The following is a 72089-nucleotide window of genomic DNA, read 5'->3' on the forward strand; positions in this document are numbered from 1 at the left end:
ACGCCTCGCTTGCAATACGGTTTTTGAAATATTTGGAACTTAACATTCATATCACAAGATTTGTTTTCTTCAAAAAACAAAATACTAAATTACTACACACCTTTATAGGGTTAGGTTTCCCACAAGGCCATATTTCCATGTTACATTGCTTGTTTACAGAAGGCAGACGGGAGACAGAGGCACCCACTTGTGCTAATTATCTATATCTAGTATGCTCCGAACACCTATGTGTAACAGAAGAAGGACGCCAGAAAAGTGCTGTAACTGAAAAAGACTGTCGACAGCAACTGTGTCAAAACCAGTTAAAACTGTCTACAGTAAGTGTATATTTTGCTTGTGGGAAATTATTTTGACGTGATATGAAATTAAAGGGCTTTGTGTTTCTAGAACCATATTACAATTGAGAATCGATTCACGTTTAGATGGAGTATTTGGCTGTTTTGGCAGCCAGAGCAAGTCTACCTCTGAACATAATATATAAGGTCCTTGGACGTTAAGGAGTAAAGGTAGGCTCGCCTATAATCCTTCACAGTACATTCTTGGTAGAGAACCGAGTCAAAAGTCAGCCACAGGAAATGCATTATTGAACACATTCCTTACCACTGACCAAATTCAGTCACCTCTGTTATCACTATCAACATTTAACACTGTGACTTTTGATTCATGAGTCATACTGAAAATATTTGGGTTAGTTTGTAAATAGATTTGACTTGAATAAAAAAGGGCTAGTTACGGATGTAGGATCTTAATTTGAGCCAGTTTGCTACAGCAGGAAAATAATCCTGCAGCAACAGGACATGTGAATTATTATGTTGATTTGAATTAATTGACCTTTATTTAGGGGTGGGTACATTTTTTAGGGAAATCAAGTTATAATTTTTAAAGTAGAAATAACAGACTTTGGAAGCCTTTTTAAACCTCAAATACAGTACACATTTTTTAAATCTCCTGCAACAGGGTGATCAAGTTAAGATTCTACATCTGTAATATCCTCTTATTTCACTGAGTTGATACCCTGTCCACTCTATCCACTAGAAGGTGCAACAGGTGTAATCTCGGCATTCAGAACCACAACAGGTGTAATCTCGGCATTCAGAACCACAACAGGTGTAATCTCGGCATTCAGAACCACAACAGGTGTAATCTCGGCATTCAGAACCACAACAGGTGTAATCTCGGCATTCAGAACCACAACAGGTGCAGCAACATTCTCTCTTTTCTGAGCATCACATTACATTTATTTTATTTACCTACAAAATGTTGATGAATTCAATAAAAAAGCTAATCTCTTCCACCACTTCCACCTTGGGAAGGAAGGCCAAGTATAGCCTAAGATGCAAAAATGTTAATACTTATTAGGTAGGCTAGAAGTAGTGGTAGGAGGGGTATGTAATAATTAAAAGGCTGGCAAAAATAACAATCATTGACTCACAAAACAGTCAAACAGGGTCAAAAAATCTAAATCAAATCTTCAAATGAATTCAAAGTGGTTCTGCCCTACAATCAGGCTGCAGGCACTGTGGTCAACGGGCTGCCTACCCACATAGATGATCTAAAAAAATGTACAAATTACAGATTACTTAATAATGTAATTACACAGGTATACATTAAGTAAATGAAACATCAACAACACCTGCTCTTTCCAAGACATACACTGACCAGGTGAATCCAGGTGAAAGCTATGATCCCTTATTAATCTTACTTGTTAAATACACTTCAATCAGATGAAGGGGAGGAGACAGGTTAAAGAAGAATTTTTAAACCTTGAGACATTTGAGACAGGGATTGTGTATGTGTGCCACTCAGACGGTGAATGGGCAAGACATAAGATTTAAGTGCTGTTGAACGAGTATGGTAGTAGGTTACCAGCCGCACCGGTTTGTGTCAAGAACTGCAACACTGCTGGGTTTTTCACGCGCAAAAGTTTCCCGTGTGTATCAAGAATAGACCACCACCAAAAGGCCATCCAACCAACTTGACACGACTGTGGGAAGTATTGGAGTCAAAATGGGACAGTATCCCTGTAGAACGCTTGACACCTTGTAGAGTCAATGCCCCGATGAACTGAGGCTGTTCCGAGGGCCAAAGGGTGGGGGGGGGGGGGGGGGGGGGGGGGGGGGGGGGGGGGTGCAACTCAATATTAGGAAGGTGTTCTTAATGTTTTGTATACTCAGTGTATATACACCTAGCACCACCCAGGGCTAAACTGGTTTTATCTAGACGGGATACTGACTTTTCAGAGCAGGTTAGAAGAACTAACGCAGCAGGTTAGGATAATTTACGAAGCAGGTTAGGAGAATTAGGTTAAGGTTAATAGGGAAAGAGTTAGGGTTAGCTAAAATGCTCAATTTGACAAAAGCTGTATCCCATCTAGACATGACCGGCTAAACCATAGCTTTAATGTGAGTTGACTATAATGGGCCTTTACAATTCAACCGGTTACATTTCTCATAAGCACATTTCCCAAATTAACATAAATGACAACAATATCGCTGGAAAAGAGCGCGCCTCTTTATTTGCAGATACACGAGCACACTCGCGGGTGACAGCAAGCAGGATTTCCTAGATTTTCAATCAGGCATGATATTTTCCAACCCAGTGAAAGTGACATTGACATAAGGAACCAGAAGCATATTGGGAGGTGGGAGGATGACTTGAGGCATAAAGAATAGCACACATACCGTGTTCACGTGCTAGTCGGAACTAGGATCTTGGAAATGTCCGACTAGGGTGCTGAGGAGTATTTCTGTCTGTAATAAAGTCCTTAGTGGGGAAAAACTAATTCTGATTGGCTGGGCCTGGCTCTCCAGTTTTTACAGTTTTTCTCAGTCGCTTTGGTGCATTTCTTAGATCAAAAGTGCAATTCTTGATACTACTTGTACAAATTCCAAATCATCTAGTCACTTGTGCACATCATTAAAGCAATTTCTTATTCCTTTGAACAAATTGCAATTGATAATGTACAAGTGTCAGCTTTTTTCCACATTATCAATTGCTCATGTCATGTTGATCAAAATATAGTAGATGGTTCTCTGTTGAATAGTCTTACCCCTCAAAACATCTAGGCATTAGTTCCTTGCATAAGCCATTACATGCAAAATTGTTGAACTATTTGTCATAAACTGTCAAGCATAGTTTTACACATTTCTATTAGACCTTTTGTACAAAAACGTGAATTGATGAATCGTGCAGGTGAAATTGACCCTCACTCATGAAGGAATGTAAAGTGTTAGTTCAACCAACAATCAACCAGTTGTCTTCTATGCAGCACCCTGTCGATGGTTGAGATGCTAACCGTATGCATGTTTTCAAAGACATCGTTGTCTTCTATAATGGGCCTTTGTATTTCCCAGAGTCTCATGGCATTGTTTGCTCGAACCATGGTGCAAATAGCCTCCTCCTGTTGAGGTGTGAAAAGGCGTCCTCTGCCACCGGTTTGAGGTAATCTTGCAGTCCTATGTGGGGAAAAATGCAGTGATGCATCGCACACTTTCACATAGACAAAAACTATGCGAACACACATTTTACTGTAAAACATACAGTTGGGTGCATGTAAGGTGCAGTATGTATCTGTATAGAGTATATTTCTGTATGCTGTGAAATACAAGTGGACTACTGTAATATGAAGCATTGTAGGAAGTATACAGTATACTGCTTATATACAGTAACAGTGCACTGTACATTGGTGGACATACCTGTTCTCTCTTCGAAACGTTTGAACTATTGAGGACACGGTTGATCTCCCAATATTCGGCTGCACCCTTCGACCCGCCTCAGCCATTGTAAGGCCATGATTGACAACATGGTCTAAAATAGTGGCCCTTATGTCATCAGATATGCGCCTATGTCCTCTTCTGCCTCTTCCTCTGTTTTGCTTTCCACCACGCATCCTTGCTCCTCTTCTTCCTCCTCTTGGCTGTTGACCCTGTTCGTTTCCTGGTCCATCCATTATTGGAAAATTGCAACTCTGTGTTGTGGTCTGTCTATATATGCTTGCCAATTGATTCTTCATGAGATGCACCTTTGAGCAATTTAGAAACCAGATGAGTATGAAACAGCTGTACCGTGTACCATTCCAAAGGAATGAGGACAGAGTTAAGGAGCTACGGTACCAGTATGTACAGGTAAAACATATATCTATGTAACTAATTTACAGCAACATTTTATAGTGATACATAGTACAGTAAGCATAAACTGCACACATTTCCATTGCTGTGGAAGGAACATGCAATATATGTACATTTTATGTCACTCTTCCTTACCAAAACAAATTCAAATGTGTGTTCTGGGATATAGCGTATAATGGAGTTGGAATCAAGTGAACCCTCTCACAACTTTGTATACGTGGATGAGGCTGGCTTCAACCTGACCAAATGCAGAAGGCGGGGTCGCAATATCATCGGTCACAGAGCTACTGTGGATTTGCCAGGCCAACGGGGAGGAAATATCAGCATGTGTGCTGCTATTTCGGAGCATGGTGTCCTAACCCATATCCCCCTTATAGGGCCATACAACACCCAGCATCTACTCATCTTTTTAGAGACTCTCTACAGGGCTCTCATCCCTGATGATGAGAGGGGTCTGTTTAGAGAGGATTTGCCAAAGTATGTGGTCATTTGTGATAATGTGAGTTTCCATCGATCAAACATCATAAGGCAATGGTTTGTGACCCACCCGAGGATGCTCATAGAATTCCTCCCACCTTATTCACCATTCCTTAACCCAATTGAGGAGTTATTTTCAGCATGGAGGTGGAAGGTGTACGATCGTCAGCCACAGACACAGATGACCCTGCTGGCTGCAATGGATGCAGCATGTGAGGACATCACAGTAGACGCCTGCAGAGGATGGATAAGGCATTCCAAAAGATTCTTTCCACGTTGCATTGGAAGGGAAAATATCCGGTGTGATGTGGATGAGAATATGTGGGCCGACAGACAGGAACGTCTGGATGTGTAGAGACAGCACAACAGTGCTGCGGGCAAAGTTGTGCCTTAGGGGTGGTTTCCTGTGTTTCTTTCTAATTTAGTTTTTTTTCCTTTGTGCCCCTTGGGTTGTCCAGTCTCTTTCAATCAATAACCCACATACAGTAATATGTAAATAGTACTGTTGAAATTGATATATGCCATAGAAGTGCAGCCTTGTGCATTTTCAATACAGTAACTGTCATCCAAACTGTAGCCTAAGTTTACATCAGGTAATATTGTCAAAGTACACAGTTACATTGACAACATGCCTCAACATTTTGACGACCTTGTTCTTGAACAATGACTCAATGACTTATCATTCTGATGACACTGACATGATCATTGGCATGAATATTTACTTTTGAGAGATGTACTAAGGATTTTTAGTAACTGACTAGCTTTAGAAACATATTTATTGTATATTGCAGTTTGTACAAATTGTTCTGAAAAATGCACTTATTATTTTGCACATGTTAGGGATGATGTAAAAAATGCACCAAAGCGACTGAGAAAAACTGTATATAACTAAGCAAGTCAGTTAAGAACAAATTCTTATTTACAATGACAGCATACCTACAGCAAATTAGAACACATCGACAGGTGTATTCGAACCAGCAACCTTTTAGTTACTGTCCCAACGCATTAACCACTAGGCTACCTGCCTGACTGCCAAGTGTGTGGGCCTATGCCCTCCAAGCCCCCCCCCCCCCCCCCCCCCCCCCCCCCCTCCCCCCCTCCCCCCTCCCCTCAAGAAGGGCAGCAAAGAAGCCACTTGTCTCCAGGAAAAACATCAGGGACAGACTCACATTCTGAAAAAGGTACAGGGATTGGACTGCTGAGGACAGGGGTAAAGTCATTTTCTCTGATGAATCCCCTTTCCAATTGTTTGGGGCATCCGGAAAAAAAGCTTGTCCGGAGAAGACAAGGTGAGCACGACCGTCAGTCCTGTGTCATGCGAACAGTAAAGCATCCTGAGACCATTCATGTTTGGGGTTGCTTCTCAGCCAAGGGAGTGGGCTCACTCACAATTTTGCCTAAGAACACAGCCATGAATAAAGAATGGTACCCACACATCCTCCGAGAGCAACTTCTCCCAACCATCCAGGACTCAAATGATGTCAATTAGCCTATCAGAAGCTTCTAAAGCCATGACATAATTTTCTGGCATTTTCCAAGCTGTTTAAAGTCACAGTCAACTTAGTGTATGTAAACTTCTGACCTGCTGGAATTGTGATGTAGTGAATTATAAGTGAAATAATCTCTGTAAACATTTTTGGGAAATATTACTTGTGCCATGCACAAAATAGATGTCCGAACCGACTTGCCAAAACTATAGTTTTTATAACAAGAAATTTGTGGAGGGGTTGAAAAACGAGTTTTAATGACTCCAACCTAAGTGTATGTAAACTTCCGACTTCAACTCTATGTACAGTAGGGTTAGATGGTGGTGCAATGCATTTTTCCCATTCTCCTTGTACCGTTTTTGTGAACAAATGTGAAATTCACACTCCAACCTGTAAAAGCCAGCAATATGCAACAAAGCGTCTTGTCTGCCTGAAAACTACACGAAGAAGAAGAAGAAGAAGAACGTGCCAGTGATGTGAACAAGGCTAGTTGGGATACATCCTATGTCAAATTAACGTCAAAAGTTGATTTTAACCCTAACTATTTTTCTGACCTTAACCCAATTATCTCAAACTGCTCCGTAAAGTATCCTAACCTGCCGCGTAAATTCTCCTAACCTGCTCCGAAATATAAATTCTGACATAAACTGTATCCCTTATAGCCAAAATCGAGTGATACTGACATAAAACCCTAAAAGCAAAATGGCAGCCAGCAGTGGAAAATCTGTTCTGTTCGTGTGTCTGGGTAAGAAACGACCAAGAAAAAAACCCACAGTCTCTGTGATTTCATGCACATAACGAGTCAATGGTGTGTCAAGGTGATAATACATAAAAAAATTGCTATACACTTGTAACTGACTGCCGTGTGTACATGAATGGCAAGTGATGCTAACGGGTGCTATGCTAGCTTCAGTAGTTACTGTGTAACTAGCTAGCTAAACCATTGAACACGTTGGTACAATAACTATTGCAACCGCTATTGAAGTTAGTTAGCTAGCTAACTAAATTGCACATATCAATTTCTGTATCCAACTTGTAATACCAAAACGTCAAAACGTCACTGCCATGATTTAGTATGGAATCAGTCCACATCTTCCTCTGAAAAACTAGTGACTACTCATCAAACTTGCCTAATATCCCTTACTAATATATCACCAGATTCTCCTTATCTGAAATGCAAAGGCATTGAAAAGGTTGCTCAATGATTCTACCACGGCCTAAGACCTTTGGACAGTAGAGTCCAATGTAAATTTATGTACGAAGATCTTGTGCCATAGCCAGGCAGGCTTAGGTGATTATGGGAATTCATTTTGTAGTCAACAGCCAGCTATCAAAAGTTTCTCATGTTTCCAATATGTTATATTGAACTGTTAATTGGAGATTTAATTTCAACGACGTTCCATTGTTCAGATTGCATAATGTAAAACGTGACCACATTGCCCTGTAATACCTCCAATCAAACACTGTAGTTGACTCAATTGGGTGTCAACAAGTTCAATTATTATTTGTCATTCAGAAATATAGGGTAGATATTCGCCAAGACTCCAGGGGATATTGTGAGATAATCAGTTTTTGCTGATGCAAGTGTAGCAGATGGGTATCTCCACTAGCGCTGCCAAATAGCTAACTTTTCTGTGGCTCGACTGGGTAAGACACTTCAGGAGGGCGGTCATATGTGTTTGCGAGGCAGAGGTCCTAGGTTCGAGACTCGGTATGAGCTGAGTTATGAGGAAGTGGTACTGGTGAAGCAAGCAGCGTGACCTAATTTAGCCAAGCACTCTAATGATAGTCAGCTTATTATGTGTCATTTTTTTTTTGAACAGGGAACATTTGCAGGTCCCCCATCGCCGAAGCCGTCTTCAGGAAAATGGCAACAGATGCTGGTGTTGTTGACAAGGTAAAGGCTTAAATGTATATGTGTGGGTAGATCTTCACAGGAACATATTGACAGCTCTGTTACATAGAAGTAATGCGTGGAAGTAATGCAAATATTTGATAACTTGTTTTGTGTAGACTTTGCTCCACATATGTTGTGCGTTTGTTGAGCTACTGTACTCTTTTGATTGATAAAGATTTGTTCCCCTACTGCATCATATTCCAAACTGTTTAAAAAATATATATATATATATATATATTTTTTTTTTAAATTAACTTGCCTAGTTAAATAAAGGTTTTATTTATTTTATATATATATAAAATAAATAAAACCTTTATTTAACTAGGCAAGTCAGTTAAGAACAAATGGGGGGCTGGGGTTCAAAATAAAAATGTATTAAATACAAATATAGGGCAAAACACACATCACAACAAGAGAGACAACACTACATAAAGAGAGACCTAAGACAACAACACAGCATGGCAGCAACACAACATGACAACAACATGGCAGCAGCACAACATGGTAGCAGCACAAAACAGGGTACAGACATTATTGTACACAGACAACAGCACAAAGGGCAAGAAGGTAGAGACAATACATCACACAAAGCAGCCACAACTCTCAGTTAGAGTGTCCATGATTGAGTCTTTGAATGAAGAGATGGAGATGAAACTGTCCAGTTTGAGTGTTTGTTGCAGCTTGTTCCAGTCGCTATCTGCAGCGAACTGAAAAGAGGAGCGACCCAGGGATGTATGTGCTTTGGGGACCTTTAACAGAATGTGACTGGCGGAACGAGTGTTGTATGTGGAGGATGAGGGCTGCAGTAGATATCTCCGATAGGGGGGAGTGAGGCCTAAGAGGGTTTTGCAAATCAGTATCAACCAGTGGGTCTTGCGACGGGTATACGGAGATGACCAGCTCTGCAGTCTTCTGCTTCTAGAGATGGAGATGCATTTTTAACAGTATAGGCTAAGGAAACAAACAAATTAGACTGAAATCTATCAACCTATTATTAGATTTCTCTAATGTGCTGCATGTGCTGAGTCATTGTGTGCATATGAATACATTTTGCTTTGTTGTTGCTGTTCTCCTGCTCTGCATAGTGGAGGATAGACAGTGCTGCCACCTCCACCTATGAGATAGGCAACCCTCCAGACCACCGTGGTCAAGCCTGCATGAAGAAACACGGGGTGCCCATGAGGCATGTAGCCAGGCAGGTACGACCAACCCCTTTATCCTTCCTGTTAGCATTAGCTAGCTAGCTCTTGTGTTCTCTGTTGTTGCAGTGGGTCATAGACAGTGGTGCCACGACTGACTGGAACACAGGCAGCTCCCCGGACGCCCGTGGTCTGGCCTGCCTGATGACACATGGCATTGAAACAAAACACAGGGCCCGACAGGTATATGATACATCAGTCACCCTGGGGTCCTTGCTGGGTTGCTTTGGAGACTGTATACAAGTGTGTGTGGCATGGACAGTGTGTGTGTGTGGGGGAGAGTGTGTGTGTGTGAGTTGGCTGTATTAGCCTAAATCCCATGAATAAAACACTTGCGCACAATGACTTTCCTAGCAGTACTAACTTTTATTGCCAATGCTTAGTATTGCATCCTGATAGACGCTGTTAAATCACACCAAGATGTTATGATGTCTGGTATCTAGGCTCTCTAAATCTACTCAGTCTATTGAAAGAGACAAGCTTGGGGTTAATTCCATTTCAATTCCAGTCAATTTAGGAAGTACACTGAAATTCCAATTCTTGTCAACCCTTTGCATTTTGGAAAATGTGTAAGTTGGATTACTTTTTTAATTGACTGGAATTGAAATGGATTTCACCCCAACCATATTTGCCAACTGTGTTATTGGGCCTCATGTTTTGCTGGTCTTTTTCTCAAGTTTTTCCAGCTCTCCCTTTCTCTCCTGCCAGCTCTCTGGTGCCCTCCCTGACCCAATGCTGGGAAGGGGAGCTGCCGTCATGTTGGTTTGTGTAACAGTCCTGACCTATTTATGTTAGTTTTTATGTGTTTTTGGTCAGGGCATGTGTTTTGGGTGGGCAGTCTATGTTACCTGTTTCTATGTTGGTTTCGGTTTGCCTGGTATGGCTCTTGATTAGAGGCAGGTGGTTTGCATTTTCCTCTAATCAAGAGTCATATTTAGGTAGGGCATTATCACTGTGTGTTTGTGGGTGATTGTCTCCTGTGATGTCTTCGTTATGTTAGATGTATTCACTTTTGGAGCTGTTTGGCTGTTCGTATGTTTCGATGTCCGTTCCTGTTCGTGAGTTTACGTTTGTCCATGTAAGTTTATGTTCAGGTTGCGTGTACGTCGTTTTCTTATTTTGTAGTTTGTTAAAGTGTTTGTTTTCGTGTCATCAGTTTTCGTATTAAATAAAAAGATGGCATATTTCCCTGACTCCGCATATTGGTCTGAAGATCCTTCTCTCCTCACCTCTTCCGAGGATGAGGAAAGCGACAGTTATGACAGAATCACCCACCAAAATACAGAGACCAAGCGGTATGGGAAAAATGCTCGACGGAGCAACAAGGACTTTTGGACTTGGGAGGAGATCCTGTCTGGTAGAGGACCCTGGGCGCAAACTGGAGGAAATCGCTGCTCTCGTGAGAAGAGTGAGGCAGCCACAGCCCAGGAGCGCTGGTATGAGGAGGCAGCTAGGAGACGTGGATGGAAGCCGGAGATTCAAGCTCGTAACCGGAATTATGAGGGGACACGTCTTGCACGGAAGCCCGAAAAGCCCGTGAGTAACTCCCAAAAATTTCTTGGGGGGGGGCTAAGGGGTTGTGGGCCAAGGGCAGGTAGGAGACCTGCGCCCACTTCCCAGGCTAACCGTGGAGAGCGGGAGTACGGGCAGACACCGTGTTACGCAGTAGAGCGCACGGTGTCTCCTGTACGTGTGCATAGCCCAGTGCGGGTTATTCCACCTCCCCGCACTGGTAGGGCTAGATTGGGCATTGAGCCAGGTGTCATGAGGCCGGCTCAACGCGTCTGGTCTCCAGTGCGTCTCCTCGGGCCGGCATACATGGCACCTGCCTTACGCATGGTTTCCCCGGTTCGCCTGCATAGCCCAGTGCGGGCTATTCCACCTCGCCGCACTGGCAGGGCGACCGGGAGCATTCAACCAGGTAAGGTTGGGCAGGCTCAATGCTCAAGAGAGCCAGTACGCCTGCACGGTCCGGTATTTCCGGCGCCACCTCTCCGCCCCAGCCTAGTACCTACAGTGCCTATATTACGCACTAGGCTACCAGTGCATTTCCAGAGCCCTGTTCCTCCTCCACGCACTCTCCCTGTAGTGCGTGTATCCAGTTCGGTGCCTCCAGTTCCGGCCCCACGCACTAAGCCACCTGTGCGTCTCCCAAGTCCTGTACACACTGTCACTTCTCCCCGTACTAGTCCTGAGGTGCGTGCCCTCAGCCAGGTGCCACCAGTGCCGGTACCACGCACCAGGTATAGAGTACGCTTTGAGAGTTCAGTGTGCCCTGTCTCTGCTCCCCGCACTAGTAGGAAGGTGCTTATCATTAGCACGGTGCCTCCAGTTCCGGCACCACGCACCAGGTCTACAGTGCGCCATATCCGGCCAGAGCCATCCGTCTCCCCAGCGCCATCTGAGCCATCCGTCTCCCCAGCGCCATCTGAGCCATCCGTCTCCCCAGCGCCATCTGAGCCATCTGTCTCCTCAGCGCCATCTGAGCCATCCGTCTCCCCAGCGCCATCTGAGCCATCCGTCTGCCAGGAGCCTGCAAAGCCGCCCGTCTGCCATGAGCCTGCAAAGCCGCCCGTCTGCCATGAGCCTACAGAGCCGTCAGCCAGACAGGAGCCGCTAGAGCCATCAGCCAGACAGGAGCCGCTAGAGCCGTCAGCCAGACAGGATCTGCCAGAGCCGCCAACCAGACAGGATCTGCCAGAGCCGCCAACCAGACAGGATCTGCCAGAGCCGCCAACCAGACAGGATCTGCCAGAGCCGCCAACCAGACAGGATCTGCCAGAGCCGCCAACCAGACAGGATCTGCCAGAGCCGCCAACCAGACAGGATCTGCCAGAGCCGCCAACCAGACAGGATCTGCCAGAGCCGCCAGCGAGCCATGAGCAGCCAGAGCCGTCAGTGAGCCATGAGCAGCCAGAGCCGTCAGTGAGCCATGAGCAGCCAGAGCCGTCAGTGAGCCATGAGCAGCCAGAGCCGTCAAAGAGCCATGAGCAGCCAGAGCCGTCAGTGAGCCATGAGCAGCCAGAGCCGTCAGAGAGCCATGAGCAGCCAGAGCCGTCAGAGCGCCATGAGCGTCGTGAGCCGTCAGCCTGCCATGAGCGTCGAGAGCCGTCAGCCTGCCATGAGCGTCGAGAGCCGTCAGCCTGCCATGAGCGTCGAGAGCCGTCAGCCTGCCATGAGCGTCGAGAGCCGTCAGCCTGCCATGAGCGTCGAGAGCCGTCAGCCTGCCATGAGCGTCGAGAGCCGTCAGCCTGCCATGAGCGTAGAGAGCCGTCAGTCTGCCATGAGCGTCGAGAGCCGTCAGCCAGCATGGACCTGCCAGAGCCGTCCAAACAGGACCTGCCAGAGTCCTTCAGCCGGGATCTGCCCCTTGTCCCGGTGCTGCCCCTTGTCCCGGTGCTGCCCCTTGTCCCGGTGCTGCCCCTTGTCCCGGTGCTGCCCCTTGTCCCGGTGCTGCCCCTTGTCCCGGTGCTGCCCCTTGTCCCGGTGCTGCCCCTTGTCCCGGTGCTGCCCCTTGTCCCGGTGCTGCCCCTTGTCCCGGTGCTGCCCCTTGTCCCGGTGCTGCCCCTTATTCCAGTGATGGTCCTTATCCTGGTGCTGCCCCTTGTTTTTGTGCTGCCCCTTGTCCCGGTGCTACCCCTTGTCCCGGTGCTGCCCCTTGTTCCGGTGCTAGCTGATTATTTAGGGGAAGGTAATGTTTGGGTGGTCAGTGGTAGGGGTAGACAGAAGAGGGGAGTGACTATGGTGGTATGGGGACAGCGTCCGGAACCGGAACCACCACCGTGGTCAACTGCCCACCCGGACCCTCCCCTGGACTTTGTGCTGGTGCGCCCGGCGTTCGCACCTTGGGGGGGGGGTACTGTAACAGTCCTGACCTATTTATGTTAGTTTTTATGTGTTTTTGGTCAGGGCATGTGTTTTGGGTGGGCAGTCTATGTTACCTGTTTCTATGTTGGTTTCGGTTTGCCTGGTATGGCTCTTGATTAGAGGCAGGTGGTTTGCATTTTCCTCTAATCAAGAGTCATATTTAGGTAGGGCATTATCACTGTGTGTTTGTGGGTGATTGTCTCCTGTGATGTCTTCGTTATGTTAGATGTATTCACTTTTGGAGCTGTTTGGCTGTTCGTATGTTTCGATGTCCGTTCCTGTTCGTGAGTTTACGTTTGTCCATGTAAGTTTATGTTCAGGTTGCGTGTACGTCGTTTTCTTATTTTGTAGTTTGTTAAAGTGTTTGTTTTCGTGTCATCAGTTTTCGTATTAAATAAAAAGATGGCATATTTCCCTGACTCCGCATATTGGTCTGAAGATCCTTCTCAACTCACCTCTTCCGAGGATGAGGAAAGCGACAGTTATGACAGTTTGTCTCTCATAACGGACAGAGGCCAACCCCGTTCTAATCTCCAGAAACTAGGGATGGGAGCTCAACGCTGCCCTGGCTCTGAGCCACCCATGTTTCCACGCAATGAACTTTGACAAGCTCTGAGTTTCTCTCTCGCTCTCTGTTCCCCCCCGTTCCCTGCTAATTTCAGTGAACTTTAACTCACTGTTTCTTGCCTCTAATGTAATGTCTCGGCTTGCCTCAGAAAATAATGTTTGGAGACAGAGGGTGCTCTGTTTAATAAAAAACGGGAGTTTGTTTTATTGAGAGACAACGGCAAGGGGATAGAATGGGGACTTAGTTTTTTGTTTTTTTGAGTTAATGAATCCATAAGTGCATCTTCACAGAGAAAGATTAAGTTATTTTAGTCTTAACACTGGAAGTCCCAGATATTTGATTGGAGGGGGCCCTGCAAGGGGTTTGAAGCGATATGATTTTTTGCCCTGAATGCAAATTGTCATAATCAAGCATACTTTTTTCAGTCTGGGTGTCATCCCAATTCCCATCACCACATTTGACTTACTGTAGCTTTAGACTGAGCTCTCGTAAGCAGATAGTTCCCTGCTCCACTCACTCCACACAAAGTCATACAATAACTCAACAACTCCACACGGTTTCTGAACTTTTTATCTGTCTGCTCTCAGACCGGGTCCTCGTTCTCCCTTATTTTTCCTTATATCTCTCCCCTCCCACCCGTTCCTCATATAACAGCCTCCCTGACTGTCAGTCAAAAATGCCAGAAATCCAACCAGGCTCTATCGCTGCATTGTGGAGGGGGTTCACATGAGGATTTTGACCAGAGATTATTGCAAAGGGAGAAGACAAATATTGTGTGTGTGTGTGTGTGTGTGTTTGCGCTGTAAAGCCCAAACGGGGAACTACAGAGTTTAAATAGCAGTGGATGGAATTTGACATTTTGCCAACTTAACTTTCATTTTGCAAGGGTTTTTGGATCAATACAAATACTACATACACAACACCTAATTATTATATACTCTTATTATACAAATCTGGAATGGTCAATTTCTGGCGAGCTTTCATGTAAATGGCTCTTTCTCTCTGTCTTTACTCCCTCTACTTCTTTCTCTTCACTCTTTTAACCTCTCCATTCCCAAGTCCCACCCTAGAAACCCTTTCAAACCATAATTGAGGCATGGCCTCACTCTCCTGAGTCATGGCTGAGTAAGTGTTGCACAACAAGATTCACACACAGTGCATTCAGAAAGTATTCAGATACCTTGATTTCCCCCCCCCACCCCCACACATTTTGTTACGTTCAGCCTTATTCTAACATTGATTACATTTGTTTTTTCTTCTCATCAATCTGCACACACTACCCCATAATGACAACGCAAAAACAGGTTTTCAGAAATTTGTGAAAATGCATTACAAATATAAAAACAGATATTTAATTTACATAAGTATTCACCCTTTACTCAGTACTTTGTTGAAGCACGTTTAGCAGCGATTACAGCCTCGAATCTTCTTGGTTATGATGCTACAAGCTTGGCACACCTGTATTTGTGGAGTTTCTCACATTCTTCTCTGCAGATCCTCTCAAGCTGTCAGGTTGGATGGGGAGCGTTGTTGCACAGCTATGTTCAGGTCTCTCCAGAATGTTAGACCGGGTTGAAGTCCGGGCTTTGGCTGGGCCACTCAAGGACATTCAGAGACTTGTTCCGAAGCCACTCCTGCATTGTCTTGGCTGTGTGCTTAGAGTCGTTGTCCTGTTGGAAGGCGAAACTTCGCCTTCGCTTCTGAGCGCTCTGGAGCAGGTTTTCATCAAGGATCTCTCTACTTTGCTCTGTTCATCTTTCCCTCAATCCTGACTAGTCTCACAATCCCTGCCGCTGAAAAACATCCCCACAGCATGATGCTGCCACCACCATGCTTCACCGTAGGGATGGTGCCAAAACACGATGCACCTGAGCTCAATTTCAAGTCTCATAGCAAAGGGTCTGAATACTTATGTAAATAAGGTATTTCTGTTTTATATTTTTTATAAATTTGCAACATTTTTAATACCAGTTTACGCTTTGTCATTAGGAGGTATTTAGTGTAGATTGAAAATTATTAATTGAATCAATTTGAGAATAAGGCTGTAACGTAACAAAATGTGTAAAAAGTCAAAGGGTCTGAATACTTTCCGAATGCACTGTACTTGAAGATGTACTGCTTTGATCCCTTTCATAACCCTGAACATGGAGGGACCCAGACACCGCTCCTCTCCATCTCTCTCTCGATCTCCCTCTCTTTCTCTTTCTTCTTCTCTCTCTGAGTTCTCTGGAACCTCTCAATTTGACTCAACGAGAACCAGGGAGAGGTCTTTACCACTGTAATGGAACATATATACCAGGCAGAAGTTATATAGGGCCTAGTGCCTGACAGTTAAACTTTATAGAGAAAGCACAGCATCCAGTCTTGTGTTGTCAACACACACCAGTACCAATGTTAACATTTTGTCTTCTGTGTTTTTTTTCTTCTAGGTGACAAAGGAGGATTTTATGTCATTTGACTACATTCTGTGCATGGATGAGAGCAATTTGAGGTATATGCATCTTAACCCTATGTTCGTGTGTGAGTGTGTGTATCCATGCGTATATGTGTGTGTGTGTGTGTGTGTGTGTGTGCTCGGTCTGCTTCCTTTGTTCAAGAGGGGGGTGAACACAATTTGCTACATCTGCACGGATACTCTGACTCACAGAACGGTGTTCTGTGCCATGACATCACAAGTCTATTCTATTCCGGGCTGCCATTCAAAATTATTGGAGTAAAAATGAAAATGTTTAAGTAACATCCTTGGCGTTTACTTGTTCTATGACCCTATGGCACTTACCCAAACATGATTACCGGGGTCACAAACTAAGTCAGAGAAGAGCTTATGCGGAGTGTAGAAATGGTCCGGGATATTGAGATAGACCGAACAGACCGAGCAATAAAAGTACAATAGAAACGAGGTAATTGTCAGATCCAAACTTTATATCAGGAACTTGGTGATGGCTGTCGTCCATTCAAAATGTCATTGTCTGTATGTTAAAGTTAGGCTTTCCCTGCAACGGGTCAGGTAGGGGGATGCCTTGGCGATTGTGGAGAAGTATGTTGTGTACACACACACAGATGCAGACGTGACATACAGGCAGACATGTACACATCAAGGTCTATGTAAAGTGTAGGGGTAAAGTCTGTCTAACAAGTGAGTGTCCCTAAGCTGTTTGCATGTGAAGCCTGGGCAGGGGGAGGGATATTTCTTGCTACTTTGAACGTTCAGGGATCATTTAGAGATCACATGCCTAAGGCGGTGCGGTCTGTAAGCAGCTTACTGAGGTCTTTGGATGCCTCGTCTTTTCTGTTTGGGGGCGACTTTTCCCTTTTCTTCATCCATTCTGTTTCTCTCTCCAAGTATTTGGTTGGCTAGCGAGAGAAAGAGATTAACCTTAACTCCCCGCCAATTATTACCAATGACCTAATTAATCATCACCAGTTAGTTTTTACATGTTTTATTATTGTGTTGGATTATAGTGCTTTACTTACCTTTCAGTTTAGTCAGTGGGAACAAGGAGCCCTTTCCTCTCCGCTGCATTCTACATTTACAATGCAGTGCTATACAACTCACCTTAAACCCCCCCCCATGAAAGCGTCAGCTGCTCTACCACCGGGTTAGGCACAGGAGGTGGCAGTGGGGCGGTAGTTCCCTGTTTTGAGTCCCATTCCCAGCATTGGAAGCTTCCCAGCTTGGCCCCATACCCTCATTGTGGGGGAGTCAGTCCCCTCTCGGTCCAAGCAGTATGGCTGGCCATTTCATTTGAGCCATTACACTACTTACAATAGGAAGGACCTGGCAACAGCTTTGTTTTAGTGTCTGGGTTAGTAATAGTTTTTAAATATCCGCTGCATTTCTAGACCCCTGTGGTCTGGTTTACAGCCAGGCATGGTGCATGGATCCTTCCTAGCTGCTTTTATTACTGAGTGTATTGTTGTATTTATAAGCCCAATTACCCAAGCATCAAAATAAAAGAAACCAGTAAAGTCAATAAAAGACTAATTTCCACATTTGGATTGTGAGGACTTGTTTGAAGAAGTTGTGTAGCCTTTAAGTAACTGTTCTAGTAACTGTCAAAAGGATTTAGTCACAAATACATTCTCATATATTGATAGTTGGTTTCAGAGTTTGACTTGTTGTGCACTGATAGCGTATACCACAGTAAGCCATTTAGAAGACTTGGAATAGAATAGATGTGTTGTCTGTGATGGGCTCTTGCGTGTCACAGAAACACCAAACCAACAAAATGGGTGTCTAAGACTTATTAAACCTTTTTTATTTGGTTCCATTTGTTATGGACAGATAGCCATTTATACCACAATAAAAGTTGTTCTATCAAATTGGTGGTTACATTTGTAAAAGTCTGTCAGATATTTGGTCCAAAATAGCACTGGTGGTATTTGATTTTAGTATTGTCACAGGAACAAATCCTAACCGTCTCTGACTTCTCTCTCTTTACAGTGACCTGAAAAAGAAGGCAAACTCTGTGAAAAACAGCAAAGCCATGATTGAGCTGCTGGGCTCGTACGACCCAGAGAAACAACTGATCATCAAAGACCCATACTACGTAAGTCTACTGCACTGACAGTGTTTTCCCACCAGTACTAAGTGGCCCTATCACAACTGGGTTACTAGATTTAGACAAAAAACAGATTCTGCTGCTCACGTTGTGAATAAAAAACATGACTGCATATGGCTTAACCCACCAACATTTTTCTAAAGTACTGTAGGCTACATGAATCCATACACTTACAGCGAGATAAGGTAACACATTCAGTAGAACAATGTCCTGTTCTCTACAGGGTAAGTTTCCATGTTAACTCCCATAATTCAGAGAGTCCTTGTGTCCTCACACCAGCACTATCTATGTCTAAGCCTCACTCTGGGCTCCCGAGTGGTGCAGCGCTCTAAGGCACTGTATCTCAGTGCAGTGCAGTGCCAGTCCCTGGTTCAAATCCAGGCTGTATCACATCCGGCCTTGATTGGGAGTCCCATAGGGTGGTGCACAATTGGCCCAGCGTCGTCCGGGTTTGGCAGTCATTGTAAATAAGAATTTGTTTTTAACTAACTTGCTTAGTGTAAAAAAATACAAAATAATCCCCAGTTAAAACCACTGTATGGAACAATTGGTTTCTGATGGGAAAAGTTATTGTCTTCCTCTTCCTCTCATGTCCTGAGATACGATATTATCATGGTACTTTGGTGCCGACACGATATATATTGTGATTCGATAATTAGATTCTTTTGCAATTTGATGTTCCAATCATATTGCTCACCATATGTCTGCTGCAGAGGGACAAGAGAGCCATGAGAACGTTTTGATCAGTCATGGAAATAAAACTGTTAAACAAATTGTCTCCCTACTTAAAAAGATGGAGAACAAGCTATGAAGGAAAAATACTGCAGTTTTGGAGCAGTTACAGCCAATTAGCGCAAAAATAATATTGCGAAATTGTCAAAACGATATGATATATCGTCAAAAATAATATCCTGATATGTACAGTACCAGTCAAAAGTTTGGACACACCTACCCATTAAAGGGTTTTTCTTTATTTTTACTATTTTCTACATATTGGTGAAGACATCAAAACTATGAAATAACACATATGGAAACAGCGTTCTGCAGTGATACGCCATCCCATCTGGTTTGCGCTTATCATTTGTTTTTCAACAGAACAATGAGACAAGAAAAACCCTGGAATGTGTAGGTATGTCCAAACTTTTGACTGGTTCTGTAACTATCGATTTTTGTCCCCCGTCACTAGTGTCCTGTGTCCTCAAGTCTCTCTGCAGCCGCACTTTACCATCTCACAACATGTTTAATGGCTTTGTTAACTTTTCCCAGCTTTAAATGCTTCCTATGTAAGTCCTGCCAAATGGCATCGGAAGTGGAGGCCGGTTGGTTTGTGCAGTGTTAATAGAATTTTACATGGATGTGATGAGGGGGGGGGGGGGCTGATACTGGGGGAGGAGAAGGGCAGTTAGTTTGATAATTGAAGTCCAGTTGTTGGTCTACTACAGTCTCTGTTGGTCTACTACAGTCTCTGTTGTTGGGTGTGGAGGAAGATAATTAGAAAAAAGGAGGGAAATGTTTCAGGAATGTGAAAATGCAGGCAAACTGCATGTTTGGTTTGATGAGGAATGCTATATAAATCATATCCCCTGTCCTATATTCTTGTTAAAATAATAAATGAATTAATTTGTTGTGTGGTCTTGACCAGGGACATGCATGTTGCGGGTAGACCGCTGATCGCATAATGTCATGTGTGGGTAATTGAGATGTCTCTATTAGGGTTTCAGGAAACATCCCTTTTGATAGAATAATGACAGTAAAGTATTAATGTTGCGATGGTTGTGGTTGACCAAAATAAAGTGTCTGTGTGCACTCTGGTTCAATCATGTGTGTCCCTCTTCTTGGCTGTCTGTCCCTGTGTGTTAAAATCCCAGTGCTGTCAAAAATGTGATTTTCCTATGTTTTATATATATTTCCACACTGAGGTTGTAAAAATATTGTGAAAATGATCCTGCCCTTTCAGTGTACGAGCTGTTTGATAAAAAAGAAAACGCCTGGAATTTCAGCCTGTTTTGGTGGGATGGAGTTTTGGCTTCACCAGGCAGTAAATTAGTTAATAGACCAATAAGAGTTCTAAATCTCTTTGCCAATAACAGCAAATTTTCAGTTTTACCCTCCCCACTTAGACCACTACAACAGTCCTAGCAAAATTCTTGCTTGAGAAATTACTCTTTGCTAAGAAGGTATTTTTGTTTCTTTTTGATCATTTCAATTAGAAACAGTCACAGTAAGGTATCTAATTGTTACCCAGAAATGATTTGCTATTGAGATAAAAATGTCTGCATTGGACCTTTAACACCAGCTGTGAGTGTATGGTAGCCAGAGGGAGCTTAGCCTTAAGCCTGGTTTCAGAGGCGCGTAAATAAATATTTTGGCGTGTTGACAGCGCTGGGTTGTGGTCCGTCATCCTTCGCCACAACGCATGGCAGAGAAGCCCAGGAAAGGACTAGAGCCAGACGGCTCTGTTTTTTAAATAAATTGAGACACGAGTTTCTCAGTCCAACCTTAGAGCCGATGACAAGCTCTGAGGAGGACGTAGCTGAATGTGGTTCCAAAGACTTAGTTTGGAGCCTTTTTGTTTGGATCAGAGACTGAGTTTGGGGGTTGAAGGGGGTGGAGGGGGTGGAGGAACTGGGTGGGTGTTAAGAGTCTTCAGGTGTGGTTGGCTGTTCTCCTGCCAGCGAAGGAGTATATTAAAAGGCTAACTGTCAAATGTGTCCAAGTACATTTTGTACAGGGACTCATTTTTGAACGATTCTGCTTTTGATTTGAGTTCCAGCATGGTATAAAACGAGCCGTCCGTTATTAAAAACAATACAATTTTTCAGACGGTTTCTACCTTTTACAAGGGCCTGAACAAGTAAAAAACAATTTAAAACGTATTACAAAACGGCGTGTGCACTCTACTCCTAGACCATTTCTGAGGAAAGAAAATATCTTTCATTTTTGGATGAACTTTTTAAAGTTAGGGTTACATGCCTCTGTCATGCATAGACTGAGTTGTCGGCCATCTTCCCTGGTTGTTACAGATATTATTGTTTGTGAATATGAGATCATCGCTTTAGGAGTCCCCAACCGGCCTCTACAATGGACTGTCTGTTTCACCAATGCATGTGGACAGATATTACATCTATTGTTGTTTATTTATTGCATCTCTCTCTGTTTTGTATATTTTTCTGGAAAGAGTCTCTTCTTGATGTTTTAACATTACTATTCACACAGTGTAAATTTGAGTTTTAAATTAGTTTGCCACACAACACGAGAGAGAGAAGTTAAGAGGAATGCACTCTAAGGTTTCTAAAGGCAAACGCTGAACATTTCAAAGGACAAGACATGCCCTTTTGGCACTTTGGATTGGTGTCACAGGTCTCTGAAAGGTGTAACGTTCTTTATGGTGGGCCTGGAAAGTTGGCTTGGGCTGTTTTCTTCTCTATTATTGGCTAATTTAATGACAAGAGCCAATTGGACAGAATTGTGTGGGTTTTGGGGGGGAAAACGTCACTGAAGAAACCCCTATCCAATGTCAGCTCTATATTCTACTGGGTTGGGAAATTATTGAGCTAGTAACTATAGGCTTTCTGATTCAGATTTTGAGAAAGATTAACTGCTTCATTGCTCATGGAAAAGGCTCTTTCCTGCTGTTTTATTTTGATGGCACTATTTAAATGCCTTAATAAAAGAATATTGATGAACACATCAAATTTTATTTAATAGCTTTCTGAAAAGCAAAAATGTATAACTTTTATTCATACAATATTTTGGGGCAAAATTCATTGATTTCCCTTTTTTCTGTTCTATAGGGGCATGAGGAAGACTTTGAAAATGTGTACGAACAATGTGTGAGATGCTGCAAAGTGTTTTTGGAAAACAACTCGTAATCAGACCCAAGATCTGACCGGTGAACATCCACCCAAACACGAGACTGATAGTAAAGAAACCATCCTCCGTTATCATCCATAGTTGTGCAGTTACAATACACATCTGCCAGGTCACACTAACAGTAGTTCCCATCAATATGGTGTAGCAATCAGTTGATTGTCACATAATCTACAATATGTCTGTAAAACGAACGGTTTACTGTACTGTGTCCTAAATAAAATGCTTTTTTTGAGGAATCTGCAGATTGTCTGGTCTCTTCAAATAAACAATACATACTCAACAGAACTAACAATGCACTATTCTCTCTCTTTATCTTATTTCTCTTTTACATTTTGTAAATTGTTAGTCTAATCTAGTCTAACATAGCCATCAACGTTTATAGAGATTAATATGGATGCATTATGGCATGACCAGACATTTTAGGGTTCAGAGGGCAGGGTTAAAGGTTGAGACCAGGCTCAAAGTTAATGCTTGCCCAAATGATAATCTTGTTGGGTATTTGACACGGGCTTAGTTAGTTACTTTCATGTCACAATGTTTTTTTAATTTTGAGTTATTCTTCCATTTGTACTCCTCCCATGACATCTTACTTCGAACATCAGGGCTTTGATAAAACAAAACCTATAAAATCACTTTAATGAGTGTAATTACTGTAGCTCAGCTATTGGTATTTTAGAGAAATGAGAGGACAAAAATAGTCAGCAATAATTTGTTCTCATAACTAGCTAATGATGCTACTTAGCCTCTTTATCTTACCACTGGCACCTCCACCATTATGCCTGATTTGGACCTGCACATATTCCTCCTTATGTCAAAAATGATTAAAATCCCAAACCATGGCAGCCCAAGGTAGTGCAGAATGCTGCCTGTTGAAAATAAAAACCCTGAATTGTACGTTTTCAGGTGTATATCACTGTGGATTTAGTTCCTAGGCTGTGATTGACAGAAATTGGGAGCAGTAATGCATAATAAACCAGAGGAAGTAGATGAAGGCATTGATACATCGTGTTTGAGTGGAACGACCAAAGGAATGTCCCTCCACATACTGTTCTCTGCTAGTGTGGTCCATTCTATCCTAGGCCTGTGCTCAATCCAAACCAGCAAACCAGTTTGTCGTACTAGGGTAAAGCCAAAGCATGGTGAATTATTTATTCAGCATTGCACAAGAGAGTATTTGAATTAATCTAAAGTTGAGTGTCTGATTTTGATTGAGTAGGATTCTTACTGTAGTATCATGCTGAGAAAAAAAGTGTTACTTAGGGTTAATCACTCTGCCTGCTAGCTTGTACAAACATATGTTGGCACGGGGGAATGGGATCCACAAAGCATAAATCCTGCAGTACAACAAATGGTTGATTGTTTGGTTACTTTGTCATTTGAACCTAAACAAATAGACATTTTCAGACAAATATTTACTCTCTTAGGTAAAGAGAACTTCCATTGACAGAATACATTTTCCCAGGCGGCAAGTTCACTCAATGCTCATTAAGCAAAAACTACTTGCCTTTAAAGGGATACTTTGGGATTTTGACAATGAGGCCCTTTAATTCCCCAGAGTCGGATGAACTCGCATGCTAATGCTAGTTAGCATTGGCTTGTGAAACTACCTCTTACTTCCATCATACTGGACACAGAGACATAAAAATAGTATCCACAAGTTCATCTGACTTTGGGAAGGTAGATAAAGGGCCTCATTGCCAAAATTCCAAAGTAACCCTTTAATGCTCATTGTCCATTACAATTACAGTACATAATGTGAATTTTAGATAACTGACTTTGCAAAGTGTTTTATTTGTCTTTTAATCTACAGAGAACAAAAAATATAAATGCAACTTGCAAACTTTTCAAAGATTTTAATATGTTACAGTTCATATAGGGAAATCAGTCATTTAAAATAAATGAATTAGGCCAATGGATTTCGCATGACTGGGAATACAGATATGCATCTGTTGGTCACAGATACCTTAAAAAAAAGGTAGGGGCATGGATCAGAAAAAACAGTATTGGGTGTGACCACCATTTGCCACATGCAGCGTGACACATCTCCTTCGCATAGAGTTGATCAGGCTGTTGATTGTGGCCTGTGGATTTCTCCCCCCACTCCTCTTCAATGGCTGTGCGAAGTTGCTAGATATTGGCGGGAACTGGAACACGCTGTCGTACATGTCGAACCACAGCATCCAAACATGCTCAATTGGTGACATGTCTGGTGAGTATGCAGGCCATGGAAGAACTAGGACATTTTCAGCTTCCAGGAATTGTGTACAGATCCTTGCAACATGGAGCTGTCCATTATCATGCTGAAACATGAGGTGATGGTGGCGGATGAATGACACGACAATGGGCCTCAGGATCTCGTCACGGTATCTCTGTGCATTCAAATTGCCATAGATAAAATGAAATTGCGTTCATTGTCCGTAGCTTATACCTGCCCATAACATAACCCCACCGCCCTCACGGGGCACTCTGTTCACAACGTTGACATCAGAAAACCGCTCGCCCAGATGGCGCCATACACGGTCTGCCATCTGCCCGGTACAGTTCAAACTGGGATTCATCCATGAAGAGCACACTTCTCCAGCGTGCCAGTGGCCATCGAAGGTGAGTATTTGCCCACTGAAGTCAGTTATGACGCCAAACTGCAGTCAGGTCAAGGACAACGAGCACGCAGATGAGCTTCGCTGAGACGGTTTGACAGTTTGTGCAGAAATCCTTTGTTTGTGCAAACCCACAGTTTCTTCAGCTGTCCGGGTGGCTGGTCTCAGACGATCCCGCAGGTGAAGGAGTGGGATGTAGAGGTCCTGGGCTGGCGGGGTTACAGGTGGTCTGCGGTTTTGAGGCCGGTTGGACATGCTGCCAATTTCTGTAAAGCGATGTTGGAGGCGGCTTATGGTTGAGAAATTAACATTCAATTCTCTGGCAAGAGCTCTGGTGGACATTCCTGCAGTCATCATGCCAATTACCTAAAAACCTGAGGCATCTGTTGCATTGTGTTGTGTGACAAAACTGCTAATTTTTTACTTTTATTGTCCCCAGCACAAGGTGTACCTGTGTAATGATCATGCTGTTTAATCAGCTTCTTGATATGCCGCACCTGTCAGGTGGATGGATTATCTTGGCAAAGGAGAAAATGCACACTAACAGGGATGTAAACAAATCTGTGCACAACAATTTCTGTGATCTTTTATTTCAGCTCATGATACATGGGACCAACACTTAATTAACATGTTGCATTTATATTTTAGTTCAGTGTATTAATCTAGACCTGTAAGGAAGCCAGAGACCTGTGCAACCTACTGGATTCCTATAGATTCCAATTGAATCATATTGCCTGTTATAGTCAGTGATGAACAACACCACGTACTTTAAGAAACAACAGAGAGAGGCCGCTCATATTTGTACCAATCTTATAATTTATTTAAATATATTTCATGTTTTTGATATATATTTTTTAACACCAAGTTAATATACGTCAAACACTTTAATTTATGGTTGTTATGTGGATTCCTTTTATGCTTTTTACAATATGTACATATTGCACTCAGGTTAGAATGTTTATACATACTGTATACAGAGGAAAACATATGACAACTTGAATATATAAATATACTATGTACCACACTACCACACTCAGACTCACAGGAGGGTTTCTTCTTACACACAACTTCTGACTGCAACCAGTGCCTAATATATAGTGTCTCTTGTTTTAATATATGTCTTACAAAGACATAAAAAGGCAAGGAAATTGTCATGCAGTTAATAATTTAATCAAACGTTTCAGTGTGGTCACAGGTAGGTGAGAGAATGTCCGAGATAGCCTTTTATCCACTAATAGGTAGTGCTGCTGACAAAGATATGACACCGAACCACAACATAAATACAATCTAAAAAGGCATGTCGCAACCCAACCAAAAGATTTGATTGATTTCAATTGTTGTTGTTGTTTTTTTTGGGGAGGGGGGGGGGGGGGGGTTTAAAAACAAACAAAAGCAATCCCTTTTCTCTTTTGGTAAAAACCAAGAAAGAAAGAAGAAAGTAGAGTTTGTCCAGCCAGCAGGACAATAATAACCCCAAAATCTGTGGTTGCTGCCATTTTTCCCCCTTCACGTTCTGTATCTTCTGTATAGTCTCTTGTCAAGACCCGCAGTGACCACAGACTGTGTAGGGTCCAGGGAGGCCTGTGAGTGGTAATCCATGTCTTTGTAAAATAGTGAACTCTGGTGACAGATACTGCGTAATGGCGGACGTGACTGGTTCGAGTTTGTTTGGTTTCCCTGTTGTTGTCTAAGGCACTTTTTGTCAGGGCTCTCTTCTGGACAGCTCTGGTTTGGCTTCAACCTGCGAGAGAGAGGAAGTGAAATTTAGTGCTCTCTCGTACTTGGCAGCGCCCAGAAATTCTTTCCTCTCCAAAAGTACCATGAAAAATGGAGAAAGAAACATGATTTGTTACAGATCTGCATTTCATGCTGTGCTCCAAAAACTGTGTGGACACCGTGCATGGCACTGATTAGATCTACCTATAAGGCTGAGAAAGACATTTTAACATTACTTAACTTCTTCCTTTCAACTTAATGCTATGACTCTACGCAGTAAATTGAAACCATGTGAGGTGCAGTTCACCTTGGCCAGGTGTTTTAGGTCACATTTCACTTTTGCAACAAGTATTTTTTATGTGGGATAAGTACTATTGATTTGTGTCAGGTTTAACAATGCATATTATTATACATGTAACAGGTGTATTTGATTAACACTTTCTGTTTGACCTGTGTAAAGCCCATTAGACTGTTATTAGTTTCACTGAATAGACAAGGACCTGAGCCATAAACAAACATACACAATACTTAGAGCCCTGTGCTCTTCCAGACCATGTGACCTGACTAGGAAAAACTCTTTTAAAAATTATATGCACACTTACTTGATTTCTGCTACCCTTCTGTACATCGTGGGCTCCCTGCTAAGCGTGTGAGAAGCCGTGCACATCTTTTGAAGTCTTAAAAGGAAAGAAAAGAAATAGAGGGATGAATGAATGCCTGGGAGACAGTACTATGCCTCCCCTTATACATAACACATGTGGTGTGCCTATAAACACGGCTTTAAATCCAGGGAAAATGTATTCTTTGTCATATGAAGAGGTTGAGGAACTTACATGCAGGTATTGTGCAGTCTCTGGTGTTGTGATATAGTCTGTATACGTGCTTCCTGCATTTGGGATTGAAATACAGAGGACCTGAGGGACAGAGAAAGCCTTTGAGTTAAAGCCGAGCAGACCAACTACTATCACCTTTCTCTCCTTTTCTTGTCCTTTACATCCTGACCCACCCTTCTCAAATCTCTCTCTCTCTCACACACACACACATCATATGATGTGTATCTCACCTGTTAAGTGTTTTAAAAACTTTTCTTTCTTTCTGAGATCTCTAGGAAATATTTCTGAAAGACAAAAAAGAAGGCAGGGGGTGAGAACAGGAGATCAAAGTGTGTTACTAACTGTAAGTCGCTCTGGGTAAGAGCATCTGCTAAATGACTAAAATGTCAAATGTAAATCACTTTCTTAAGATTCAGCAACTTCAAAATTCCCAAGGCATAACATATTTGAATGATGTGCACCCAGTACCCTCATAGCGCTTTACATTCCGTGGTGGTCTTTTTACACCACCATTTAAGACTGTTATACAACATATTTTGGAGTTCATGGTAACGCCCAGCTGTCAATGTGCAAACTCACCAATAATTTGATCGCCACTATCTGTTTTGAGGTTTCGTAAATCCCTTTTTGTCTCAACTGGGGATTCTCTTCTAGAAGTCGACTGCGATGCTGCGTTCGTGCCGTTCTCACCGCGGCTCTCCTCCACGTGCTTCACTATGTCTGCAATCCGCCTGAGTAGGCTCTTGTCGTTCCTCGCGACCGTGGGAGCCGTGGCTGGCGCGCTCTCCTCACAGTGGCTGGTAGTACTGCAGATCAGCAATATGAGTCCCATAACTACAGGCTTGCACAGTCCGCTCATTGCTACGGCAGGCTGAGGAAAGGGATCTCCCTCTCTGACTCTGCGGTGAGTTTAACGAGACCCCTGCAAGAGTTAAGACTTGGGGGTCACAAATGAAGCCCTCTGACGCACAGAACCATTACATTGTGTTCTTATCTTCAGCATTTCTCCAATATAAATTATTACATTATATAACCCCACATCTACCATGCCTATATATCCTGTCCTCTTAAACAGCGTATTTCACTGTTAGTCTACACCTGTTGTTTAAGAAGCATGTAAAATACAATTGTATTATATTATATATTACCTATTCACACCCATTCATGCAAGCAAATAGGATATCTACTTTCTATAGGAGATTAGCAGGCGACGAACCAACTTTCATTGATCAAATCGATCCATATTTGTTTATTCAAACAAAATAGACGGTCAACTTTGTAGGTTAGTTCCAAACAAGTTAACTTTTTGTTACAATTCCTTATAGCAATTCCAATGGTTCTGCTTATGTTGGACATTAATGTTGCCTTTATGAAATAAAGTGCTATAGTTAATCAGAATGCTGTGCACTTGAGAAAGTGTCAGAGAGAAGTCCGATGGAAAACTGTGAAATTACCTGTTTTGTCTCCGTTTCTAATATCCTCCAGTAAATCCGTCGATGTTTTAATGTCAACGCTATTGAACCGCGCCGGATAATTCAGTCTTCGCCACCGTTCTGCCCCATACCATTCCACGATTTAAAACACGACCACAGAGGAAAGGAGAGAATCATCAGTTTTTATAAGAAGTGTATTTGGGCTGCAAGTACGGTCATCTTCTGATCCTTCCTTGACCGAATTGATGGGAGAGAATGGAAAAGTAATTAAAAGGTCTGCTCCATATAGCCTATAGGCTAACTTCTGTGTGCGCCTTGATGAAGTCTCAGGTTGTTTGTCAGGGTGCCACTCACTTTTTATTCTCGCTCTCATGCGTAAGGAGCTGTCCCTCGAGGATCACCATGTCTTCAATTAGAATGGCGTTATGAACACTCGTAAATAGGAAACATCACTCAAATTTCCCGATCATCCGCTCTGCCTTGTCAATTTCTTTGCGCTCTCCCTTTTTCGTCACTCCACTTATAGCCTATCTGCAATACGCGCTTACCAGGAAGCTTTTTTTAATTGTTTCCTTGAACTGAAATTCCAAATGACCGATGTGAACGTTCACAGATAACCGCATCTCGTCTTGCATATACTCATAATAACTTCCAATAACCTCGTCACTTTACAAAGCAATAACAAATAAACTGAAAGACAATACAATTACCCACCATGACACAAGCTTTCGTAATTATTATATTATTTGCGTAATTCCAACATCGATTCATGAATAGGTGCCAACGGACTGAGAGGAACAAGTCAACTGAAGCCTTCGCCCGGTTTAAAATTCGTTTTGTTTACTTTCGTTGGTACAACTCCATCTAAGTAATGCCTCATTGTGTAATTGGCTTGGTTTCACTGACCTGCCTCCCCCTAAACGCTCATAATTGGTTTCAATCTGTTGGATGAAAGTTGAGATCTGTTAGATGATGACCAATAGCCTACTTATCAACTTGTTGCAAAACCTTCACCTGTTTGAAACTTTCCCCATGTGTCTCCTTATTTGTGTTTATGGAGTCTTCATGACAGCCAGTAACAAATGTTGCCAAGACTACTTCGTTTATCGGATGTTCAAATTATAGCAGGCCTATATAACGATAATGGACACGACATCTGGTGTATTTCGATAAAGGCAACGCCCAGGTTAAATGTTACTGCCGTGCGTAAGGACAGTGTGGTGCTGAAAGGATAGCGCTCACCTGCAGTGCGCACCTTCGAGGGTAGCTGCTGCTACACCAGAGGGGAGTGGGGACTGGTGTGTAATAATACAATTGGCTAGAGGGTTGTGTATAATAATATATTGTTATTATTATATTTAACTTCATTTCTCACTTTTTTCAATCTTTCTGCCTATTATCAACAATGTAAATCAATCAAACATGTCTGAGTGTCCATTCCGTTCGTCTTCATCCCTATAGCTTACTCACTGGCATTACATCAACACTATACCTTTAACACACACCGGTATTATCTCTTTGGGCATACAGATACAGGCTATGACTCTACTAGGGAGGGAAGGAGAGTTCTGAAAGAGAGAGCGTGTGTGTCAGAGATATAGAGAGCGCATCCGTGGAGGTAACATTAATATATAACGTTAATAGGTTAAAATCTACTGCTGTGAACGCTGTGTCAAGTCTGTGACTAGCGAGTGAGCTCTATAATGAACGAAGGCGGGCGTTGAAACAGAAACGCTGAACGCTCTCATGCGATCCTGAAACACCTTGAACACTGGGCGTATCTACCACCACCAACAACCACAGCGAGTCAACTCAATCAACCGAAGAAGAGTGCGTTTAGCCTTTCTCTGTGTGAGCCCTCGTGCCTTTCCCTATAACAAAATGTCGTATTCATATCCCCTCCACAAATATGCCTTACACCTGCTGATAACACCACATCTCATGTCACATTCCGCTGGAACTTTTGGCCAGGCGACAGACCCACCACATGTCACAATGTGACAACTACCTGTCCTGATGAAGAGTGAGTGATAAGGAGTAAAAACTACACATACAGCCAGCCACATGCTATGTCTCAGTCACAAGGCCTTTGTCAATGCATAAAGAGATGGAATAAAGAGGTCCGTTTAGGCAGTTGGTGTCCCAGTCTGCTATGATTTTAATGAATAAAAGTAGCCTATCATGGAGTGTTTGCCTGTAGTGAAATACCCTATTTAACCCTGTCAATGTTCAACTCTTAAACATTCTTCTGACTCATAGGAATTAGCAGGGACACAACTTTGGTTTTAGAAGTGGGGGGGCATAGTAAAAAAAAAAAAAGTTTTATCCAGTCTGATTAACACTCCAAACAGCCTACCTGACCGCCCAGAGGCATCCGCATGGTCCTAAAGCACACTGTTGCCCTAACCCTAACGTGGACAGTTGATGACCCCAATGCTTTCCTTTTGTAGACATAATTTTTTTAGGGACATGTCCCTCCCGTCCCAAGGAAAGTTGCACCCCTGGGAATTAGTGACCCCGAACAAACATATTCACATGAGGATTAGTCATTGTTCACCTTACTTGCCCACAAATGTTCCCTTTCTCAACTTATCTGTTTAAAAAAAATACTCATACCACAGTGATAAATGATTTTTATATCTTCTTTTATGACCTACATGTCCAGAACATGCTGAATGTATAAATTACTATGATTAACCTCTGCTCTCACAATAAGTGACCTCTGCTGGTCACCTGATTTTCTGTCTGGTGGGTTTTGTGGGAGGTCTCTAATTTCTTCTCCTTTTCCCCCTCTCTCTTTTCTGTGCTGTGTGTGTTCTTCCTGGGTGATGATATTATACATTTGATATTATACATTATACCTCTGTCATGCACCATTCTCCTCAGGGTGTCCCGTCATCAGTTGGTTTTTACTTCCTCAAGGTGCTATTTGACATGATTCTCTGTTCTTTGTCAGAATAATGAATGAGATGTCCTTTGCACTTGGCGCCACAGCAAAGGAACCAATGTTGTCGTAATCAGGAATGTTGGAATATCTTCAGTTGTGAGGGTTGGTGACACTTTTTAGATTTTGGCTTTTGGAATCCACTAACTGTTACATTAGGGCCCAACTCAAAAACCGGTAACTGGATTTCCAGGCTGATTTGAAATTGTGTGAAAGTGTAACCGGTGTGAAATGGCTAGCTAGTTAGCGGGGTGCGCTAATAGCGTTTCAATCAGTGATGTCACTTGCTCTGAGACCTTGAAGTAGTTGTTCCCCTTGCTCTGCAAGGGCTGTGGCTTTTGTGGAGCGATGGGTAACGATACTTTGAGGGTGGCTGTTGTCGATATGTGCAGAGGGTCCCTGGTTCGAGCTCAGGTAGGAGCGAGGAGAGGGACGGAAGCAAAACTGTTACATTGGTGCTGTGATCCGGATCACTGGTTGCTGCGGAAAAGCAGGAGGTCAAAAGTGGGGTGAGTGTAACCGATGTGAAATGGCTAGCTAGTTAGCAGGGTGCGCGCTAATAGCGTTTCAATCGGTGACGTCACTCGCTCTGAGACCTTGAAGTAGTTGTAACCCTTGCTCTGCAAAGGCCACGGCTTTTGTGGAGCGATGGGTAACGATGCTTCGAGGGTGTCTGTTGTCGATGTGTGCAGAGGGTCCCTGGTTCAAGGCGGAAGCGAAATGTTACAAAGCAAAGCAGTAATTCAGAACTTAATCTAGATCAAAATTATACATTCATCCTCTTAGTAATTCAGTGCAAAAAAGAAACTGTCGTCTCTCCTGGCCCCCCCGTATTTATTGAATAGGGCTCTTAAGCTCTGATAAATGCAGGAAGGAGAATGGCATCCACCCTAAAACATATGTGTGCTTTTGGGATGTCTTCCTCCCCCTTTCCATATGTACGCCTGTTATCTTAAATATTAGCCCCATTTCCTATCCCAAATTACAAACTGCTGTACACACCATTGTAAACCATTACAAGACCTTCTCTGCATGTGTTTCTGGTCAGTCTTAATCCTGTTCAGATATAATACAGACTCCTGTTGCTGTGTCTTTCCCTCCCTCCCTCCATCCCTCACAGTCACACTGTCTCCCTCCCTCACCCTCTATACAGCTCTCTCTCAATCTCTCTTTCTCGCGCTCTGTCTCTTGTTACATCTTATCTATTCATACATTTTCCACTCATTGTTCACACTACTAATCCTCTCTTAAAATCATCCATAACCCCCAGATGTTGGTTTCTTACTGTGATAACCGTTCCCACTCCTCCTTCTGGATCCTATCATCTCTCCTTAATTCCTGCTTTGGCCCTCCGCTTAGGTGAAAATGTTTTTGGGCCAGCCAGCCATCTCTCTCTCTCTCTCAATTCAATTTCAATTCAAGGGCTTTATTGGCATGGGAATTATATGTTTACATTGCCAAAGCAAGTGAAATAGATAATAAACAAAAGTGTAATAAACAATAAAACATGTACAGTAAACATTACACTCAGACGTTCCAAAATAATAAAGACATTTCAAAGGTCATATTATATCTATGTACAGTGTTGTAACGATGTGCAAATAGTTAAAGTACAAAAGGGAAAATAAATAAACATACATATAGGTTGTACTTACAATGGTGTTTGTTCTTGGTTGCTCTTTTCTTGTGGCAACAGGTCACAAATCTTGCCGCTGTGATTGCACACTGTGGTATTTCACCCAATAGATATGGGCGTTTATCAAAATTGGATTTGTTTTAGAATTTTTGTGGGTCTGTGTAATCTGAGGTAAATATGTGTCTCTAATATGGCCATACATTTGGCAGAAGGTTAGGAAGTGCAGCTCAGTTTACACCTAATCTTGTGGGCAGTGTGCACATAGCCTGTCTTCTCTTGAGAGCCAGGTCTGCCTTCGGCGGCCTTTCTCAATAGCAAGGCTATGCTCAATGAGTCTGTACACGGTCAATATTTCCTTAATTTTGGATCAATCATAGTGGCCAGGTATCCTGCCACTGTGTACTCTCTGTTTAGTGCGAAATAGCATTCTAGTTTGCTAATTCTTTTGTAAATTCTTTCCAATGTAATTATCTTTTAGTTTTTTTTCATGATTTGGTTGGGTCTAATTGTGTCGCTGTCCTGGGGCTCTGTGGGGTGTGTTTGTGTTTGTGAACAGAGCCCCAGGACCAGCTTGCTTAGGGGACTCTTCTCCAGGTTCAGCTCTCTGTAGGTGATGGCTTTATTATAGAAGGTTTGGGAATTGCTTCCTTTCAGGCGGTTGTAGAATTTAACGTCTATTTTCTGGATTTTGATAATTATTGGGTATCGGCCTAATTCTGCTCTGCGTGCATTATTTGGTGTTTCACATTGAACACTGAGGATATTTTTTGCAGAATTCTGCATGCAGTCTCAATTTGGTGTTTGTCCCATTTTGTGAATTCTTGGTTGGTGAGCGGACCACAGACCTCACAACCATAAAGGGCAATAGGTTCTATAACTAATTGAAGTATTTTTAGCCAGATCCTAATTGGTATGTAAAATTTTATGTTCCTTTTGATGGCATCGAAGGCCCTTCTTGCCTTGTCTCTCAGATCATTCACAGCTTTGTGGAAGTTACCTGTGGCGCTGATGTTTAGGCCAAGATATGTATAGTCTTTTGTGTGCTCTAGGGCAACAGTGTCTCGATGGAATTTGTATTTGTGGTCCTGGCAACTGGACCGTTTTTGGAACATCGTTATTTTTGTCTTACTGAGATTTACTGTCAGGGCCCAGGTCTGACAGAATCTGTGCAGAAGATCTAGGTGCTGCTGTAGGGCCTCCTTGGTTGGGGAGAGAAGCACCAGATCATCAGCAAACAGTAGATATTTGACTTCAGATTCTAGTAGGGTGCGGCCGGGTGCAGCAGTCTCTCTCTCTCTCTCTCTCTCTCTCTCTCTCTCTCTCTCTCTCTCTCTCTCTCTCTCTCTCTCTCTCTCTCTCTCTCTCTCTCTCTCTCTCTCTCTCTCTCTCTCTCTCTCTCTCTCTCTCTCTGTCTGTCTGTCTGTCTGTCTGTCTGTCTGTCTGTCTGTCTGTCTGTCTGTCTGTCTGTCTGTCTGTCTGTCTGTCTGTCTGTCTGTCTGTCTGTCTGTCTGTCTGTCTGTCTGTCTGTCTGTCTGTCTGTCTGTCTGTCTGTCTGTCTGTCTGTCTGTCTGTCTGTCTGTCTGTCTGTCTGTCTGTCTGTCTGTCTGTCTGTCTGTCTGTCTGTCTGTCTGTCTGTCTGTCTGTCTGTCTGTCTGTCTGTCTGTCTGTCTGTCTGTCTGTCTGTCACACACACACACACACACACACACACACACACACACACACACACACACACACACACACACACACACACACACACACACACACACACACACACACACACACACACTTCTTGTTTCTGTGCCAGTATCTTAATCTCTGTCTCTCTTTTCCCTTCACCTCTTCAATTCTCATCAGTTGTATGGTGGAACAAACTGTTCCCACTGCCAGCTTCAGAATTCCACTGTCTCTCATTGCATTTTGTTCCCTCCAGGGGTCTGGGCAGTGGATATTGGTGGGTCTCAACACAAACACTCTGGGAACCACTGAGACATGATTTTTCTCTAATAATAAATCCCCTATTAGTCCTACTAACTTGGTCCCTCTTGTGGTCTGACAGGAGATTTAATTGTTTCATATTGATTGTACGTTTTACAATTTTTAGCTGAGTCACATCGGGCCTCTGGCCTCTCACATCAAAATATGGTATGAGCTGGGTAAGAGCTGGAGACAGAGTGCGAGCAACTTTGTCTTGAGTGTTTCTGGATTTTGTTGTTTGTTTATGGTCCCCAGTGAAAAACAATAATGTCTAATCATGGCACAGTTATGCTGGATATGATTTGTTCCATGCAATAATTTTCAAATGAAGAAATGAGAGTAAACCAATACTTTGAGCTGAAATGTTTCTGCTTTGAGTGTGTTCTGTACTTATGGTTAACAGACTCTATAAAACACCAACCACCATACATCGCAACCAATTAGCTTCATCCTTCAGCTCCCATCCTCTCGCAGAATACCGCTGGTCTTGTCAAACATGCAGTTGTCCTAATACTTTATAAAGTGTTATTCAATATCAATAAACTGTGAGGTGTCTTTGTTTTATGATGAGAAAATGAAAAATGTTTCCTGATTGCAAAACTGCAGGTTTTCAGTTGCAGAGTTCACACCAACGTGTCAATGGAAAAATGTGCTCTTCACTCCAGGGACGTGGATGGGGAATGCAAAAACATTCCCCAACAAAATGAAAATAATGTTGAAAAGAAAATATGGACTTGTGTTGAAAGGTCTTATTTACATGTACTCAATGCTATGTCCTCTCAAAACACAGGCAAAAAAAAAAAAATATATCAACCCTGTTCAGTTACTCACAGAAGTTGTAGAGAAGATGTTGAATACAGAGGTGGGACCAAGTCATTGTTTTACAAGTCACAATTAAGTCTCACGTCTTAGCACTCAAGTCCCAAGTCAAGTCCCAAGTCAAGACAGGCAAGTCCGAGTCAAGTCTCAAGTCAAGACCATCAAGTATGAAGTCAAGTCTCAAGTCCGAAACTTTGAGTTTCGAGTCCTAAACAAGTCATAATGTGCTCTTCACCAAATGTAATACCATTTCATATTTTTAACAAGAGTAATAGTTAGTATATTACATTTATGCAAATCATGAATGCTTTTAAAAATATCCATATATTTATTACTCTCCAAATAAACATTATATTTCCATGGAAATACATGGGTAGCCATGAGAAAGACCCCCCCAATAGTGATCGACTATCGCTCTGGAGTGCAATTGGGCGGGGTAGGCTTGTACACAATCGCCCAATCTTAACACACACACACACACACACACACACACACACACACACACACACACACACACACACACACACACACACACACACACACACACACACACACACACACACACACACACACACACACACACACACACACACACACACACACACACACACTGTGTGGTTACAGTAGACTAATGTATGTCAATGGTTTTAGGAACAGCATTAACATCAGGCAGGCTTTAGGCTACCAACTGCCTAGCCAGTTGCTGCTCAATCTTGGGTGCAATGATCACGTTCCCGCATTGACTGACTGTGTGGAGGCTCATTGGTTTAACGTTATGTTAGCCTACATTATACACTAGTAAAGAAATAAAATATATAGCTGTCGGCTATATTAGCCACGACTTACCGTTCTTTGTGCAGCTTCAAATGTCGAACAAAGTTGGATATTGTTGCGCCTCCGTCTGTAATTTTCTTCCCGTATGTTTTGCAAGTTGCAATCCGTTTTTTGTTGATACAGTGTCGACTTTATATCTGAAAATAATACTTTTTGGTATCATCTTTCCAAGGGCTCCATCTGAATTCACCCGCCGATATACCTCTGCACTGCCACGCACAACTTTTTCTCAGCTGGCACAATTTGATTGGCTGCTGTCCGATTCAAACTGTAGTCCGTTAAATGAAGATTTGATGCGCTGTACACCTTTTTTAATAGCATCATTTTTTATATTTGGGCTTGGGGAGGGTGTCAAGTCAGTTCGAGTCATAAGGCTCAAGTCGAAGTCAAGTCACGAGTCATTGGTGTTAAAGTCAAAGTCAAGTTTCAAGTCATCATATTTGTGACTCGAGTCTGACTCGAGTCCAATTCATGTGACTCGAGTCCACACCTGTGGTTGAATATATAATGAAACTAAGCCCTCTCTTTTGGGTCAAGAAGTTCCTCTGAAGGTATCTCTTCCGAAGGGTTTGTCTTTGGCACTGTCATCTCAGGCTATTTAGGAGTTTGATTTGTGTGTGTGTGGTGTGCTTGCACGCACACCGGTCACTCTTACGCTTTCCTCTGATGTAAATTCTTTTCACATCTTAAGCAGTTGAATCACATATATGAGGGTAGTGGGGGTGGGGAGGGATTAGATTCGTAGATATCAAATTGTATTTGTCGCATGTGCCGTATACAACGGGCTTGCTTACGAGCCCTTACCAGCGATGCAGCTTTTAAGAATTACAATAAAAATAGTAACACAAGAGGAATAAAATACACACGAATGAAGCTATATACAGGAAGTACCAGTACCAGATCAATATAGAGCTATATACAGGGAGTACCAGTACCAGATCAATGTGGAGCTATATACAGGGAGTACCAGTACCAGATCAATATGGAGCTATATACAGGGAGAACCAGTACCAGATCAATGTGGAGCTATATACAGGGAGTACCAGTACCAGATCAATGTGGAGCTATATACAGGGAGTACCAGTACCAGATCAATGTGGAGCTATATACAGGGAGTACCAGTACCAGATCAATGTGCAGGAGTACTAGGTGAGTGTGCATGAATGCTGAGTGTAGGGGGTAGTGGGCTCCCCAACTAGCCGTTTGAACAGTCAATCACATGGGCCCAGTTTTTAAAAGTTATCTGGATTTCGCTTATCAGATTGGATTAAATGCATAGAAATAGTATTAATAGAACAGACAAATAATTGTCCTGAATGGGGACTCCCATTCCATTAATTACATGTATATGCATTTAATCCTATCCGATAGGCGAAATCCAGATTGATAACTTTTTTTTAAACTGGGTCCTGAGTATTACTATAGAATCTTGTGACCCTGCATGTTCTCTCTAGACATACTTCACTGCTGCAAAGGTCACATCCAATATTCTCCATGTATGATCATATAAGTACTTATAATGTTAACTTTAATACACTACATCACAAACAGTATGTGGACACCCCTTCAAAATTTGTGGATTTGGCTATTTCAGCCACACCCGTTCCTGACATCTGTATAAAATCGAGCACACAGCCATGAAATCTCCATAGACAAACATTAGCAGTAGAATGGCCTTACTGAAGAGCTCAGTGCCTTTCTACATGGCACGGTCATAGGACGCCACCTTTCCAACTAGTCAGTTCGTCAAATTTCTGCCCTGCTAGAGCTGCCTTGGTCAACTGTAAGTGTTGTTATTGTGAAGTGGAAACGTCTAGGAACGCAAAGTGGTAGGCCACACAAGCTAACAGAACAGGACCTCCGAGTGCTGAAACGCGTAAAAATCATCTGTCTTCGGTTGCAACACTCACTACTGAGTTCTAAACTTCCTCTAGAAGCAACGTCATCACAAGAACTGTTTATCGAGAGCTTCATGAAATGGGTTTCCATGACCGAGCAGCCGCACACAAGCCTAAGATTACCATGTGCAATACCATGCATCGGCTGGAGTGGTGTAAAGCTCACTGCCATTGGACTCTGGAGCAGTGGAAATACATTCTTTGGAGTGATGAATCCCACTTCACCATCTGCCAGTCCGACGGACTAATCTGTGTTTGGTGGATGTCAGGTGAACGCTACCTGCCCCAATGCATAGTGCCAACTGTAAAGTTAGCTGTAGGAGGAATAATGGTCTGGGGCTGTTCTTCATGGTTCGGGACCCTTAGTTCCAGTGATGGGAAATCTTAACGCTACAGCATACAATGTCCACATACTTTTGGTCATGTAGTGTATATTGGAGAATAATACACTGGGATAGGAATTCAAGAAATCGAAGGATAAAGCTCAATATTATATAGTGAATGATCAATGTTTAACTACTATCCGATAAGGAATTAATGGAATACATATTTCAACCCCCCCCCCCCCCCCCCCCCTCAAAAAAAAACTTGACATGAAACAAATGCTTTTCTTCCATGTTAAACACACATGTTTGTTATCAGAATTTGGAGACCGGGAGAGAAAAGGCTAGAGAAAGTGTAGGATGCGGGTGAATTGGCCATAATGCATTTCACATGCGCCCTGGTGTCCTCGTACAAACCCGGGCTCAGCAACCTGCACGGGAGGCTAGGGCGACTGGATGCCATGAGCCACAGCCCCCCCTGTCTGGATCCAGCCTTGGACCCTCTCATCCACCATGCAGAACTAACTCTGCCAGTGTGTAAAACAAAAAGGAAGCAGCCTGAGGAGAAACATACGTAAATGATAAACACTTTATACAACCGCATTTCATATGATGTGCAATAGCCTGTACAGCGTTCCATATGCAAAATACCCTGAAGAAGGCACAGTGATGCCGAAACATGGTGTTTTACACAATAAATAACTGGGAGTTTATATATATATATAGTGTATGACTCTCTTTATTTTTGTAGCTTACAGTTCATGCTTTTATTAGACCATATGCAAAATAGAACAAATTAAACTGTGCAAACAGTCATGCTGTAAACACACGTAGTATCATGCTGTAAACACACGCAGTATCGTGCTGTAAACACATGCAGTATCATGCTGTAAACACACGCAGTATCACGCTGTAAACACATGCAGTATCATGCTGTAAACACACGCAGTATCGTGCTGTAAACACATGCAGTATCATGCTGTAAACACATGCAGTATCATGCTGTAAACACATGCAGTATCATGCTGTAAACACCTGCAGTATCGTGCTGTAAACACATGCAGTATCATGCTGTAAACACATGCAGTATCATGCTGTAAACACATGCAGTATCCTGCTGTAAACACATGCAGTATCATGCTGTAAACACATGCAGTATCATGCTCTAAACACATGCAGTATCATACTGTAAACACATGCAGTATCATGCTGTAAACACATGCAGTATCATACTGTAAACACATGCAGTATCATGCTGTAAACACACGCAGTATCATGCTGTAAACACATGCAGTATCATGCTGTAAACACATGCAGTATCATGCTGTAAACACATGCAGTATCATGCTGTAAACACCTGCAGTATCGTGCTGTAAACACATGCAGTATCATGCTGTAAACACCTGCAGTATCGTGCTGTAAACACATGCAGTATCATACTGTAAACACATGCAGTATCATGCTGTAAACACACGCAGTATCATGCTGTAAACACATGCAGTATCATGCTGTAAACACATGCAGTATCATGCTGTAAACACATGCAGTGTCATACTGTAAACACATCCAGTATCATACTGTAAACACATGCAGTATCATGCTGTAAACACATGCAGTATCATGCTGTAAACACACGCAGTATCATGCTGTAAACACATGCAGTATCATGCTGTAAACACATGCAGTATCATGCTGTAAACACATGCAGTATCATGCTGTAAACACACGCAGTATCATGCTGTGAACACATCCAGTATCATGCTGTGAACACATGCAGTATCATGCTGTAAATACACGCAGTATCATGCTGTAAACACATGCAGTATCATGCTGTGAACACATCCAGTATCATGCTGTAAACACATGCAGTATCATGCTGTAAACACACGCAGTATCATGCTGTAAACACATCCAGTATCATGCTGTAAACACATGCAGTATCATGCTGTAAACACACGCAGTATCATGCTGTAAACACATCCAGTATCATGCTGTGAACACATGCAGTATCATGCTGTAAACACATGCAGTATCATACTGTAAACACATGCAGTATCATGCTTTAAACACATGCAGTATCATGCTGTAAACACATGCAGTATCATGCTGTAAACACGCGCAGTATCATGCTGTAAACACATGCAGTATCATACTGTAAACACATGCAGTATCATGGCCCATCCTTTTTTGGGGGATTTTTATGTGCAATGAAAAGGCGCTACTGATTTTTAGAAAGGGAGGTTATCAATGTGGAAGCGATTACAATCTCTCCTCCAATCGACCAAGCTCACATATCACGGATGGTGTTGTGGCTGTAAGTGTCGGTAGAATTGGAATTTGTGTGCGTTGTAATGGCTGCGGTGACCTCTGGCTCAGGGTCACCTTTAGGAGGTGGAGACCAGCCTTCACTCAGTCATGACATCTTTGTTTTCAGGCGACGAAACCCACCGCAGCCTGTCTAAAGCACGATTTACTCCGAGATAAATTAAATCTGCTGTTATTCACTGTTTCAACGCTTCCATACCAACCTCACACAATCCCTCTCCCACACAAGCAACCCACAAACCAAGATAGGGCTGGCCTGGGGCTAAAAGGTGAACAGTTCAAGTTCTCAGAAAGTAAACTGGAAGTCATTTCTGAGATGTAAATTCATCAGGCTTACACCTTGACAGGTGATAATTCCCTCAGCGAGCGTGCCACTAGTATCTGCTTTTCTTTGAAACAAAATCCAAGTCCAAATCCTTTGCTTCATTTTATTTGGCTTGTACTTGGAGCAGTGAACGCCAGTTAAAATGACACTCAAGGAGGTAATAGTTTCCAGACAGTACGCTTTGAAACCAGAACAGAACAGTGATTGAGATGATTCTGTAGTGTAGATACAGCCAGTCCCAGCTCTCTGTTGTATTATTATTGAAGGTCGTATCATCCCCATGTTAGCATAATGCCTCGATGGGATTCAGAACTCTAAGTGCTGTCTGGGATCCTTGGGACGGCCCTACCTTTAACCCTAACTTGAACCACCACCCTAACCTTAACCATAACCAGAAACCTTACCTAAGCCTAACCTTAACTCTTACCTAAACATTTTAAATGTCAACTTCAATGGGGTAGGGACGTCTCAAGGATCCCGGTTAGCTTGAACCGATTCAGAACATGCTCCTCAGTATTAGCATGATGACACTCGTTGGCTATTCTTCATTGGATTGGAAGGGTTTATTCTCAACAGAAATCTTCAACATTAATGTCATCTAGAGGAAATGTTACATGACAAAAACAGAGGTTTGTGTTTAGGAAGGAAGATATAATGGGAACTGGCTTTGAGTTGGTCCCATCCTCTCTCTCTCTCTCTCTCTCTCTCTCTCTCTCTCTCTTTGACAGATTCTCTATCTGTTTCTAATGATGACAGAGAGGCATATGGGGAATAGCTGTGAAGAGAGTACCTCCCTAAATTGCAATGGGGAAATCCACAGGCCAATGTATACCACAAAAGTCTGACCAATCACAGCAGATCTCCCTTTCACAGCAAACAAATTATTATTAAGATTTTATTTCATACGTCATTTTTTTTTTACACTTCTCCAGTTGGTTTTTAGATTTCTATTCCGTTCTTTTCTATTCTCAATCTAGTCCAGTCAAAAGTCAAATATAGACTCCTAAAAATATCTATCTCCTTTATCTAAATTAATGGTTTAACCATCAATCACTCCTTCAGAAGTGAAGTCACAGTAATGTGACCTACTGCTCTCTCTCTCCGGTTTGGAATACTGACTGTCCAAACAGCAAGTTACAATTGACCAAATCGGATTTGTGTGTGTTCAGACAGCAGTAATTTGCTGACATGGCTACGCTAGTTTTCATAATAACAGTGGGTGTGTGTGCAGTGGTGTAGGCTGATTGGTGGTGGTGCTTGTGTTTCCTATCACTCAACAGTTATGTCGCAAGCTGAGGTGACAACAATGCCTGCCATGGATGTTTCCCTGTTGCTTTGAATGTACAAAATCCTAGTTTAATAATACTTTTAAAGCCTCAAAGGATAAGATGATTCACCTTTTAACTTTGGCTAGTTGCAGCAGTCAACTAACTAGCTAGGTAGCTGTTTGGCTATCTAGCACATTCACTAATTTGTTTGTAACCAATTAAAAAGCTAGTTAGCTACCACATTATTTTGTCAAACTGTCAACAGAGTAGCTAGCTAGCAAGCAACAAGATATGCCAACAGTCTAAAAACCACTTGAGGTCAAATTAATCAGATTTAACTGTTCAGACACAAGTAGTATGGCCAGGACTTAGATTTGTATCTGAATTCAAACCACCTACGAAGGTGGTTTAAATGTGGCTTCAAATGTCCAATTCCATGTGCTTTTTGGCAGTTCAGACTGCAGGAAAAATAACAAATTCTAATCGATATCTGATTAGAAAAAAAATGGATTCACTTCAAACTGCTAATGTGAACAAGGCTTATCTCACCTCCATAACACACCTGTCTAACAGACCAGTTACTCCGGAGGTCTTCAGTGGTCCTGTCAACACCAGTCCTCACTGATACTTTCTCACCACTTCCTGGTTTTAACCTGTGCGAACTCGACCCCCTCACACACACTGTTAAGAATCATTTTCCGATGATTATTCCCTATTGGAATTCTGGCCTCCAGGTACCCTCTCTAAAGCCAGAGGTTACCATAAAGCAGGTCTTAGAAACTGATATCTGGGCCCTTGAGCCATAAAATTGTCCACGGGTGTCCTTAAGCGATTAAGATGTTTCAAATGTATAGTCTATTTAACCCCAAGGTCTCAGCCTTGATTTAATGCTTTGGAACTAGGCACGGAAGGATGAAACAACAAACAGATGAGTATTTAGGTCCGCCCTTTCCTCTGGAGGGTGGCAGATTGTCTCCCTGTGCACATCTTTGTTTAGTATAAGTTTACATCTTATCTCTTGCATTCAGCAATTCTCCACACCATGACCAGTTTTCAATTCCTAACACACACACACACACACACACACACACACACACACACACACACACACACACACACACACACACACACACACACACACACACACACACACACACACACACCTGGTATGAGTCACTGACAGCATCAGCATGCACACAGGACACAAAGGCTGTGATGCTGTCATTATTAAGGGCTTTGCGGCTTTAGTTTAGTGACCTGGAAAGTGCAGAAACATACACAGAGGCGTGTAGTTAAAAAGGAAACATGTGTTAGGACAGCATGTTGTCAATTCAACTCGACACTTACCATCTAAGAGACTTGGGGCTGCCGCAAAGACTAAACAAAAAGTTTTGTTTACAAGAATGAAAGGGATTTCAATTCAGCATTGGTGTTGAGCGAAGAAAAACAATGATGAGGCTTTTAAAGAGAGGTAGATGTGAGAAAGCCTTGGCAGCCTTTCCCCCCTAAATATTGTCTTCTTGTCCCAACTGGCAAATGTGAGGACAAATGACTCTGCTAAAACTGAGTCCATTAGGCTTCATGATAAATACACAGTGGGTGCGGAGAAACAGAAATACAGACGCAAGAAAAACTTAAAGGATATAAATTACACCCGAAAAGCTAAAAGACAGAGCAGATACCTCATTTATGGTGTGTTATACAGCATACTGTGCGTTCAAATACTGGGAAATTGGGCCTGTGTACTCAGTCATCATTGTTTTTCATCATACTGCCCAAAATCAACTGACTAAATCTTTTGATCATGGTAATATGATTAAGTGACTGTATTGTTTATAATATCTCTTAAGATGTGTTGGTCATCAGAACATTGTTGCCTGTCATGCAGAGCCTCAGGTGTCAGAGCCTCCTCAAGCTTTGATGAAGAAGACGTGATTAGGACGCAGTCATTGGCGGACATCTTTTGTGTTTGCACGCTATTTTGCAGAGTCTTTGAAGTTTTTCTCACATCTGCATGGAAGATGGCGACAATGGTTGGAGCTGAGTAAGGAATGAAGGGTTGCTGAATGGGAAGACTGGTTATTGGTGCAGTAAAACAATCCTGCAACAAATCAGACAACTGTCTGGATTTGTTGGTTTTTGGACATTTTGTTATGTGTGTGAGCACTAAGCACCTATTTTACCTGATTCCTGTTTGTTTTGTCTGATGCTGTTATATACTGTGTGCTCTGAAGAATTGGATCGCTCGATTAGAGGCCAGACTGTTTCTCTGTCTTGCCCCTGTCTCCTGCTGCTAAAGAGTTGAGGTTAAGAAGGCTTACCAGCTCTGCCTTCAGCCCCCCAACATGAACAATCTTTGGCTGCTCTTGCCAATAAGCAGGGTGGGAACAGCAAGCGACAAAGTGGGGGATAAAGTGTGTCTGTGTGTGTGAGAGAGAGGGAGAGAGAAAGAATGAGCAAGAGACAGAGCAAGAGAAAGAGAGAGAGCAGAGAGCAAGAGAGATGCCAGAAGTGAAATAGCCCCTTCATTCCATTCCACAACGTTGCATCTCAACTCCAAAATCACCATGACAATAAAAAGAACATTCCTCTGACTGTCTTCCACCAGATTCTACAGTTATGGAAGAATGCTGAAGTCACAAACAAGGGTTTCTTCCTGAACCGTACATAGAACAGTATCTAGACCTGAGTCAAGTACATGCACTTTGTACTTTTGGGACTATTCCATTGGTTCTATTTACCAAACATACCAACTGATGCACAGCTGAAGTGTTTGAAAGAATATGAACATACAGTGAGCTCCAAAAGTATTGGGACAATACTTATTATAATACATTATTTACAATTCTATTCTATTGGGCAGAAAATAATCTGAAACACAGCCAAAACAAATAGCATATGCATCCAACAAATGTGTAGAGTCACAAGCTTGATGTAGTCATTGTGTGGTATGAATATGGGACCAACTGAAGCACAGCTGAAGTGTTTGAAAGTATTTGAACATACAGTGATCTCCAAAAGTATTGGGACAATACTTATTATAATACATTATTTACAATTAATTTCTATTGGACACAAAATAATCTGCACCGACCAAATCAAACAGCAAATGCGCCAACACATTTGTGGAGTCACAACCACGATGTAGTCATTGCGTGCTATGAATATGGGACCAAAATATTAAACTTTTTACTACTTTATTAAACATATAAGTGAATTTGTCCCAATACTTTTGGTGCCCTAAAATGCGGGGACTATGTACAAAACGGTTCACTTGATATGGATTAAAATACCCTCAAATTAAAGCTGGTTTGGAAGAACTTGTTGTGGAAAACTACAATGATTCCCCTTTGTATGAGCATGTACTTTAATAATGAATATCAACCAAATGTTTCCGCTATCTGTTATGGACTGCTTGGGGGTTGTCTAGGTGCCAGTCTGTTTGTGCTTGAGCCAACACTTCCTTGTTCTGCCATTGTTTAATGCTAGCTTGGTGGGAGGGATGAGTTGGGATATAATACAGCAGCATCACTGTCAACGTTCAGGCTGAGTGAACACTTTCTGACTAAGAGATTAAGAGATTAAAGACTTAAAGACCAAGTGCAGTCAAAAACATGATATTCCTGTGTTTTATAAACACTGAGTACACCTTCCTAATATTGAGTTGCATGGAATCTAAAAGGTGTCGAAAGCGTTCTACAGGGATGCTGGCCCATGTTGACTCCAATGCTTCCCACAGTTGTGTCTAGTTGGCTGAATATCCTTTGGGTAGTGGACCATTCTTGATACACACAGGAAACTGTTGAGAGTGATAAACCCAGCAGCGTTGCAGTTCTTGACACAAAACGGTGCACCTGGCACCTACTATCAAACCCCGTTCAAAGGCACTTAAATCTTTTGTCTTGCCCATTCATCCTCTGAATGGCACACATACACAATCTGTCTCAATTGTCTCAAGGCATACAAATCCTTATTTAACCTGTCTCCTCCCCTTCATCTACACTGCTTGTAGTGGATTTAAAAAGTGAAATCAATAAGGGATCATAGCTTTCACTTGGATTCACCTGGTCCGTCTATGTCATGGAAAGAGCAGGTGTTCTTGTAACGGAATTCCTCCTCCTCTTCATACGAAAAGGAGGAGTGGTGATTCGACCAAGACGCAGCGTTGTAACTTGACATTATATTTATTAAACAAGACGAAAAAACACGAAACGAAATACACTTGAATAATTAACAAAATAACAAAACGGAGTAGACAGACCTGGACATGGAACTTACATAAAACACGAAGAACTCACGAACAGGAACAGACTACATAAACTGAGACAGTCCCGTGTGGCGCGACAAACACTGACACAGGAGACAACCACCCACAACAAACAATGTGAAACAACCTACCTTAATATGACTCTCAAATAGAGGAAACGCCAAACACCTGCCTCTAATTGAGAGCCATACCAGGCAACCCATTAACCCAACATAGAAAATACATAACATAGACTACCCACCCAAAACTCACGCCCTGGCCAATTAAACACATACCACACAACAGAAAACAGGTCAGGAACGTGACAGTTCTTAATGTTTTGTAATGGTGGAAAAGGTACTCAATTGTCATACTTGAGTAAAAGTAAAGATACCTTAAGAGAATATGACTCAAGTAAAAGTAAAAGTCACCTAGTAAAATACTACTTGAGTAAAAGTCTAAACGTATCTGGTTTTGAATGTACTTAAGTACAGTGGTGGAAAAAAGTACTTAATTGTCATACTTGAGTAAAAGTAAATACATCAAATTCCTTATATTTAGCAAAACAGATGGCACGATTGTTTATTTTTAAAAAAATGTATGGACAGACAGGGGAACACTCCAACGCTATTTATTTGAGTTTAGTGAGTCTGCCAGATCAGAGGCAGTAGGGATGACAATGTGTAGAGCTTTTTGAAGATCTGAGGACCCATGCCAAATCTTTTCAGTCTCCTGAGGGACAATAGGCGTTGTCGTGCCCTCTCCACGACTGTCTTCGTGTGTTTGGACCATGATAGTTTGTTGACGATGTGGACACCAAGGAACTTGAAGCTCTCAACCTTCTTCACTACAGCCCCGCCGATGAGAACGGGAGTGTGCTCGGCCCTCCTTTGTCTTGATCACATTGAGGGAGAGGTTGTTGTCCTGGCACCACACTGCAGGTCTCTGACCTCCTTCCTATAGGCTGTCTCATCGTTGTCGGTGATCAAGCCTACTACTGTTGTGTTGTCAGCAAAGGGCAGTGTGGAGTGCAATAGAGATTGCGTCATCTGTGGATCTGTTGGGGCGGTATACGAATTGGAGTGGGTCTAGGGTTTCTTGGATGATGTTGTTGATGTGAGCCATGACCAGCCTTTCAAAGCACTTCATGGCTACAAACGTGAGTGCCATGGGTCAGTAGTCATTTAGGCATGTTACCTTGGTGTTCTTGGGCACAGGGACTAGGATGGTCTGCTTGAAACATGTAGGTATTACAGACTCGGTCAGGGACATGTTGAAAATATCAGTGAAGGCACTTGCTAGTTGGTCAGTGCATGCTATGAGTACACGTCTTGGTAATCCGTCTGGCCCTGCGGCCTTGTGAATGACCTGTTTAAAGGTCTTACTCACATCGGCTATGGAGAGCGTGATCACACAGTTGACCGGAATGTGAAATGTCAGAATAATAGTAGAGATAATGATTTATTTCAGCTTTAATTTCTTTCATCACATTCCCAGTGGGTCAGAAGTTTACATACACTCAATTATTATTTGGTAGCATTGCCTTTAAATTGTTTAACTTGGGTCAAACGTTTCGGGTAGCCTTCCACAAGCTTCCCACAATAAGTTGGGTGAATTTTGGCCCATTCCTCCTGACCGAGCTGGTGTAACTGAGTCAGGTTTATAGGCCTCCTTGCTCGCAAACACTTTTTCAGTACAAATGTTCTATAGGATTGAGGTCAGGGCTTTGTGCTGGCCACTCCAATAACTTGACTTAAGCCATTTTGCCACAACTTTGGAAGTATGCTTGGGGTCATTGTCCATTTGGAAGACCCATTTGCAACCAAGCTTTAACTTCCTGACTGATGTCTTGAGATGTTGCTTCAATATATCCACATCATTTTCCTATCTCATGATGCCATCTATTTTGGGAAGTGCACCAGTCCCTCCTGCCGCAAAGCACCCCCACAACATGACGCTGCCACCCTGTGCTTCACGGTTGGGATGGTGTTCTTCGGCTTGCAAGCCTCCCCCTTTTTCCTACAAACATAACAATGGTCATTATGGCCAAACAGTTCTATTTTTGTTTCATTATACCAGAGGACATTTCTCCAAAAAGTACGATCTTTGACCCCATGTGCAGTTGCTCGTTTTACTGTGGTTATAGATACTTTTGTACCTTCCTCCAGGATCTTCACAAGATCCTTTGCTGTTGTTCTGGGATTGATTTGCACTTTTCGCACCAAAGTATGTTCATCTCTAGGAGACAGAACGTGTCTCCTTCCTGAGCGGTATGACAGCTGCGTGGTCCCATGGTGTTTAAACTTCCGTATTATTGTTTGTACAGATGAACATGGTGCCTTCAGGTGTTTGGAAATTGCTCCCAAGGATGAACCAGACTTGTGGAGGTCTACAATGTTTTTTTCTGAGGTCTTGGCTGATTTCTTTTGATTTTCTCATGATGTCAAGCAAAAAGGCACTGCGTTTGAAGGTAGGCCTTGAAATACATCCACAGGTATGCCTCCAATTGACTCAAATGATGTCAATTATCAGAGGCTTCTAAAGCCATGACTTCATTTTCTGGAATTTTCAAGCTGTTTAAAGGCACAGTCAACTTAGTGTATGTAAACTTCTGACCCACTGGAATTGCGATACAGTGAATTATAAGTGAAATAATCTGTCTGTAAACAATTGTTGGAGAAATTACTTGTGTCATGCACAAAGTAGATGTCCTAACCGACTTGCCAAAACTATAGTTGTTAACAAGAAATTTGTGGAGTGGTTTAAACCTCTACCGAACAAAACATACATGTATTGTGCAACATGAAGTCCTATGAGTGTCATCTGATGAAGATCATCAAATGTTAGCAATTCATTTTATCTATATTTCTGCTTTTTGTGACTCCTCTCTTTGGCTGGAAAAATGCCTGTGTTTTTCTGTAACTTGGCTCTGACCTAACATAATCGTTTGGTTTGCTTTCGTCGTAAAGCCTTTTTGAAATCGGACACTGTGGCTGGATTTACAACAAGTGTATCTTTAAAATGGTGTAAAATACATGAATGTTTGAGGAATTTTAATTATGGGATTTCTGTTGTTTTTAATTTGTCGCCCTGCAGTTTCACTGGCTGTTGACGAGGTGAGACGCTACCGTCCCACATACCCTAGAGAGGTTAATGCAACCGCTGTGTCAGATTTTTAAAAAACTTTACGGAAAAAGCACACCATGCAATAATGTGAGTACAGCGCTCAGAGACCAAAACAACCCAAACAGATATCCGCCATGTGTAGTCAACAGAAGTCAGAAATATCATTATAAATATTCACTTACCTTTGATCATCTTCATCAGAATGCACTCCCAGGAATCCCAGTTCCACAATAAATGTTAGTTTTGTTCGATAATGTCCATCATTTATGTCCAAATACCTCCTTTTTGTTTGCGTGTTTAGCCCAGTAATCAAAATTCATGAGGTGCGATCACTAGGTGCAGACGGTTAGATGTCCTAACCTACTTGCCAAAACTATAGTTTGTTAACAAGAAATTTGTGGAGTGGTTGAAAAACGAGTTTTAATGATTCCAACCTAAGTGTATGTACATTTTCGACTTCAACTGTACATACAGTACTAGTCAGAAGTTTGGACACACCTACTCATTCCAAGGTTTTTCTTTATTTTACTGTTTTCTACATTGTTGAATAATAGTGAAGACATCAAAACTATGAAATAACACATTTGGTTATGGACTCTTTTGCCAGCAATAAAGCTTCCACGGCCTGTTCCTCGGACAGTGAACATCTGGCAATATCTACATTTTTGACCCCTTGATCAGCTCGCTCTCTGAAAGTAAAGAAGATAGCTTATTTTTTGTAGATATGAAAACAATAACTAAGATATGACCGTTCAATCTAAAACAGCAGATGTAATTTTCAGGATACGTCAATACAGCGTAGAAAGCTTAATACCAGGCTGGTATTGTGGTTGTTCATTAAGTGATGGGAATATGCAATGATACCTGCACCATCTACACGCTGCAAAGACTTGCTAACTCTTCGTGATAAACATATTGTGTTCTTTCATCCTTCTGTAAAAAAGCTAACCGTTACAATGTCATGAAATATGATTATATATCGACTATGAAACATATGACATGGCCTGCTTATGATTTGCCATGAAAGAAAGTTAGATTAATTCAACTGAAAATGTCGAGAACAGGCGTTCGTACCTTAATGCTTTTGGTTAGCTTGAGAATAATAATTGCATGATTTATCATTCTACGGTATGTATGTAATACAGTAGAATGTTAGCTCCAACGATTCAGTGTCGGTTCATAACTACTAGCTATGTAAAAGTTGGATGGAAGAACGCCCAGTGCTGCTTACCTGAGATGCCATCATCACACAGTCCTTCTTCGTAGGTGTCCACTATGTCTTCCTTTGTGTCGGAAAAAGGTTGCTTCAGAACAATTCTTTTTGATTGAAAATAAAAAAAGTTTTGCTCTCGACAAAATGACGCCAATGTACCTCCATAGCATATAACAATTTGTCTGTGAATAACCACACAAAACCATACAAACTCTCTACTGTATGCAGAATTCTTGACGCACAACCGAAAAGGCTACAATATCCTGCCAGCACGCTCACAAGCGAGCCACTCAGGCGCAGAATGATGAACAAGATGGGAACAACAACAATTTGTTGCAAGTTGGGGAGAGGGGATAATAGCTGAACAATAGACTATTCAAGCTTTACTAAAGAATAGTCTAATAGCCAAGCTAGGTGTGAAACCTCCCTATCACAGACCAGATTTGCCCTAATGACCAAGGGGTAGCTTGCTACTCAATGTAATGACTTTTCAAATAAGTTACCTTACACGTTACGTTGGCTGACAATTTGTTAGCTTCGCTGTCCTTACGAACTGTATAGCATATCATTACAGCAGTATGTACCGGTATGTTAGCTAGCTACCTAACGTTAGTAAACTCAGCAAAAAAAGAAACGTCCTCTCACTGTCAACTGTGTTAATTTTCAGCAAACTTAACATGTGTAAATATTTGTATGAACATAACAAGATTCAACAACTGAGACGTAAACTGAACAAGTTCCACAGACATGTGACTAACAGAAATGGAATAATGTGTCCCTGAACAAAGGGAGGGTCAAAATCAAAAGTAACAGTCAGTATTTGGTGTGGGCACCTGCTGCATTAAACACTGTTTCCCATGCTTGTTCAATTAACCATAAACAATTAATGAACATTCACCTGTGGAATGGTCGTTAAGACACTAACAGCTTACAGACGGTAGGCAATTAAACCCTTTACAATGAAAATCTGTGAAGTTATTTGGATTTTTACGAATTATGTTTGAAAGACAGGGTCCTGAAAAAGGTACGCTTCTTTTTTTGCTGAGTTTAGTTATACATCAATGCTTTTCCAACAGTCTGAGGCCTGACCATTTTAACTCAGTGACTCACTTTCTTGGACTCTATCAATCTGGAGTATAGGTCATGTCCCATGTTTAAGAGTGGTTATGTTCTGATCTATGAAAGCATTGTGTCACATCCTGATCTGTTTCACCTGTCCCTGTGATTGTCTCCACTCCCCTCCAGGTGTCGCCCATCTTCCCCATTATCCTCTGTGTATTTATATCTGTGTTCTCTGTTTGTCCGTTGCCAGTTCACCTTGTTTGTCAGGTCAACCAGCATTTTTGTTCTCAGCTCCTGTTTTTCCCAGTCTCACTTTTTCTCGCCCTCCTGGTTTTGACCCTTGCCTGTCCTGACTCTGAGCCCGCCTGCGTGACCACTCTGCCTGACCCTGAGCCTGCCTGCCGTCCGGTACCATTGCCCCACCTCTGGTTTACTGACCCCTGCCTGCCTTGACCTGTCTATTGCCTGCCCCTGTTGGAATATTAAACCATTGTCAATTCGACGTGTCTGCATCTGGGTCTTACCTTGATTTCTGATACATTGGAGAAGAGAGATTCATTTATATATATTGGTGGTGTATGGTGATGGTGACCTCTTATTATCCATTTGTTTGGGGAATGTTGAGAATATTACATTTATATATACACTGTGTACAAAACATGATGAACACCTGCTCTTTCCATGACAAACTGACCAGGTGAATCCAGGTGAAAGCTATGATCCGTTATTGATGTCACTTTTTAAATCCACTTCCATCAGTGTAGATGAAGGGGAGGAGACAGCTTATAGAATGATTTTTAAGCCTTGAGACAATAGAGATGTGTGCCATTCAGAGGGTGAATGGGCAAGACAAAAGATTTAAGTGCCTTTGAACAGAGCATGGTAGTAGGTGCCAGGCGCACCGGTTTGTGTCAAGAACTCCAACGCTGCTAGGTTTTTTACACTAAAAAGTTTCTCATGTGTATCAAGATTAGTCCACCACCCAAAGGACATCTAGCCAACATAACACATCCCTAGCCGGGTCCTCAGAACATGCGCTGACCAGCTGGCTGGAGTGGTTACGGACATATTTAATCTCTCCCTATTCCAGTCTGCTGGCCCCACTTTCTTTAAGATGTCCACCATTGTTCCTGTACCCAAGAAAGCAAAGGTAACTGAACTAAATGACTATAGCCCCATAGCACTCACTTCTTTCATCATGAAGTGCTTTAAGAGGCTAGTTAAGGATCATCACCTCTGCCTTGTCTGACACCTTAGACCCACTTCAATTTGCATACCACCCCAATAGATCCACAGATGATGCAATCTGCAAGAGAAATACCTATGTAAGAATGCTGTTTATTGACTGTAGCTCAGCCTTTAACACCATAGTACCCCCCAAGCTCATCATTAAGCGCGGGGCCCTGGATCTGAACCCCGCACTGTGCAACTGGGTCTTGGACTTCCTGATGGGCCGCCCCCAGATTGTGAAGTTAGGAAACAACACCTCTACTACGCTGATCCTCAACACAGGGTCCCACAAGGGTGCGTGCTCAGCCCCCTCCTGTACTTCCTATTCCCCCATGAGCACGTCGCTATGCACGCCTCCAACTCAATCATTAAGTTTGGAGACGACAACAGTAGTAGGCTGGATTACCAACAATTACGAGACAGTCTACAGGAAGGAGGTGACGGCCCTGGCGGAGTGGTGCCAGGAAAATAACCTCTCCCTCAATGTCAACAGAGCAAAGGAGCTGATTGTGGACTTCAGCACTCCCCTATCCACATCGACGGGACTGCAGTGGAGAAGGTGAAAAGCTTCAAGTTCCTCGGTGTACACAATCTGAAATGGTCCACCCACACAGACAGTGTGGTTAAGGCACAACAGCACCTCTTCAACCTCAGGAGGCTGAAGAAATGTGGCTTGGCCCCTAAAACCCTCACAAACTTTTACAGATGCACAATCGAGAGCATCTTGCCGGGCTGGATCACCGCCTAGTACGGCAACTGCACTGCCTGCAACGGCTGGGCTCTCCAGAGGGTGGTGCGGACTGCCCAACACATCACCGGGGCATACTGCCTGCCCTCCAGGACACCTGCAGCACCTGATGTCACAGGAAGGCCAAAAAGATCATCAAGGACATCAACCACCCGAGCCACGGCCTGTTCATCCCCTATCATCCAGATGGCGAGGTCAGTACAGGTGCATCAAAGCTGGGACCGAGAGACTGAAAAACAGCTTCTATCTCAAGGCCATCAGACTGTTAAATAGCCTTCACTAGCCGGCTACCACCCAGTTTCTCAACCCTGCACCTTAGAGGCTGCTGCCCTTTGTACATAGAGATGGAATCACTGGTCACTTTAATCATGCTTACATACTATTTTACTCATTTCATATGCATATACTGTATTCTATTCTACTGTATTTTAGTCAATGCCACTCCGACATTGATCATCCTAATATTTATATATTTCTTAATTCCATTCTTTCACTTTTAGATTTGTGTGTATTGTTGTGAATTGTTAGATACTACTGCACTGTTGGAGCTACAGTAGGAACACAAGCATTTCACTACACCCGCAATAACATCTGCTAAATATGTGTATGTGACCAATACAATTTGATTTGATTTGATTTGAAACGTGGGAAGCAGAGTCAACATGGGCCAGCATCGTTGTGGAACGCTTTCGACACCTTGTTGAGTCCATGCCCCGACGAGGGTGTTCCTAATGTTTTGTACACTCAGTGTATAATGCCGTATTCTTCAGGTAAAAATATAACAAACAAGCACATCATAGCAGGACCTACAGTACAACACATTGTGACTCTGATGTGACCAACATCAACACTCCAGAGATCATCAATAATAGCTTTGATCAAAGTTTGTTCCTGACAATATGAATAAACATCAGTAGAACCCACCACAACAAACCTCATGTCAGTCGATCACTGAGTCTTAACACACCTATTATCAGGTGAGAACATTAGCACCCTATCCTTCCTTTGCTGCAAGAGGCCCACTTTAAAACGCTTCATGTCCTTAACCTTTCACACTTCCACTTGTGTGTGTGTGTGTGTGTGTGTGTGTGTGTGTGTGTGTGTGTGTGTGTGTGTGTGTGTGAACAATAGCGTCAATGGCATTGCGGGGTGACTAATTGTGACATCCTCTCCCCCTGTGATCCTAAAGGTCAGCAGTAGCTGGTTGAAGGATTATATAAAGGATAAAGGAACATAGAGATTAGAGATACAGTGCCTTCAGAAAGTATTCACACCCCTTGACATTTCTACATTTTGTTGCAGCCTGAATTTAAAATGCATAAAATGTGATATTTTGTGTCACTGGCCTACACACAATACTCCATAATGTCAAAGTGGAATTATGTTTTTACAAAAAGTTTTACAAATTAATTAAAAATTAAAATCTGAAATGTCTTGAGTCAATAAGTATTCAACCCTTTTGTTATGGCAAGCCTAAATAAGTTTAGGAGTAAAAATGTGCTTACCAAGTCACATAATAAGTTGCATGGACTCACTATTTGTGCAACAATAATGTTTACCATGATTTTTGAATGACTAGCTCATCTCTGTACCCCTCACATACAATTATCTGTAAGGTCCCTGTCGAGCAGTGAATTTCAAACACAGATTAAACTCCAAAGATCAGGGAGGTTTCCCAATGGCTCGCAAAGAAGGGCACCTATTGGTAGATTGGTAAAAACAAAAAAGCAGACACTGAATATTCCGATGAATATTAATGACACTTTGGATGGAGTATCAATACACCCAGTCACTACAAAGATACAAGTGTCCTTCCTAACTCAGTTGCCGGAGAGGAGGAAAATCGCTCATGAGTCCATTGGTGACTTTAACACAGTTACAGAGTTTAATGGCTGTGATAGGCGAAAACTGAGGATGGATCAACAACATTGTAGTTTCTACACAATACTAACCTAAATGACAGAGTTAAAAGAAGGAAAACTTTACAGAATAAAAATATTCCAAAACATGCATCCTGTTTGCAATAAGGCACTAAATAAAACTGCAAAAAATGAACTTGATGTCCTAAATACAAAGTGTTATATTTGGCGCAAATACACACAACACATCACTAAGTACACTGTTCATACATGTATTTTCAAGCATAGTGGTGGCTGCATCATGTTATGGGTATGCTTGTCATCAGCAAAGACTAGGGAGATTTCTGGGATAAAAATAAACAGAATGGAGCTAAGCACAGGCAAAGTCCTAGAGGAAAAGTCTGCTTTCCAACAGACACTGGGAGACAAATTCACCTCACAGCAGGATAATAACCTAAAACACGAGGCCAAATATACACTGGAGTTGCTTACCAAGATGACATTGAATATTCCTGAGTGGCCTAGTTGCAGTTTTGACATAAATCGGCTTGAAAATCTATGGCAAGACTTGAAAATGACTGTCTTACAATGATCAACAACCAACTTGGCAGAGCTTGAATCATTTAAAAAAGAATAATGTGCAAATATTGTACAATCCAAGTGTGCAAAGCACTTAATGACTTACCCAGAAAGACTCACATCTGTAATCGTTGCCAAAGGTGATTCCAACATGTATTGACTCAGGGGTGTGAATACTTATGGAAATATGATATTGTCTAAAAACATGTTTTCACTTTGTAATAATGTGTGTGTGTGTGTGTGTGTGTGTGTGTGTGTGTGTGTGTGTGTGAACAATAGCGTCAATGGCACTCCAGGGGGACTAATTGTGACACCCTCTCCCCCTGTGATCCTAAAGGTCAGCAGTAGCTGGTTCCCCTCAGACAAGGAGAGGGGCATTGTGAGGAGTTGATGATGTCAGTGACGAGCTTGCTGATAGGTCTTCATGTTTGTATAGTCCCTCACTGAGTCGCTGTCACGCGATGATGAGCCACACAAACTGTTGATTCCAAGACTGGTTTCATTCACATTAGTCTGATAGAGATGTCTTTCTATTCAAATTTGCACATTTCAGTGACGATGTACACATCTTAGTTTGATAGGTGCAGGTCAAAGATCAAACTTAGAATAATTAGAAATGTCCTAACACTGATGACCAGTCTTATAGTGTATTGAGTGCTTTCATGTCTAAGATAAGAGGTCTGTATGCAAACAATTAAGTTTCACCACGGAACCAGTAATTGATTTTTATATTAGTCTACCATGGTGCTGCTTTAAAAAGATATGATTACTGCTATAATTGTCTCCCTCTCTTTTCATTCTTGGATGGCTTTCAAATTCATATTGTTGGCTTTCGAAGAACCAGTGTTTCCTCATATAACATCTGGAAAAACGTTTGTATCACGGCTGGACAAAATGTTCTGAAAGATCACTGTTGTCTCACGCCAAGAAATAGATCTCTTCAGAAGAGGTGCAGGGGAGGTAAATATGTCATGGTTGGAGAGAGAGGGGGAGATTGATGTATAGAGGGAACGAGAGAGCATGAGAGGTAGAGAAAGAGGATGAGAGGGAGATGAAGGGAGAGAGATGGAAAAAGAGATGGCTTGAAAGAAAGAGAAGGATAAGGGAGAGATGAAGAGAGAGAGAGATGGAAAAGGAGAAATAGAGAAAAAGAAAGGAGAATAGAGAAAGAGAGAGGGGAAAATATTTTTTTAATATGAAGGGTGTTCAATGGGGTGTTTTTTTTTGCCTGGGTGTGGTTTCAGGACAATCCCAGACGGGTATGCGTACAGAGTTGCGTAGCTCCATGTGAATTTGGCTGGGTTCCTATCTCCCATGGGTCAGAAGACAAACAGACAGAGGGATAGCTGGGTCGTGTGATACATCTCAAGTCGGCGATAAGAACAGAAGTCAGCGTAAAAATATGATAAATTAAATACTTCAAATTACAAAAGCACATAAAAGTTTTCCTCCTGGGTGTTGAAGACTGCCTCTGACATGTAATGATGCAGACAATACAACATTTGTGTTGGATGTGTTTCAAAAGGGAGTGTATTAAATTTCGACCCAGATCAGATCACAGAACTCACTGAATCAAACATGTCTGTGAGGCGTGAGCCATTAATCACAGACACTTACACACTTACCTCACACAATATTCTGTCTGACTCCGTGCTCATCCGTTACCTTTATTTTGCCTGGGAGAATTGCTTGACTAACTTATAGCAACCCCACTTAAATCTGTTCAGGTCTCCGGTTGTTGTTCTTACTAAATACTGTAGATGGCGACAAATAAGTTACGAGACAAACTGAATACTTAGTAAGTTTATATTTAAATGCTGTACATTGTGTACTCTAAAGTCTATCTGAGTTTATTCTCAACAGGAAAACTCAGTGAAAGATTGTATCATCAGTCATGCTAGTTTGAAAAGCATGAACGTTAAGGGAACCGGAAGACAGAAAAGTAAAAAATAGAGTGACAGGTTTGCTGAATGAAATAAGCTTGTTAGTCTCCATTCTAACACATTTGTGTCGGTCTGGACACTTTGTCTACTTGAGAGTGAGAGTCTGTGCCTCCACTTACGCCAATTTGGGCTTGTGTCTGAAACGCACGACTCATTCCTCAGATTGTGAGGAATTATGGAACCCTGTACGTTCAGATCAGATACGACTCATTTCCTCTCTGCGCGTGTCATTTCCTCATGGTCCAGTCAGAGGTGGAGGGAGTGAGAGAAGCCCATATCATTCACTGTAGACATATCTCTCCTTACCCTCTGTACCCTCCCTGGTACTGATAATAATGCATACTACATCAATCTAGGTGTCACGATGATGTTTGAAATATAGACTTTTGTTTTTGAGGGATGATTCAATCTATCTTTGTTTGAACAAATAATATTTTAAACAAGCAAGACATGACTACCTTCATTGCATTTGAGTTATTTAGCTAGCAGAGGCTTGTGTCGAGGTCCCTACAAGTCTCATAGTCTCCACAGAGAACAAGTTCACTGCCAAGACACCAGTAGCACCATTCTCCAATCAATCAATGTGACACCCCTATTATTTCAAACAAACACTACCAATGAGCAAAACAAGACATCTTCTACATTACACTGGTTTTTAACTCCACAAGCTACTTGTCTTCTGGATACACCATGATTCATTGGCCCACCCTGAGTGGGAGCAAATGTCATTGTAACAGGTCCGGTCTGGGGACAGTCTGCGATTCTTGTGCTGCGATGAGTGGATGGGTGGAAGTTTTGAAGAGTGGTGTTGGTGCTCTTCGATCATGTTGGAGACCCAGAGGTGATGTCCACAGGGGGGTTAGACGGTAAACATAGAGACCCCTCCACCCTGAAGCTGTTTGGGCTGGACCTAGACACAACACCACCCTGGTTGCACTGAACACAGTACGCTCCATACAGGATGAGAGGGGAGCACAGGACAGGAATTTAAAGTAACTGTCCCGTGTTTCCAGATTTCTTTGAAATTTAACCAAAAAATAATTACAATATGAGTGAAATGTATGCTTTGGCCACAAATACAAGTATAGGATGAGTCAACAACATTATTTGGGTCTAAATTAACAGATAATGAGCTTTTAAACTTTAGATTTTCACTGGACACTAGCTGGAAGATGTCAAGTTCAAACAGGACAGTAGAACAGTGTATGAGAGACAGCTACTGCTCTCCCGCTCCGGCGCTCCACGTCACCTGTCCACTAACCACCGGTCCTGGCAACCCATCTTTACGCATACCTCGCAAGCATCATTAAGCACACCTGCACCCTATCATCAGCGCTGGATAGTCAACCAGTAGAATCCAGGACAATCACGTACATCACAGCACCACTCACTCTCACCGTGGAATCCATACATCAAGAAAGCCTTCCCTTCATCTTCATCAGTGCACCCGTACACAAGATCATCCCCATCATCTCATGGCCGAGGATGTAAATCACCAACTGGGCACCCGAATGCCGCAAGAACGGCTTTTCCTTTCCCTGTGGTTCCACGTCGGTTGAGACGTCGAGCTTCAGCCCAACATCCCAGAAGTATACTAGGATCTTTGGGAGTTTTTTTCCCAAGACCAGCACCACCTGTCTCCCTCCTCATCGCCCCTGGGATTGTGCCATCGACCTGCTTGCAGGCTCTACGCCTCCGCATCTACCCTCTGTCGGTGGCTAAAACCAAGGCTATTGAGGACTACATCGAGGAGACTCTCCAAAATGGTTTGATTTGCACGTATACCTCCCATGCGTCAGTAGGCTTCTTCTTCAAGGCCAAGAAGGATGGAGGGTTGCGCCCGTGCATCGATGACAGAAATCTGAATTCCATTACCACGAAGTACTGCTACCCTCTGCCGTTGGTGACGGCCGCGATCAAACAACTCTGCGGAGCCAGTTTTTTTTACCAAGTTGGACCTGGGGAGTGCCTACAATTTGATCCGCATCTGGGAGGGGGATGAATGGAAGACAGCCTTCAGCATGATGTCAGGTCACTACTTGTACTTGGTGATGCCATTTGGATTAGCCAATGCTCCGTCAGTGTTCCAGGCATTCGTCAACGAGGTGTTCTGGGACATGTTTGGACGCCAGGTGGTCGTGTATATCGATTACATTTTACATTTACATTTTAGTCATTTAGCAGACGCTCTTATCCAGAGCGACTTACAGTAGAGTGCATACATTTTATTACATTTTTACATACTGAGACAAGGATATCCCTACCGGCCAAACCCTCCCTAACCCGGACGACGCTATGCCAATTGTGCGTCGCCCACAGACCTCCCGGTTGTGGCCGGCTGCGACAGAGCCTGTGCGTGAACCTAGCCCAGCCTGGGCGCGAACCCAGAGACTCTGGTGGCGCAGCTAGCACTGCGATGCAGTGCCCTAGACCACTGCGCCACCCGGGAGGCTATCGATGACATCCTGGTCTACTCGACTACCTTGGAGGATCACGTCGCTCATATCCGAGGACTCCTGGAACCCCCTCCTGGCCAACCACCTGTACGTCAAAGGGAAGAAATGCCAATTCCTTCAGGAGGATGTCTCCATGTTGTGTTACCAGATCTGCCCGCAAGGAGTCATAATGGATGAGAAGAAGGTGGATGCTGTCAGGTCATGGCCAGTGCCAACCACCATAAAGGGGTTACAGCATTTTTGGGGATTTGCCAACTTCCACCCGCTGATTCAATAAGAACTTTAGCTCCATCGCCTCTCCTCAATGGTGGTCTCCGGAAGTTGGGGTGGAATCCTGCAGCTGACGAAGCCTTCCGCCTACTGAAGGGACTTTTTACCTCTGCTCCGTTGCTCAAACATACAGATCTTACGCTGCTCTTCGCGGTGGAGGTGGACGCTTCAGAAGTAGGTGTGGACGCTTCAGAAGTAGATGTGGGGGCTGTCCTGTCCCAACGTCAAGGTAATGCACAGGAATTGTATCCATGTACTCTAAAAAGCTGTCTCCTGCAGAGAGGAACTATGATGTTGGCAATCGGGAGCTCCTGGCGGTGAAGTTGGCAGTGAAGAGACACTGGCTGTAGGGCGCCCAGGACCCAACCTGGAATACATTTGGACAGCGAGGTGACTGAACCCGCGCCAAGCCAGTTAGACCCTTTTCTTCACCAGATTCGATTTCACGCTGACTTATCACCCAGGTAAAATATACATCAAAGCCGATGCCCTGTTCTGTCTCCACGAAACTGTTTCCCCTTCCCGTGCCTCAGCGTCCCTGGTCTCATCTGTCCATTGATTTTGTTACTGATCTCCCCTCTTCTGATGGTTTTATCACCATTTTTGTGATAGGGGACAGATTCTCTAAATCATGCCATTTCATCCCTCTCTCTGGTCTCCCGACCGCTATCCAGGTCGCTGAGGCACTGTTCCAGTAGGTCTTTTGCCACTATGGCCTTCCGGAGGATATCATCTCTGATTGTGGCCCCCAATTCACATCATGTGTATGGAAGGTCTTTTTGGAAAAGCTAGGGGGTCACGGTCAGTCTCACTTCTAAGTACCGGCCTCAGTCTAACAGCAGATGGAGAGGATGAACCAGGATCTGGGTTCCAGCGCGCCGTCCACCGTCAGAAAGAGCAGACTGGCTCTCCACCAGGAACCTTCCGCTCTGCCTGCCCTGTAAGAAGATGAGTTTGTGGGGCCGTTCAAGGTCCTCGGGAGGGACCTACTCTCGCACCAGTGCTCGACGTCACAGGTCTACTAACCACCGGTCCTGGCAACCAATCCTTACGCACACTTGGCAACCATCATTACGCACACCTGGGCCCTATCATCAGTCACACCTGAACTTCATTACTAGCTTCATTACTTACCATTTATCTAGCACTCTGTTTTGTCAGTCATCAGGTAGTATTGTTTGTGATTCCATGTCAGACGCTTTTCTTGTTTTGTTTGTTATCATTAAACTCACTAACTGCACCTGCTTCCTGACTCCCTGAGACCACATTACAGCTTATTCTGTCTATCATGATGGTCCTTAGGAAACAGAGATTTGCCTGGATCCGTATGCAATTAGAGAGATGAAACGTGTTCTGATTCGTGAGAATATTCTAGTCAGCCACGCTGAACATCAGTGACCATGGTTCACACACCTTTCCAGTATGGAAAGTATTAATGAATGTGGCTATGAAATTATAATATGATTCAGCTTTACTTTAAGTCACAACTTTCTAAATCAGACAGGCCCGCCTCTGGACTCTTTCAACTCTCTCACCAAGCTTGTGTCAAGAAATCAAGAAAATTAACGATTCGGAATTAAACTGCTGTAAATGTTGTGCAGTTTAATAAGTCCTTCACATAACTCACACATCCACTGTATTTCACTCCTATTCTGAGTGAGAGGAACTAGCCATCGCCTAGTAATGGGGTTGGAGAGGGAGAAAAGTAGACCTCTATCCACATGTTATTACTTAATTGAATATCATTAAATCAGCATTAACCAAGATGCAAGCCAAAGCACACACGGTTCATATTTGCACTCACACAACATACATTACAGAACATGTTAGAAACAGACATATGGCTGATTATTTTACAAGGAATAACATCTGGCTTATGGCGAGAGTGTGAGGGAGAGACGGAGACAGATTGAAGGATGTATAGAGAGGATAAAGGAACATAGAGAAAGACAGATTTAGAGATACATTCCCTTCAGAAAGTATTCACACCCCTTGACATTTTCCACATTTTGTTGTGTTACAACCTGAATATAAAATGGATTCAACTTGGTATAAAAAGTGGAATTATGTTTTTACAAAAAGTTTTACAAATTAATAAAAAATGAAAATCTGAAATGTCTTGAGTCAATAAGTATTCAACCCTTTTGAATACTTATTTAGGCAAGCCTTAATAAGTTCAGGAGTAAACATATGCTTAACAAGTCACATAATGAGTTGCATGGGCTCCCTCTATGTGCGATAATAGTGTTTACTATGATTCTTGAATGACTAGCTCATCTCTGTACCCCACACATACAATTATCTGTAAGGTCGCTGTCGAGCAGTGCATTTCAAACACAGATTAAACTCCAAAGACCAGGGAGGTTTTCCAATGGCTCGCAAAGAAGGGCACCTATTGTAGATAAAAACAAATAAATATAAAAACAAAAAAGCAGACATTGAATATCCCTTTGAGCATAGTAAAGTTATTAATGACACTTTGGATGGTGTATCAATATACCCAGTCACTACAAAGATACAAGCGTCCTTCCTAACTAGGTTAAGAGAAAAGTGAGGATGGATCAACAACATTGTAGTTACCCCACAATACTATCCTAAATGACAGAGTGAAAAGAAGGAAGCCTGTACAGAATAAAAATATTCCAAAACATGCATCCTGTTAGCACTGAAGTAAAACTGCAAAAAATTACTTTATGTCCTGAATAAAAAGCGTTATGTTTGGCGCAAAAAACACATCACTGAGTACACTGTTCATATTTTCAAGCATGGTGGTGGCTGCATCATGTTATGGGTATGCTTGTCATTGGCAAGGACTAGGGAGTTCTTTGGTATAAAAATAAATGGAATGGAGCTAAGCACAGGCAAAATCCTAGAGGAAAACTTGGTTCAGCCTGCTTTCCAACAGACACTAGGAGACAAATTCACCTTACAGCAGGACAATAACCTAAAACACAAGGCCAAATATACACTGGAATTGCTTACCAAGATGACCTTGAATGTTCCTGAGTGGCCTAGTTACAGTTTTGACATAAATTGGCTTGAAAGTCTATGGCAAGACTTGAAAATGTCTGTCTAGTAATGATCAACAACCAACTTGGCAGAGCTTGAATCATTTAAAAAAGAATAATGTGCAAATATTTTACAATCCAGGTGTGCAAAGCTCTTAGAGACTTACCCAGAAAGACTCAAAGCTGTAATCGTTGCCAAATGAGATTCTGACTCGTGCGTGAATACTTAGTAAATGGCATATTTGTGTATTTCACTTTCAATACATTTGCAAACATTTCTAAAAACATGTTTTCACTTTGTCATTGTGTGTGTTTTCACTTTGTCTGTGTGTGTGTTTTCACTTTGTCTGTGTGTGTGTTTTCACTTTGTCTGTGTGTGTGTGTGTGTGTGTGTGTGTGTGTGTGTGTGTGTGTGTGTGTGTGTGTGTGTGTGTGTGTGTGTGTGTGTGTGTGTGTGTGTGTGTGTGTGTGTGTCTGTGTGAAGGAATCCAAGGGGGTGTAGACCTTCCATAGACACTGTATATGTGTTTTATGTACACTGGGTATCATATATTTTGACTTTGTCATTATGGGGTATTGTGTGTAGATGGGTGAGAAGAAAAATATATGTCATCAATTTTCAATTGAGGCTGTAAACAAAACAATACTTTCTGAAAGCACTGTACCTGAGAGAGATAAAGAGAGATAAAAACAAAGATGTTGAGGAATAGAGTGATGGGGATAGAAAAATAGAGAAAAATAGAGACAAAAAGAGTTAGAGTATCAAAGGGAGTTTTAAACATTTCCTCCTTGCTTTGGAACAGAGAAGTCTATAATGATTGGCTATTCTCTCTCCCTCTCTCCCACACAGAACTGTCTCACACATCTTCCCTGATCTATGACTCATACTCATAGCTCTGTAACAGATCTCATCAGTTCACATGTTTCAGCTGCACGTTGGACCATTAGACCGAGACTGTCTCTCTCTGAACACCACTTTAATAACGCAACACCCATCAATGCTGTACACCTCTCAACGCTCTCATTAGTGCAAAACCTAACACCTATTACAGCTGATAGGCATCAACTGACCCGATCTGAGTCACGGCACCAATGTGACTGACAGGGTTTGAACTGTGTCGCCTGGGTCATTACATGTGCATATGTGTCAATTACCTAATGATTGCTGAGACTGTGTAAGTGACTGCAGTTGCACCTTGAATATAAGACTTGAATTACAGGTCATACCATAGGTCAGCTTCTTCCAGCCCTACCCATTACATATACTGTACATATACCGTGACACTGGGATTCAAAAATGACTGTTTGATGTATAAGTTTGATTCTGCTTTATAAGTTATGCAGGGACAGCTGTGGCGGTTGGTGACGTTTAAGAGGATGCTTTTTTTTATGAGCATGGCCTTATTTCTATTACAACATATTGGAATACTGTCATTCATATTCCATTCACCCAGCTCAATGCAACATTGATAGGTTTAGGCTACTACATGATACTAACATTTCCCTGTACCCATTCCCTGTACCAGCAGCATACCACCCTGCATACCACTGCTGGCTTGCTTCTGAAGCTAAGCAGGGTTGGTCCTGGTCAGTCCCTGGATGGGAGACCAGATGCTGCTGGAAGTGGTGTTGGAGGGCCAGTAGGAGGCACTCTTTCCTCTGGTCTAAAAAATATCCCAATGCCCCAGGGCAGTGATTGGGGACACTGCCCTGTGTAGGGTGCCGTCTTTCGGATGGGACGTTAAACGGGTGTCCTGACTCTCTGAGGTCATTAAAAGATCCCATGGCACTTATCGTAAGAGTAGGGGTGTTAACCCTGGTGTCCTGGCTAAATTCCCAATCTGGCCCTCAAACCTAATAATCCCCAGTTTACAATTGGCTCATTCATCCCCCTCCTCTCCCCTGTAACTATTCCCCAGGTCGTTGCTGCAAATGAGAACGTGTTCTCAGTCAACTTACCTGGTAAAATAAAAAAAATGAGGTTGCTACAACCTAGCCTATGAATTAAAGTTTACAACGTAGGTGCACACAGGTCGAGAGAAAAATTAAAAGTAATCAAGGGGACAGACATTGACACATTCAATACCGCCTTGCACACACTTGCCTGCATCTAGCTGATCTAGGGTGTAATAACACAAATTCAGGTATGTTTATCCATGTTTCGTTCCGTTTGCTTCCGTTTAAGAAACATTTTTCAACAGAATCGGCGGAATCAATACACCCCTGATCACACGCCAAACACAGTTCACTTTCATCAAATCAAATCAAATGTTATTGATAACATACGTGTTAAACAGATGTTATTGCGGGTGTAGCGAAATGCTTGTGTTTCATGCTCCAACAGTGCAGTAATATCTAACAAGTAATACTTAACAATTTCACAACAATACACACATCTAAAGTAAAGGAATGGAATTAAGAATATCTAAATATTTGGAAGAACAAAGTCAGAGCGTCAAAATCAAATCAAATTGTATTGGTCACATACACATGGTTAGCAGACGTTAATGCGAGTGTGGCGAAATGCTTGTGCTTCTAGTTCTGACCGTGCACTAATATCTAACAATTTCTCAACAACTACCTTGTACACACACAAGTGTAAGGAATGAATAAGAATACGTACATATAAATATATGGATGAGCGATGGCCGAACACCATCGGCAAGATGCAGTAGATGGTATAGAGTAAAGTATATACATATGAGATGAGTAATGTAGGGTATGTAAACATTATATAAAGTGGCATTGTTTAAAGTGACTAGTGATCCATTTTTTACATCCAATTTTTTATTATTAAAGTATTTAGAGATTTGAGTCAGTATATTGGCAGCAGCCACTCAATGTTAGTGATGGCTGTTTAACCGTCTGATGGCCTTGAGATAGAAGCTGTTTTTCAGTCTCTCGGTCCCAGCTTTGATGCACCTGTACTGACCTCGCCTTCTGGATGATAACGGGGTGAACAGAAAGTGGCTCGGGTGGTTGTTGTCCTTGATGATCTTTTTGGCCATCCTGTGACATCGGGTGGTGTAGGTTTCTTGGAGAGCAGATAGTTTGCCCCCGGTGATGCGTTGTCCAGACCTCATTACCCTCTGGAGAGCCTTGCGGTTGTGGGCGAAGCAGTTGCCGTACCAGGCGGTGATACAGCCCAGCAGGATGCTCTCGATTGTGCATCAGTATAAGTTTGTGAGGGTTTTAGGTGCGAAGCCACATTTCTTCATTCTCCTGATGTTAAAGAGGCGCTGTTGTGCCTTCACCACACTATCTGTGTGGGTGGACCATTTCAGTTTGTCAGTGATGTGTACGCCAAGGAACTTGAAGCTTTCCAACTTCTCCACTGCGGTCCCGTCGATGTGGATAGAGGGGTGATCCCTCTACTGTTTCCTGAAGTCCACAATCAGCTCCTTTGATTTGTTTTCCTGGCACCACACTCCCATGGCCTTCACCTCCTCCCTGTGGGCTGTCTTGTCATTGTTGGTAATCAGGCCTACTACTGTTGTGTCATCTACAAACTTTATGATTGAGTTGGAGGCGTCATGGGTAAACAGGGAGCACACACCCTTGAGGATCAAGGTAGTGGAGATGTTGTTTACTACCTTCTCCACCTGGGGGCGGCCTGTCAGGAAGTCCAGGACCCAGTTGCACAGGGCGGGGTTCAAACCCAGGATCTCGAGCTTAATGATGAGCTTGGAGGGTAGTATGGTGTTTAATGCTGAGCTATGGTCAATGAACAACATTCTTACATAAGTATTTCTCTTGTCCAGATGGGATAGGGCAGTGTGCAGTGCGATGGCGATTGCATTGTCTGTGGACTTATTGGGGTAGTAAGTGAATTGAAGTGGGTCTAGGGTGTCAGGTAAGCTAGAGGTGATATGATCCTTGACGAGTCTCTCAAAGCACTTCATGATAACAGAAGTTAGTGCTACGGGGTGATAGTCATTTATAGCAGCCACATGCAAACAGCAATATAATTTTGCTCTTTGTAGCATTCCTTCTCGCATCTATGCAATCTTCTCTTCTCACCTTTTCCCGTCGCTTGTGGAATTGAGTGCACATCAACAGCTGTCTGTGACCAGGTGGAAAAACCTTCCCAAGCCAAACCTTCAAACCATAACCGCTAACATCTACAAACAGCCTACATCATTAGTGTCACCATATTAGCTAACATCATAGCTATTCATAGCTACTAGAATTAACGTGTTAGTAAACCCGCTACAATCATGCAGTACACAGTTACACCTGCGGGCCCCAGTGGCAATAAATGAATAAAACCAAAAACTTACCTTGACTTGGAAGAGTTCCAGTGCTGAATAGCTATAACCAGCTAGCTAACATAGCATCACTCTATATTTGAGCCAGTTGTTTAAGTAGGCTAAACTAGTGAAAGTGAAAAGAAATACTATGAAATATAGCTCTCTTTCTCTTTCTCTCTCTTGCTTCTCTTTCATGTTTAAGTAAATGTATGTTTAAAACTGTTCAACTTTCTCTCTCTTTGAGTCAACCACTCATCACATTTTATGCACTGCAGTGCTAGCTTATGCTTTCAGAACTAGATTCATCCTCTGATCCTTTGCTTGGGTGGACAACATGTCAGTTCATGCTGCAAGAGCTCTGGCAGGTTGGAGGACATCCTCCAGAAGTTGTCATAATTACTGTGTAAGTCTATAGATGGGTTGAGAACCATGAGCCTCCTAGGTTCTGTATTGAAGTCAATGTACCCAGACGAGGATGGAAACTAGCTGTCCTCCGGCTACACCATGGTGCTACCCTACAGAGTGTTGTTGAGGCTACTGTAGACCTTCATTGCAAAACAGTGGGTTTTAATCAATTATTTGGTGACGTGAATATATTTTGTATAGTTTTATCTAAATAGGATAACTTTATTTTTCAGAAATTCACTGAGGAGGATGGTCCTCCCCTTCCTCCTCTGAGGAGCCTCCATTGGAGGACAGTATTATTCAGGCTGATATATCCTCCTTGGCATCTATTCGCTGGAGAGTTTAAGTATTTACGTGTCTGCATGCTCTCCTGTATACCCTTGTCACAGATCCATGGGAGAATGTGAACCAGATGAGTAGGCGAAGGGCGGTGAGAGGTGGGTGGAGGGTGGAGGTGGAGGGGTTATTTAGTGGTAGTCAATCAGCCAGTGAGACCTGCTGAAGTTGGCAGCCTGACTGCTGCACTGTGGTTCCTCGTCCGCACATGTTTCCAATGCCTGGACATACGAGTAATAACTCAAGTCAATAAATATGTGATGTTCATGCATATCCACTGGTGTAAGATTCTGAAATACTTAACACTCCAGATAATATCCCCTTTCCTCCTGGAATAACGACACCACCCAAATGCCAGATGTTTTACAAGACTCACTAATCAGCAAACAAAAGAGGATTTCAGGAGAGGATTTCACAAGAAGTGCCAAACAGTCATTGGAGTAAAATGGAAACATTTTAATGCAGTCCGCAGAGGGTCGGACTCGGCAGACATTTTGCAGGAAAGAAGTTGATGAACTGTCAGCCTCCTGGCAGATGCAACCAGGTTTTTGGCTAAAATGTCCTGGTACTTGGTAAAGTTTGTGATGCTGTTGAACTTAACAAGGGCCCCAGGACCAGTGGAAGCTAATAATATCAAAGATCCACCACCATATTTTATAGTAGGTATGAGGTACTTTTCTGCATATGCTTCTGTTTTTCAACACCAAACCCACCACTGGTGTGCATGGCCAAAGAGCTCTGTTTTCATGTAATCTGACCATAGCACCGCCTGGAGTTTGATAAATGTCATTGGCACTTGGATTGGATCCTGTGCTATGGTCAAATGTCATGAAAATAGAGCTCTTTGCCCACACACCATTTTAGCCAAAAACCTGGTTGCATGTGCTGCATGTGGATCTTCCAGCAAGACAATAACCCCAAGCACTAATCAAAATCCACAAAGAAATGGTTTATTGGCCATAAAATCAACATTTTTCAATGGCCATCTCAGTGTTCAGACTTGAACCCCACTTGAAAACCTGTGGTTTGAATTGAAGAATGCAGTCCATAAGAGCAGAGGAAGGATATCAAGGATCTGAAAAGATTCTATATGGAGGAATAGTCTAAGATCCCTCCCAATGTGTTGCAAGTGGAGGATGCTAGAGTATTGACAACAGGGGTGCCAATAATTTTCATCCTTATCTTTTTAAAATATTTGTATTAATTGTTAAACAAAATCTATTTCTCTGAGCAATTGTATTAGTATAAAATAATATCATTTTCCCATTGTTTTGAGCATACAATTGGAAATATACATATACTGTATACAATATAAAATATAATCACAATATAAATTACATTATATGATAATTATAATACATTATATTACATTATAATATATAACATAGCTCAGTATTTGTGTTATTTATTTTATACAGTCTTTTTTGCTCATCTTTATCAATAATTATGGACCTGACTGTACATACAGTGCATTCGGAAAGTATTTAGACCCCTTCCCGTTTTATACATTTGGTTACCTTACAGCCTTATTCAATACCCCATAATGACAAAGCAAAAAATGTTTTTTTAGAAATGTTAGCAAATGTATTGAATAAAATAAAACAGAAATACCTTATTTACATATGTATTCAGACCCTTTGCTATGAGACTAGACATTTATCTCAGGTGCTTCCTGTTTCCATTGATCATCCTTGAGATGTTTCTACAACTTAATTGGAGTTCACCTGCGATAAATTCAATTGATTGGACATGATTTGGAAAGGCACACACCTATATAAGGTCCCACAGTTGACAGTGCATGTCAGAGCAAAAACCAAGCCATGAGGTCGAAGGAATTGTCCGTAGAGCTCCAAGACAGGAGTGTGTCGAGGCACAGATCTGGGGAAGGGTACCAAAAAATGTCTGCAGCATTGGTCCCAAAGAACACAGTGGCCTCCATCATTCTTAAATGAAAGAAGTTTAAAACCACCAAGACTCTTCCTAGAGCTGGCCAAACTGAGCAATCGGGGGAGAAGGGCCTTGGTCAGGGTGGTGACCAAGAACCTGATGGTCACTCTGACAGAGCTCCAGAATTTCTCTGTGTAGATGGAAGAACCTTTCAAAAGAACAACCATCTCTGCAGCACTCCACCAATCAGGCCTTTATGGTAGAGTGGCCAGACGGAAGCCACTCAGTAAAAGGCATCTGACAGCCTGCTTGTAGTTTTCCAATTGGCACCGAAAGGACTCTCAGACCATGAGAAACAGGATTCTCTGGTCTGATGAAACCAAGATTGAAGGCTTTGGCCTGAATTCCAAGCTTCACGTCTGGAGGAAATCTGGCACCATCCCTACGGTGAAGCATGGTGGTGGCAACATCATTCTGTGGTGATGT

At 42.5% G+C, this 72089-nt stretch overlaps 2 protein-coding genes across 3 annotated transcripts; one reads left to right on the top strand and one right to left on the bottom strand.

Moving 5' to 3' along the window:
• The first annotated feature begins 6567 nt into the window (after positions 1-6567).
• On the top strand, positions 6568-22293 carry acp1 (acid phosphatase 1). 2 transcript variants are annotated; one of them, XM_055885211.1, is made up of 6 exons: positions 6568-6836; positions 7915-7988; positions 9257-9370; positions 16052-16113; positions 18067-18172; positions 21979-22293. In XM_055885211.1, exons 1-6 carry the CDS (start codon positions 6794-6796, stop codon positions 22054-22056), a joined length of 477 nt encoding a protein of 158 aa, XP_055741186.1. In that variant the 5' UTR covers positions 6568-6793; the 3' UTR covers positions 22057-22293. The 2 variants fall into 2 exon arrangements, with proteins under 2 accessions (XP_055741186.1, XP_055741187.1); XM_055885212.1 differs by lacking the exon at positions 9257-9370 and adding an exon at positions 9074-9187 and having other exon boundaries at positions 6570-6836.
• Positions 22294-26015: 3722 nt separating this feature from the next.
• LOC129825712 (ALK and LTK ligand 2b-like) lies at positions 26016-29442 on the bottom strand. The gene is made up of 6 exons (XM_055885896.1): positions 28658-29442; positions 27783-28125; positions 27434-27487; positions 27204-27284; positions 26973-27047; positions 26016-26395 (listed from the first exon to the last, which is right to left on the bottom strand). Exons 2-5 carry the CDS (start codon positions 28060-28062, stop codon positions 26983-26985), a joined length of 480 nt encoding a protein of 159 aa, XP_055741871.1. The 5' UTR covers positions 28063-28125; positions 28658-29442; the 3' UTR covers positions 26016-26395; positions 26973-26982.
• Positions 29443-72089: the final 42647 nt, after the last annotated feature.

Source organism: Salvelinus fontinalis, chromosome 27, assembly GCF_029448725.1.
Source record: "Salvelinus fontinalis isolate EN_2023a chromosome 27, ASM2944872v1, whole genome shotgun sequence".
Lineage (NCBI taxonomy): Eukaryota > Metazoa > Chordata > Actinopteri > Salmoniformes > Salmonidae > Salvelinus > Salvelinus fontinalis.

Bases quoted from the DNA above. Each gene is read 5' to 3' on its own strand.
- LOC129825712 (XM_055885896.1), bottom strand. From the start codon at position 28,062: ATGAGCGGACTGTGCAAGCCTGTAGTTATGGGACTCATATTGCTGATC. The intron at 27,285-27,433 runs GTGAGATACACA...TCTGTCCCTCAG, and splicing joins GTTTTTAAAACACTTAACAG to GTCCTCTGTATTTCAATCCC. The intron at 27,048-27,203 runs GTAAGTTCCTCA...TTTCCTTTTAAG, and splicing joins AGACTGCACAATACCTGCAT to ACTTCAAAAGATGTGCACGG.
- acp1 (XM_055885211.1), top strand. From the start codon at position 6,794: ATGGCAGCCAGCAGTGGAAAATCTGTTCTGTTCGTGTGTCTGG. The intron at 6,837-7,914 runs GTAAGAAACGAC...TTTTTTGAACAG, and splicing joins TGTTCTGTTCGTGTGTCTGG to GGAACATTTGCAGGTCCCCC. The intron at 9,371-16,051 runs GTATATGATACA...TTTTTCTTCTAG, and splicing joins CAAAACACAGGGCCCGACAG to GTGACAAAGGAGGATTTTAT.